Source organism: Carassius auratus, chromosome 14, assembly GCF_003368295.1.
Source record: "Carassius auratus strain Wakin chromosome 14, ASM336829v1, whole genome shotgun sequence".
NCBI lineage: Eukaryota > Metazoa > Chordata > Actinopteri > Cypriniformes > Cyprinidae > Carassius > Carassius auratus.
This window is the reverse complement of record NC_039256.1, coordinates 22,742,120-22,814,208: the sequence shown is the minus strand read 5'-3', so window position 1 is coordinate 22,814,208 and position 72,089 is coordinate 22,742,120. Positions and strand designations below refer to the sequence as shown.

Genomic DNA, 72,089 nt, shown 5'->3' with positions numbered 1-72,089 from the left:
ATAAAAAAAAAAAATAAATAAATAAAAGAAAAAAAAAATATTGTATATGCTTCAAGTTGGAGAACACACGTGTGCACGCCGTAGTTGTGCATCAGTGCCTACAGTTTTCTTTTCTATTATTTATTTATATATATATATATATATTTATATATCTATTTTTTTTTTTTACTTCATTTTGCTTTCATCTGACAATGATTTGCATTTAAACTACTTCATTAGGTATGCTCTGGTGTTCACTGACATACTAAAGCTTATCGTATTAAGATTAGATAAATAACTGAATAAGTAAAGCTGACTGGAATACAAAACATTTCAGAGTTCAGCTGAGCAGCTGAGCTTGTTGGCCTCAAACAGCATTCGATTATACCCTAAAATTGTTAAATACAGTTAATTTCATAGATCCGGAACGCACTGAATATAAATTTATTCCGAGCTGACATAAAATATAGACTAAAGAATTATGCAGATTTCCAAATTGCATCCCTTCCCATGCATTTTCATGAATTATGAATGATATGAAATATTTCGGCTAATTTGATAATGCCCTCAGCTCTCTTTGACGTTTTACCAAACTCACTCTGGAAAATTCCACAGATTTCAACCCAAAATCTCTGTTGAAAGCACTACGGATTCCATCAGAGATTCTCGTGCAGGAAATCATGAGCTGAATGGTTGATTAGAAACAAGGTGGGGCTTGAATTAACATTTGTAGAAGGTGAACAACACTTAACTAACATTTTGTATCACCCCTTTGTACCTGAACGCGTTCATGAATATGCATCCTCATGAGCTAATTAAGATGCCTGCCTAGGATGCATTATGGGAGGGTCAGAATTTGTGATGGCAGGTGTTGATGATGACTTCCTGTTTGGACCGCTGGGACTTCCCATTGCCACATTCACTGTGGCATCAAAGCTGATTGCAAAGCAAGTCCCAGAGGAGTTAAATCTGCAGACAAGACACATGTGACTTTATTAACAAGAAAGTTCTGCTCTTGTTTTCTGCCACGTTAGAGAGCATATGGTGGAGGCCATAGGCCAATCTTCTGTACTGAATCCATACGTGTATAGATTATATTAATTTTGTGTGGTTTATTTTTATATAACAACAAAAACACATATAATGAGAAATGATGAGTGATAGTCATAAAAAAAACCTTCTTTGTTCATTTAATCATAATGGCAGACTTTATAAATCTTTTTTTTTTTTTCTCACTCTCTCTTGAGCTGATGTTTTTAATGCCTTTGATCTACTTAAATGCTGTATTTGCTATTTTAATCATCTTTATCCCTTGTATGATGTGGTAATTAGAGTTCTCTGAAACAAAGAAAATTCACTGTAACACATAAAGGAGCAGGTGCTAAGCAGACCCAATGAAGATATTACCATGGAAATATAATTTCTGCTAATACAGTCCTTCCAGCCATACTATAACGACATTATATTTGCATAAAAGGCATTTGCATTAAAAAAATATAATAATAATCCCTTTATTATTGGTACTAAGATGATGCAATTAGAGTCTTGTTCATTCAAATACTTGCCATTCTAAAAACCTGTGTGCCGCTTTTCAATCCATCTCCACGATAGCCTGTATTTAACATCTCTGGTATTCATTAAGGTAGATGTTTCAGTAATGGTCATTGAACAAATCTCCTTGATGTGCTCAAGGCATAATGTAAAATTAATTAGGAAAAAGTGTGACTATGTTTCCTGATTACTTTTTTATTATTTATTTTTATATCCTTTATTTCCATTGCATACTCTTGATTTAGATCTTGCCATAGTTTTAATTTTTCAACAGTGTCAGTTCAATTTTATCTTTCATTTCTGCTGATTGGTTCACCTGTTGACAAGGTCAGATTCCTGAGATGTAAAAAAAGGGCTGTTAATCCAATTATCAGATATCTGGAATACAGCAGGTGTCCCAGTCCAGCATGTATTCATTCACTACCATAGACTTTATAAAAACATGGACTCAGTGTCCGTGACGTCACCCGTAGACTTCTGAAGAGGGTTTTTGAAGCTCAAAGTGTGCATAGCGGGCCGTCGCCATCTTGGCAGCGCATCACCACGCGACTCTCCCGGACAATCGAAAATTGGCAAAAAGGCGGGAGCTGGTTGCTGAAGCCACGCCCACCTAGCTCGATGGCAGTGCCAGCAGCGGCAATCCACCTGTCACTCAAGTGGCCTCGCCCTTAATCATGCAGATATGTAAGGCTTAATATAATTTAAACTGAAAAATTCACCCCCTCACAGTTGTTATGAAAGGCAAAATTAGCTAAAAAGACCAAAATCATTTTTTGAAGCAGGCTGTAAAAGTGTTTTTTTTTTTTTTTTTTTTGCTGTAAAGTTGAGTATTTTAACATGGGTCTATGGCATTGACTCCCTTTTGCAGTCAACCTCAAGCGGCCAGTCGATGAATTATAGTTTTAGTCACTTCCTTGTTGGCTTATTGAGAGAGAGCGGGAGGTTGCCACTTGTTCACTACAAATCCTCCTTCTGTGTTGTGATTCTAAAATGAAAGAGAACAATTTTGAAGAGTAGAATCTCACACACACATAAGCGTCAAAGTGGTTTTCAGTGATTTTTTTCAGTGACTGTAACCGCATGAAGCTTCCGAGGTCAGTTTGTACTAATGAATGTGGCACCAGGGCAACACTTTGCTTGTCTGTAATCACTGAACATTTTCAAGCCTGACCTGTCGTTCTATCCTTTTAACCAACAAATAAAGAATCAAACTGATGCCTTTGTTCACATTGATTGCATTAACCCATTATCAGAATTAAGGAACACACACATGCACACACAAGTGTGGTTCAAAGAGAGATTTCTCCCCTTGAATGCGGGCCACAATTGAAGTGTTCGTTTGAGCGCCTTCTGCAAACTCATTTCGCTTGATGGATGTCGGCAGAGTTGATTCTGCCCACTTATTCATTTGAGTTAGGAGGGATGGTGGAAGGGAGGGTGCGAGGAAGTGTAGCTATAACGCAGTGGCTTGTTTCGCTAATAGCCTCCTGTAATTTAAACCCTGAACCTGACAACAGTCTTTGTTATGGATTGGACCTCAATCACTCCTGCGTACTCTCACTCCAAAGAGCTTCAGGTCCATTCATCATATTGCTTTGAGCGAGCTAGATCAGATTGTATATTCCATTAGGGTAATTTGCCAGGCGTGTACTGTTGCGTGTGTATGTATGTGTCTACGTGCTAACCTGGATTGATTCCCATCCACAGAAACCCTCTGTAACACTTCTACCAATCAGAAAACTAGTGCTCTTCATCAGCGGTCAAACTCAAGCTAAAAGGTATGTCGCCTCTCTGGCTTTGTGTGTGTGCATATATATATATATATATATATATATATATATATATATATATATATATGTTGGAGGCTACTGAAAGGTTTAGCAGTGTAATATACTGTATGGATTTAGAGAGGTTAAAAATTGCAGTTTTGGAGATGTGGGTTAATTTCAAATGTAATAAAAAGAATACAACTTCTGGCTGGAGGGTCTGTGTAGGATGAACTTTAGAGGAAACTGATCTGCCAGTCCAATGCACCAGGGGATAAATTAAAGTCTTCACTACCAGCCCATACTAATGCTGGAGCTCTGTCTGGAGAAGAGCCTAGTCTCATAATTAACACTGTGATTCAGAGAGCTCCAGGAACACACAGTCTTGACATATCCACCCTGAATAAATACATATATCAAATCAACCCATTTAAAAAACGACAGTCCGATGATGTTTAGGTGAGAGACGCAATGAATGAAGCTACTGGCTGAAATGGTTGTGAAACACGATAAAAGGGGGTTTTAAATTACAGAGATGTGCTTTCGGTGAGGATTTTTGGCTGATGTAATTATACGAGCTGTAGTCCATATCCTGATTTGTGAATTTACTTGAAACCGTAATAAGATATTCCACTGAGACCCAATCTCCTGCTACATTAAAAGTACAATTTTAGGTTTATTTTGGGAGATTCTCTAACACTTTTTATAGTAAAGAGCTAAAAAAAAAAAAAAAAAATAGATATGAGAAAAATGTAGAAATAGGATCAAGATACAACACAGGGCAAATTCAAACCTGGATTTCCCAAGTGTTTACCATGCTAAAGGTCACAGTTCTGGCATGTATTATGATAAAAATGACAAAGAAAAAAAGAATGACATTTACGATAATTAATAAATAAATTATATAAATGAATAATGACTCTGAAGACGGGATTATTGGATGCTGATTATTCTGATTATATCTAAATATTTTCATACATTATATGCAATTGTATTTTTGTTAATTAATTTATTAATTCCTGGTGCCACAGTTCTTGTGTAAACATGCTTATTCTTAACTGTATCTGTGTGGTAACCGTCTCAGTCAGTCTTCATCTCTGAACAACTTTGGCGAGTCACACCAGCCCTTCTCCTCCAATTTCACAGCAGTTTTACCCCAGGATAAATAATGCCCCGTTTTCAGAGAAAAAAAAGGGGTAAAACATCACATTATGTTTCAATCAGTCCAACGTTTTTTGATTAAAACTCCCTCAAAAAAAAAAAAAAAAAAAAAAAAAAACCTCAAAATAACATTCCTATTTGTCTCGTTCCCTCGCCAACCCCCTGCCTCTCTTATTTATTCCATAGCTGGTGAGTGCTAACTTTTTTCTTTTCTCCCTCACTGCTTTTTCTTGGCATAATTTGATTGTGTGAAATGACCATGAAAAAACTATTACAACAGGTCCTTAGCTGTGACGAACACAAACAGGCGGCGGGGCTTGTTTACAGAAGGCCTGACGGTAATGGCTTTTTCCTGAGGTGTTGAAAAGAGAGTTCGCGCAGCCAGTGGTTGGACGCAAATTTCAAAGAACACCACGGAAGCTTTCAGAGAGCTTCCCTGCCAACACACACAGAGAAGTGGCAGAAGAAGATAAGGTCGCAGATGTCTGTATCATCATTTGATTTGTGAGTGTTGAGACTTCTGAACATGAACGTTTTGCAGAGAAAAACTCTTATGTCTTATAAAGGCTCTTATGTTCACCAAGACAGAAATTGTTTATTTAAAAGTATTCGTTAAATTGCCATTGAAACACATCAACTCTTTATAATGATTTCTGAAGGATCCTGTGACATTGAAGACTAAAGTTGGCTGTTTTAAAGTAAGCTTTGCCTTCACATGAATAAATGATACACATAAATATATTCAGCTAGTATTTTGTCTTGTGGACTGTAGGCAAATATATTTTAAGGATCTTAATTAAATGTCTTATTCAAGACAGTACAAAATAAAAAATAAAAATAACATGCACTTTGTATGATCCCTCACTCTTTTTTTAATAGAATTAATAATATTTTGCAGATTCTACAAGGTGTATGTGAAGGTATACATACACAACCAGTAAAAATGTTTCTTTTTTTTTCTTTAAAGAAGTCTCTTCTGCTCACAAAGCCTGCATTTGTTTGATCCAATGTAAATTTGATTTATTCCTGTGATTTCAAAGCTGAACTTTTAGCATCATTACTCCAGTCACGTTGTTTCATAAATCATTCTAATATTCTGTTTTGCTGCTCAGAAAACATTAATTATTATGATGATTACTATTATTATTATGGTGAAAACAGCGGAGTTGAATTTTTTCAGGTTTCTTTGATGAACAGTAAGTTTAAAAGAACAGTATTTATCTGAAATAGAAATATTTTGTAATGATGTCTTTTTCATCATTTACTTGCTATATATAAATACAATGCATGCTTTTTCCTTTGGGAATGTAAAGTCCAGACTCCACAAAATGATGTACCATTACTTATACATACTTACAGCACTGTAAACTGGCTACTCTAGAAAGTGTTCATGAAATACAAATCTGTCAAGTTCTGTAAATGTGTTCGGTTTCATTTACCTGAAAAATTTGGCCTTGATTGGAACATGTAAAGCAAAATGCCCTGTCTGGTGTCCTTTGCCTCTACCTTTCTCCAACCCCCACCCCCCCCCCCCCCCCAAATCCTCCATTCCCCTTAAACAGCCAGGGTCAAGGCTTTCCTCACCCACGACATTTCTCTCCACATCTCGTGGTTTTGAACTACATCCAGCACCAGGCAAGACAACTTCATCAAAGTATCGCGGGTCCTAACGTGTCATCACGCTGATCAAAAACATACAGTTCCATTTTCACCCCTCGCAACTGAGGAGGAGAAAAAAAAAATCTTCAAAGGACAGTCAGCTTCTTTCTAGTGTGCACGTAAGATGGTTTGTGATGCTGCCAATTTCTCTAATAATTCTCCTCTGGGGATGGAGCGAAGAAGAGAGGATGGGAAAAACGAACGGGAGGGGGGACTAAAAGGAGAGATGTGCAGATGAATGCAACATTTCGGTGACAGTGAAAAAACAGTCCTTAATGACACCTGTTTTAATTGGTCTTGGCACTTAATAACGATCCATTTAATTTGTTGCATAGCTATCTGCTCCTCTCCCCTCGGGGTACACTAACCTCAGAATGAGAGATCAAGAGAAAGAGGAAGATACAAAGAAAGGAAGTTCTGCATTTCAGGGAGTAATTTAAAGATCCCTTAAGAAGGGGCATCATTCAGTTCAATTTAACAACACTAATTGTACGGTATCAAAGCCATTATTTCCAAATTTCATTCTTTTTCTCTTTTTTTCCCTGGCTTTCCCATTCTTCTAAATCGTATTCTATCGGGGAATGTTAATCAGACTCATGGGTATGAAGAAGGGAGGTGATCACTATGTGCAGTCAGTATTTTAGATGCTTGTCGCGGGAACATCCGCTCAGGAATCGTCCTGACATTTTCATCTGCCCTGCGGAGTAGGAAACAAACAAAAAAATAAAAAGAAGGAAGGAAGGGGGAAAAAAAGAAGAAAGAGCCTGACTGTACAGAACATTTTCTGACGAATGAATCCAGTCCATCCTCAAAGTTTAAACTTTAATGTTTTCTGTAACACTCACACTAAAATTTTGACCAGCAGAATTTTAAGATCATGAAGTGTCATATATGATATCTTTTTCCTATCGGTAAGAATCAGTTTCTCTGTCTAAGTGACAACGGTACAAAGAGCCAATCAGTGTAAGTTATATACTGTATAATTTCTGCTGTGACATTTTAGGTGTATGCCGCACATCATGCATGGCTGCTCTTCAGAGAGAAAATGATTATGGCCACCCTGAGGTCAGGAACAAAAGGAAATTGCGGTAGTGATGGACAAGCTCGGCAACATTGCATGTTATACAAATTCCCCTTTAAATAAAAGATTACCCACAGTGCTCTTCTGATTGGAAACAGGGGCATGCCGAGCTGTCAGACAACTAATGACTCAAGCCCGCAAACAATTTTCTGTACAGTCGCTGAAGCAAAAAAAAAGTTTTGATAGTTTTGAATACCTTTATTTGACTTGACTTTGACTTGAAACACTTCATCCCTGTGAGGAAAATAAATTAACCACATGTTTTCCTGTGGCCTCAAACACGGCAAACATTCATTTTGGGATTTTTGGAAATCTGTTGAATGTCTGAGACATCTGGGGAGTTAGAGGCTTTAAAAAGCGAGCACGATTTGAAAGATTAGAGATTTATCAGCAAGTAGAGATCAATTTTAAAGTGTTAATATTGCCCATTTCTGCTGGTGAAATGAAACAAAGTCATCAATTCTCTGTAAATCCCTGATATCAAAGACTGATGCTGTTTGCATTGATTTGTATTTATTGTGTGCTGTTTAAGTAGCCGAGCAGTACTCCGTATCACTTGGACTAATGTAAATTACTTATGAAATGTAGTCAAAATGACATATTGCTGTGTAGCTCATTATACCCACATCAGCTTCTAATATAAGGAAGGAAAGATAACAGTGAATTTAAGCAAGCTTATCGGACAGTGTGTGCTTTTAGATAAAATATTACTTTTTATATGTGGGCATTCTTGAGTCAATGTGAGAACACAGAGCTTATTTTATTCTTATCTTTATTCTGTCTGCCTCTCTGAATGACTGATCCCTCCTTCCTGTATATTCTATGTGTTTTTACCTTTAAATGTTTGGGTCAGGGGTTGGCAGTTGTGGCATTTATGCACACAGCAATTATGTAGTTTGCTCTGATTTTGTGTTCTATGCAGTAAAAACAGTAATATTGAGAAATATTATTATAATTTTAAACAACTGTTTTCTATTTTAATATATTTAAAAGTTAAATTGATTTGTTTGAAGGCAAAGCTGAATTTTCAGCAGCCGTTACGCCAGTCTTCAGTGTCACGTGATCCTTCAGGAATTGTTCTTTGATGAATAGAATATTCAAAAGAACAGCATTCATATGAAATTTAAATTATATGTTACTATATAATCAATTTAATATAATTTATAAAACATACTGGCCCCAAACTTCAGAACGGTGGTCTTAATGTGAATTGTGTGCAGAGACCATACCAAATATGTGTACTGACAATAACCAGATATATACAGTATGGAACTTTTATTTATTTTATTTTTTTTACATTTCTAGGTCAAAATGGATACAAAACTTGTATACTCTATAACTTTTGGTGGTGCTAAATTAATAAACATGTGGTGTCAACTTTGGCCACTGGGGACATATTTTTCTTATGCTCATAAGAAGTCCTGCAAACTCAGTTTAAACAAACTTCTGCAGTAAGCTAACTGGCAAATACTTAGCATGATGCATTTAATTATTTAGGGGTTATTTGACTATTACTGTCTATCATGATGTGGATATAGATGCTACAACAATAATTATATTCTAATAATTCTGCAGCATGAAAAGCCACTCAAAACCTCATCAAACACCCAGAAGTCAAAAAGCAAAGATGAAATTTTAGTAAAAAAAATAAATAAATAAATACTACCTAATGCTGTGTAAATAACGTTAGCACCTCCAAAATTTTCAACCATCATAAAAAAAATAATAAAAAGTACAAAAATCGATCAGGTAACATTTTCTGCGATTTTGCATCTGTAGCATGCATTTTGACAGGAAAGGATGACAAATGCAGAAAAAAAAAAAAAAAAAAAAAAAAAACCTCATGCATAAATGTCCGACTCAAGGACCTTGCACCTTTGTGTGCAAGGACCTTAAGTAATAAAATTACATTTTACTATTACCAGAATAATATTATGTTTGTTCAATCACTGTTTAATAAGAGTTGCTAATAAATACTAAAACTAAAAGCATGCTTGAGTTTACTCTATGCTTGACAAAAGTGCTTTGTATTAACTTATCAGCTTATGTTATGTGGATAGGTTATGGTTGGAAAATTTGCATTTTAGATATGAGTAATTTATGCTGTAAAACAAAACATGAAGGTCTCTTGAAGTAATGTCATCCACATACCTTATTTTACTTATAAATTCCTTTTACTATTTTTAAAAACCATTCCAAATTCATGAGCGAGCTCATGGCTAATTGTCTTCCGGGTTTCAAAATTAACAGCTTTGTAGCCTCAGAAAAGCACTTCAGAAATACGTTTTCACCTTGCCCTTCAGGGGCTTATATTGTGTATGAGTTTTGACTCTGACTTAGAGAATATTTCTATATCTTGATTTAGTGTAATTTATAGTTTAATATGAATACGAAGACAATTATAACTGAATCACATGATGCATTTAAGTCGGAAAGTTTGTGTAATTGTTTTCTCCTTATACTTTGCTTACCGCATGTCTGCTTCTCTGAGAAATACTTTTTTTTTTTTTTTCAAAAAATTTGAAACTCTAAGGTGACTTTCTGTAATGTCCCAGCATATGAAACAATCAAACAGATGATAATAGCCTTAATAAGGGGTTGAGAGAGCAGGAGAAGCATAGGCTGGCCTCTTTCTTCCGGGCTCCATGGCGTAAGATTGTTCTCGTCCCTTTGGGATGGGGTTTAATTGTTTACGATCTACGTTCTACACTCATAACATCTCATTTGGGACGTTACTCATGACTGGTGAAATTAAAACATAATAAACCCTTTAAGAGCATCCGTATATTTTATTTACACTTAATGAATTGCTTTGATTTGGTGTTTTCAGAGGAGAGAGTCTCTGATTAAATTTTGCATTAATGAATAAAGTTTGCTATTGACTTTGCCTGGTCTCCAAGGCTTGAGACAGCAGCCGCAGCTGAAATATAATTGATTTCCTCTGTGTTTTTGTTTTATTCTTTTGTTTAGTTACCTTTCCCTTCAATGAGGAGAATTGCTGATAGTCTTTAATATTACCCCACCCACTTTGCTGTGGAAAGCACAGAAAAAAAGACATGCAGAGAGAGAGAGAGAGAGAGAGAGAGAGAGGGTAAAACCCACAAGTGCTTAATGTGACAATACATTGAATGAACATTTCCTCTTTCAAAGTCTGTTTTCAGGCGAAGAGGAGGATGCCCCCAGGTGTAATGCTATATAAGTCCCATGCTTCCAGAAAACAGATTTTTACTGTCAAACTGTCATGGGTATTGCGAGATGGTATGACCTACTTGCACCCCACTAATACAGGGATCAAAACAGTCTTCAGGGTAGAGACCCATATTTCTGATCTCAAAGCTGCTACCATCCATTGTAAACTGCGAATACATGTGTGTGTGTGTGTGTTTGCAAGTGCGCGTGTCTTCAAATGAGAAATGAATTAAAGACGGCATCCTTAATGTCCTCACGAGCTGTCATGATTTATGTCATAACTTCACTGTCTGATGAACTAGTGTAATTAGAGCGAGGACTGATGAGGGAGTTTGACGATGGTGGCTCAGTGGCTACATATCTGGCCTATTAGCTAAAAGGTTGCGGGTTCAATTTCAAGTAGGAGTGATTTAAAACTGGAAAGTTATATGCTTAAAATATCTTCCTATCAACTTTGTGCCTTTGGGCAAGGTACTTAATCCCAGTTTGCACCTGTGGGTCTGTGCCTGAGAATTTTGCAACATACTTACCTTTGGATCTCCAAAAAGGGGATTACAGAAATTAAAATGTACCTAGATAGACTTAACTAAAATTCTTGTAGAAACATACTGTACCATATTCAGTACTGAAAACAAAATCAGACAGATTTGTAGCTGATACTAGGGAACTTTTTTAGTATTGTGGGCACTTCTCCTGTCTATATTTTTGCCAATTTCTTTAATATTTCAATTGTTATTGTCCAAAAAAAAGTTTAAATTACAATATGTAATGTATAATATTTACTTTAATATAATATACATACACACATACATGTATATATGACAGTTTGTCCCAATGTACATGGAAAACACCCTGTTCCATAGTTCAACCTTCCAGTTTAAAGGTCCCATGACATGAAAATGTCACTTTATGAGGTTTATTGACATTAATATGAGTTCCCCTAGCTTGTCTATGGTACCCCAGTGGCTAGACATTCCAAAAGGTGTAAACCAAGCCCTGGGTGTTCCTGCTCTGCCTTTGAGAAAATGAGAGCTCAAACGGACCGATCTGGAATCTTCCCCTTAAGTCGTCATATGGGGAAAGGTCACCGCCCCATTCTCTGCTTTGCCCGCCCAGAGAATTTGGAGAAAATGCACTCAGTTTATTTTTTACATTTAATTCAGTCGCAATGTCAGAACAGGCATTACAAACAAACTTTTACAATTTGGATTTGACAGCACCGCCACAAACAGTGAGTAACAGTGTTCATTAATGCCTGATCTGTGATGAGTGATTTCTGATGTGTAGCTATTCAAGTTCACACATACTTTCTTTCTAAATCGTTTAATACTGTTTATGCATCAGCGAATCAAGCCAGTGACTAAACTATCAACTTCACATTGTTTCTCTTCGTAGCATAGTATGAAACAAATCTGCTATTTAAACTGTGATTTAACTACAGAGAGCGATTCGGAGCTGTTAATCACACATCGCGAGTATATCTGCACACTTGGCCAAGCTTCCGTTATAATGAATGACGACGTTATGCTGCACAACCAAGCTCTTACCGTATTCATGTCGATATTGTGTTTGCTGTTAGTTGTGGTGAAAACATTTTTTTAGAGAAAACGCATTGCAATGACGAGATCACTGTATTCACGCGATAAACAGACTCTTGTCTGCTCAATGCTCATCAAGGCAGCCTTTCATGTGATAGAAAAGTTAAAAAAAAATAATGCTATAATCAACACTTCCACAATTTGTTAATCTCGACAGCAGTAATAGTAAAAAAAAAAAAAAAAAAAAAAAAATCCTTGTAAAAGTATTTGAAAGGGGTTCAGCATGTAATTAGCATTTCGAATGCAAAGATGTCAGCCAATCACAGTCTCACAGCAGACATGCCCCTTTAAACCTGGCATACACTGTGCAATTTCTGTGCGATTTCGGCAATGTACCACCTCATACTGCACGAGTAGATCGCATGCCATGTAAAGCCAAAGCTCAAGATTTTTATGCGCTCACTGTACGGTCCGATCGACGAGTTGCGATTTGACTGCTCACACATGGGGAATCTACCAGGGGGGCAGGGTTTCATATTTTATTGAAGCAGCCCTGGGCGCAGCCGTTGGCTAGCGGACCCCCACCTGCTGTTAGCATTCTATTGACTCCCACTCATTTTGGCGTCGTTTTGACAGCGAATAACTTTACTTCTGAGGTGTTTAAAGACTCCATTTGTCCATTAATTATTTCTAAAGAAACACAAAAATGTATAAAAGGCTCCATTACCTTGTATCTTACGTTATGGTCCCGTAGAAGGAGTTTTTGTAAAAAATAGGCTAACAATTGCGTCATATCCAGCGACTGTCTGTCGCACAGTAGATAAATTACCATATGGACAGGAGGAGAAGCTCGCAGGCAATCTTTAACTGTCTATGAGGCTATAGGGGGGGTGTGGAGGAATAGAGTCAAGGGAGATAATTAATCAGCATACTTCCAAAATTTGCTCCTGTTCGCCTTCTCTGCAAGATTCGGTGGGTAATTCAGATTTCTCTTGGCACAGAGATTAGAAGACTTACAGGTTGCTCACGTGACATCTACGTCATCAAGCTCAGTTTGAGTCTGCGCAGTACGCCCGACCCCAGGAAGTGCGTGCTTCTAATTGACTTAATTTTTCTCCATTGAATCCAATGGGGTCACTGTGTCCATTTCTTTTACTATCTATGGATTCTATAGACCCCCCCCCCCCAAAAAAAAAAAAAAACTTTTTTTTTTTTTAAAAAGGCTCGGAAGACGTGTCCAATATGGTTTATCCATTTTGCAACGCAGACTGGAGGTAACCAGGCGTTTTCTTCCCTCTTTTATTTTTCTTTTCTTTGCCATATGTCCACAAGTTTTCCCTCCCTCACTTCAGTCCCCACTACAGGCCGTGTCACCATGGTTTCGTTTATGGTTTCGCGCATGCGCAGTGAGGGATGCGCGGAAAATCGGTTCCTAGCCTTCTCCCGATTGGGAGAGGTTAATCGCCTCTCGTTTCCCCTTGTACACTGCACAAACACTGCATGACAAACAACGCACGAAAATGCTGAAAATCGGCCCGACCCGAAAAAGAGTTGCACGAGTCAGAATTCGGCTCAAAATTGGATGAAAATCACACAGTGTATGCCTGGCCTTAAACAGAGCATTCAAGCCAGAGGGCTAAAATCATACTAACAATATACTGTAAGTACACCTCAGGAAACATTACATTTTTTTTTTTTTTTTTTTATAAATATCCACATCATGGGACCTTTAAATGTTTCTTCATGCATGTAGCATATACATATGTCATTCCGAGTGTGTGCGATTAGACATCTAACTTGGTTACTGAGAAACAACCCATGTGACAACTTGACCCTCTCTGTGCTATATAGCGATGTAAGCTTTATGTTGTTTTCTCTTATGTAGGTTTTCTATCTAGAGTTTGAACTCTTGAAATTGAAGGTTTGCCTTTGTCCTGTCTCAGTTGGTGTGCTTTTACACATGGTACACTAGGAAACTGCTTTTGTCATCTTTTCATACAGACTCAAGTGTGGTTCTTTTATGAGTTAAGAAAATGTTTTTCACACTAATCTAACAAACCCAACCTCAGGGTCAGTGAAGTCCAGGTCTGTGGCTGGTTGAGCAGCAGGGGCCTTATGCGTACTATGACTCTTGACAAAAGTCTTTATTATCTTCCCTGTGCTCACAATTCCCTTAGAGAAGTGGACAAGGCGCCCTTGAGCGTTTGCGCTAACGCCTCCGCCAATTCCCCGCCCCTTCCTGAGGGAGAAATCCATAGACGATTAACGGGAATCTGTTTGCAAACACAGAATGCTCTGAAGATGGAGTTGCCACTAAGAACCACAACTGTGGCCTGGCTTAATCTGAATTCCAGGAAAGCTTCAAGGAGGAATATATCACAGACACAAAAAGAAGAAGAAGAAAAAGAATAAGAAGAAGAGAGAGAGAGAGAGAGAAAAGAAACGTAAACTCAGCTAGGTTCTAAACTCTCTTTCATACACAATAAATTATTCATGAATCTATGAACTGGAGTCAAAGTCAATGATAAATGTGTTGGAGTCGATCATCCACACTTCATTAAGTTCCCACCTTCCCTATAAGACTGCTAGAGTGGAGGAGAGGGAAAGAGAGAGAAAGATACACATAGATAGATTAAACTCAAGAGTCTTTACAGAGAAGTGCTTCAGATAATTTTTCAATGAAGCAGTGACATACAACAAAAAAATAAATAAATAAATAAATAAATAAATATATATATATATATATATATATATATATATATATATATATATATATATATATATATATATATATACATCATGTTTGTATCATGTGGCCTTGCTGTGAGAAATGTAGGAGCTGATAAAGCTATTATTAGATATAAGTCCCATGAGACTTCAAAGACTCTTGAAGTGACCTGTAATCAAGGTCCACTCAAAACAAACATAAGCTGTTTTTGTGCATTTGTTTGTTTTTCTTTGGTTATTTCAGCCGGTGCTTTGAAGATGGAGTGTTTACTGTGGCTTGACCATCTTTCCTAGTTCATCCAAAGCAGATTAAAGAAAAGGAAGAAGAAGACTTTGATGTTTCTCCTAAAACATTATTATTATTATTATTATTATTATTATTATTATTATTATTATTATTATTATTATTATTATTGGGCAAGGTAGCACTGAGCAACATATAGGTGGTGTGCAAGCTGCAGTGCTGGTCCATCCACACAGTCATGACTTAACCTGTTGCAGCTTGTAAAGCACAAGTGACTTTGAGGGAAACACCATGGGTCAATGACAGGATAACGTTTTGTTTTTGTTGTTGTTTTATTTGTGAATGCACCTTTTTTTATCATGAGCATGTTTTTATTTTCTGTATTACCATTTTTTTTTTGATGGATGTCATGAAGTAAAAAAAAAAAAAAAAAAAGTTGCATTTTTTTTTTTTTTTTTATCATGTGTGACTCCCCCAAGAGGATCAATATTATTAATTGTATTTAATAATAATAATAATAATAATAATAATAATAATAATAATAATAATAATAATAATAATAATAATAATAATAATATCTATAATTATACAGTCAAACCAAAAATTAGAAAGACACAATTTTTCGTTTATTTCTTATGTATGTATTTATTATTATTATTTTTTTTTACTTATTGGTGAATGATACTATAGTTAATGTAAGTGAGGATAGCAAAATATAATATACAGTGACCTGTTATTTAAAAAAAAGTGGACTACCAGTAAAATTTATAAACAAATTAGGACCAAAAAGACACTTTAAACTGACCATGTGTTGCTGAATTGTATTATTATTATTATTATTATTATTTTTTTTTTTTTTCGTAATTGCTAATGCAAACTTTTTACACCTTAGGCCCTGTCCACACGAACACGTTTTTTACAGTCCGATTGTACTGTTGGTTTTATTTTTTTTATTTATTTAATTATTATTTTTTAGCTTGTGCCTGCCATCTCTGCCTACTGAAAACTTTTTCAGGCTTCTGATTGGCCAACATGGCTTTACGGTTGAGATTACATTGCCCCCTGTTGGTTTGCCATGTTCTTAACAGTGCTTCATAGCATGCCTTTGTGTTTTCACATGGACACATTTTTTTTTTTTTTTTTTTTAATGGAAGGAAAACTCGTGTACATGTGAACATGGCCATAGACTGAACAAAATTAAGCATTTCTTGGTAATTGGTTGACCAAAATCGGTATTATCTAATTGTGTACTTAATTTTAACAGATGACAGCTGGCAGCTATTCAACCTAATTCATTTGTGAGACAGTCTAACAGAAGGATGGCATTATCAAGATAAATTTGTTCTGACACAGTTTATCTCTTGCTATATTTTATTAACACTTTTTAAACCACAGCGAATAAACTGTGATAATTTGAGAAATTAAGTTGTTAAAATAATTTGAGGTTTGACTGTATATGTAGCTTTTACTTGATAGTTATCCTTCATTTCACTAAATAGAATCTTTTTATGAAAAGGCTTTTTTTTTTTTTTTTTTTTTTTTTTTTTTAAACCACATAAAACAATATGTCTGTGAAGGTAAACAGCTGGTGTGTTAGATCTGTGTATTAAGTTACAGCAGCGTATTATACAGTACCCACTGTTGTCAACGCTATTAATATGACCCAAACAAAAGAAAAACAGAAAATCACTCATTGCTCTTAATTGAATAATTTCTGTAGCTCTAACAAAAATATTTTTCTCTTTTTAATGTTGTTTTAAATGCTGTAGAGTAACGATAAACATGGCTGATTGTGTGTGACTGGGTGTCTTTTAATACTGTACTGTCCGTCAACAGGCATGGACGGGGCTTGTAAAATGTGACATCACATTGTATCGATTGTGCAAATGGCTTGTTCTAAGACACTGCTTATGATTTATGGGGATAAAAAAAAAAAAAAAAAAAGTGGATGTATTTTATTATTATGGGGTGGTAGTCTACACATAATTCCAACATATTTATGTTCAAACAACATGTAAAAGTGAATTTTGCATAGTAGAATATTTGCCCTTTAAAAAGTTTTTACTTTACTATAGATATTTTCATGTCCCTAAACAGATCCTTTATTATTATTATTATTATTATTATTATTATTATTATTATTATTATTATTATTATTATTTTATTATTCAGCATTAATACAAATAGTATGCAGTAAATAGTATGAACTTGGGACCTGAAAAAAAAAAAAAAAAAAAAAAAAAAAAAACTTTATTGTGGTCTCTCATTGACCTATATATTGATTTCTTTTCTTTCTTTTTTTTTTTTTGTATAAAATAAGCTTCACTGTACGTTTGAAGATGTGAGGACATAAAGAACATTATGAACAAAATAACACGGGTGAATTTATAAATATGGAGGAAAGACAGTCATGGATAATTCATGTGCTGGAGTGAGTGGTGGAACTCATATCCGGACTTGTTGCGATTGTGAAGTTTATTTCCTTTCACGCACGGGGATGTTTTAATAATGGGCTCGGCGAGAGCCTCGTTGCCTGGCAACCGCCTGCTGTCAACATGCAGGCCGTGTTACCGTGGGAACAAGATGACTGGTGGGAAGAGTGGGACATAAAGGTGCGTTCCAGCAAACAGTGATCAGCTGACATCTGGGGTCAACATCATGAGATCCAACAGGTTAGAAACTTCTGCACTTGCACACAAACACTCTTTTAGAATGTCTCTGCTGTGCTAATGACTTGTGTGTGTTTCAGATTATCCATGCATGCATGTATGTGTGTGTGTTCGCACATTTGCTCTTACCTTGCCTTTTTCATACCCACATGCTTCCATTGTCTGGGTCGTGGTTGGCTGGAGTATTTTTAAGTGCTGTTGTGAACTGAATGGGAGAGGTGAGGGAAGCTGGGGTTAATTATTTGCTGCATATTAATGGACAGCAGTGGCGTTCAGTATGGAGAGCCAGCCTCCTTCACACCGCCTCCAAAAATGTGACATTTCCAAAGAGCACAGAGTGAGAAATGTTTTTTTTTTTTTTTTCTCCTCCTTTTTATTTAATTATTTTTATTTCTGCAGTTTTTATTTTATTAATTTTTTTCATGCAGAGCTATTGCGCTACATCAAACGCTACTGAGCACCCGGTTTATGGCCAGTTTTTTTCTGCAAATGTCGGCTTTCTACATTTTTCACTTGCAAATTGGATAACTTGAGGTCTGATTAACAAACTGTTCGTGTTAAAGACTTCTGGACTTCACTGCTGTTAGGAATAAATCAACTACTCATCACTGCAGGGCTAAAGACATTTCCAATCACATTAGGGCGCATTATTTTCTTCGTTCTCTAATGTGTATTACCATTTTGTTGTTGTTGTTATTGTAATAGTTTACTCCTGCAGGAGTGTATTATTTTTAATCTCAATTTAGCAAATTCTTATAAATGCATTTACTTGCTGCACTCATTGTTATTAAAGCCAACAGTTCAGCCAATTGTTATTCAGCCAAAAAATACAATTCTGTCATTACTTACTCACCCTCATATCTTTCTGAATGTGTATGACCTTTCTTTCTCCCGTGGAACACAAAATGATGTGTTGTCCATGCAAATACAATGAATGGGGACTGAAGCTTTCAAGTTTCTTTATAAAAGGACCTCATAAAAACTGCTCTAAGTGACTTTTCAATAGCTTTGTGTAAGAAGCAGTTCATGTAAGAAAAGTTTATTCACTCAAAATCTAGACTTTTGTCCTTACTCCCCTTCATCCGTTCATGCACTCAGGAGATGTCCGATTTGTGAATAAATCATTATTTTAAATTTGGTTGAACTGGGTCACAAAATCAGTTTGAATGGTTCTCTCATGAGTTCAGATTCGGATCTTTGGTTTAACTCACTCATGACTTAGTCTGAATAGTAAAAGATCCAAACTTCTTTAGTATCCCACTGCAAAAAAAAAAAAAAAAAAATTAATAATAATAATAATAACATGACATGATGATAAATAAATAATGGTAGCTTTTTGGGGGAAATTATGTTATTTCTTAAAATATATAATTTACCCATCCACTTGGTCAGTGAAGTATATTGGCCTTTAACAGGAAACTTTGGTTGAGATCCCCAGTGATTCTTCATGTTCATTAAGTCCATTTATTTTTTTAATTCATGGTCAAGGTCAGTTTCCCTATTTTACTCTATTATTTCTCACCTGAAGTTCTCCATAATGTATATAAATGGCCAAAAGGTTTGATTAAATTCCATCATTTTGCACACATTTCCATTCAAATTGTTTTAATGCAAATGTTGGAGAGAGAGAGAGAATTGGAATGAATGTGTGCTGCGATTAAAACATGCTTGTGTCATAGTTTAAACGTACAAATATATCTAATACTTTCTGTATAATTATGCATGCAGAAAACAGAGACTAGAATTCGCTTAGCCTAATGAAAGTATTTATCAGTGTAAATTATAAATGTCTCACTGATGAATGTTGTCACTCACACAGACTGCTAATGGAATATGTTGTGATGCATTATACTAATGCTGTACCATACAGTAGCAAAATAACACTTATTTGAGAACTATGAAGTGCATTTCTTTCTTTTTTTTTTCTTTTTTTTTGAATAATGCCAAATTTTGATCTGTTCCTCAAAAAAGCTATGTCTTTAAAAGACACGTATGGACCACTTTTATAGGGCTTTTTCTATTGTTCTTCTTAACTTTAATTAAAATGGACAAAAGTGCCCAGAACAATTTTTAAAAAAATCCACCTTTTGTGTTTCTCAGAGGAAGGAAAGTCATACACATTGAGAGTGACATGAGGGTCATTCAGCATTCATATACAAGAGTCTTATATTCAGGAATTAAACAGCATGATTTTTTTTTTTTTTTTTCTAGTACTTGACTTTCTTCTCCTTTTCATTCCTCTCTACCACTCAGCCAGATGCCCAGTCCATTGTGCTGCAAATCAGTTGCTCTTTTTTTGTTCACTCTTCTCTTATTTCTTTCTTCTCCACATTCCCTCTGACCTCCTGTTGTAGAAGCAGGCGATTTTTCCCTCTTCAGAGCTTTAAGGCAAGAAAGACAAATGCTAGGGACAACAGTGCATGCAGGACACACACAATCACCCTCCGTGTGCGCTCTTTCCCTCCCTTGCTGCATCTTTGCGTTTGCCATTGTGCATCATGAATAAAAGATAAATGATTATGACTGAGGGAGTGTTGTTTCTCTGTTGACCCCTGTCTAGCCTTCTTTTGCCGTTCCACTTTGGACACAGAGAGAGCGTGCTGGTTTTAAAGTGCAACTGACATGAATATGATTTTGCTCTTTTTTATTATTATTGTTGGAATATATTTGTCTGTGTAAAAGTTTAACTTTCTTGTAAAATATGAACAAGCTGAAAAAAGAGGTAGCTATACCTACAGTATTAATAGTAATATTTTAAACAATTGTATTAATTGAATACATAACACATATGATAAAATGTGTATATGATAATATATATAGATATTTAATTTGTTATTTAAAGCATGGGTTTATACAGTTTATATCTTATTCTTTCTTGAGTTAAGACTGGTCTGCCTTCATTTGAACTTAGATTCTCAGAACTGATCCATGAAATCTATGAGCCGGCAAATACAAGTTAATGATGTGATGGCCATGTTGTGAAGTCCAATTGGAGCTGATGTGTAATTTGGATGAAATATGTGTGCTGTGACCTCTGAATGCATCACTGCTGTGCCAAAACAGAGATTCTGTGTATGCTGATGGCTCCCCGAAGATGCTGGTTTACCCTATAAAATAACCTGTTTACAGAAATAGCACAATAATCAAGTTTACACGCTAGTTGTTTTCTACCATAGCTGAACACATTGATTCGGCTGCTGGAACTCAAACAACTATTAATTTATTTATTTTTTTACTTCGTGTTATGCTGTGTTTAGTCAAGTGTTCTTTGCAGGATTATCACTCACTTGGTAAACAATTTTATCCAAAGGCTCTTTCCACCATTTGAGAAACAGTGCACTTTAACTAAAAAAATAATAAAATAAAAGTGCATGGGTTTGTGCACACGTCATGCTGTTCTGAGGTGTATGCTGTGTTGCCAAAAATTGTTGGAATTTTCAGTAACGATCGATGGTACTTTTAAATTAAAACTGTCTCACATACCAATTATCAAGGCTATATATATATAAGCGGCTGAAAACCTGAGAGCATTAAAAACAGCACTAAAATGCAACATAAACATCTGAAGACGGAGCTTTGTGGCTTACAGTATAGTTTGTGAGGGTAAAGAGTAAATTAATGTTTAGCTGATATATGCATTTTAAATTCACAGTATTCCTCTCTCTTCATTCATTCATTCTAAAAGTATATTATAACTATTGAATGCCCTCATTTAGATAGTAAATGTGTGTGTGTGTGTGTGTGTGTGTGTGTGTGTGTACTGTATGTACGTTTATGTTACATTGTGGGGACCAAATGTCCCCACAAGTACAGTAAAATCTGCCATCTTTGACATTGTGGGGAGCGGCCTGCAGTCAACACACCTAAATTAAACACACCCGAAGTAGCTAATCAAGGTCTTAGTAGGAATACTTAAAACTTCCAGGCAGGTGTTTCGAGGCAAGTTAGAGCTAAACTCTGCAGGACACCGGCCCTCCAGGACCAAGTTTGGTGACCCCTGGGTTAGGGGATAGAAAATATAATTTGGTCAGTATAAAATCAATAGAAGTCTATGGAAAATCCCCAAAATTCACAGAAACAAATGTGTGTGTGTGTGTGTGCTTGCACAGTTGTGTAAAAGATTATAAACTGCTTTTTGGGTGCAGAAGATAAGAATTCAACAGTATGTGGCACAATTCCTTTCCCATAATGCCTTAAAGCATCATTATTCCTTTCAGAGGAGCCAGTATTGTGTTGATAGATTCCCACATCAGTGAAACAGTGTAAAAGCAGCAGTGTAGTTAGAGTGAGAAATTGAAGAACAAAAAAAAAATGGAGCATTCCTAGTTCTAAACTTCATTTTATCTTCACCGCTCACGACGAGCATTTGTTTTTGTTTTTTTTGATAAAGAAAGCCTTTCTGACTCATATTTTTGAGCGAAGTATGAGAAAAACAAATAAGCAATCAAACAAACACCCACAGCATCTGCAGGCACACCTCCACCCGTTCCACCTGTGCTAACATACACATGTGGCCCATCACACGTGTTTGATGGCAGCGCAGCCGTGATTGATTCTTGATGGGCGGTACAGCGTGGCTGCTGTTTTTAAATCCCGATCAGATTTGCTTACGCTGCCATTTTTGTAGCCCACAGCCAACAGCTGACACTGCAGGTACCTCCCCTGCCTGTTTGTGTGTCTCTGAATGTGTGCGCAAAAGCCGCCGCAAATGCTCTAAGTGCTCCCGTTTAATAACAGACGGTGATAATTTAAGATGCATCGGTGGAGAACAGAGCACAAATCACAGCAGTGACGGCTCCATGGAGACAAAATGGAAGGAAGGGCAGTAGAGAGATAAATCACAGCAGGAGGGAGGGGAAAAAAGAAGAGGAGAAGCGGATAGGGATGAAAACAAGGCCTCCCTGCCGCGGTGTGTTTATATGTGTGTGCGCGTGTTTGTGCGATCAGTGATGAACAGACTGTGATGTCTCCAGTGAACGCTAGGCATGGCACATGCTCCCTCCTGTACAGTGTTTACAATGATCATTACTGCTTCACTGCCATCGTAATGATGACCACAGAGACTAGTCTGGCTCTCCCTTTGAGACGTCTCTCTCTGTCTGTCAATGACCCACTCATACAGAACCTAGCGGCCTGCTGGTGCTTGGACCGGGGAGGTCTGCAATACCTGGAATAAGCTTACTGTTAGCATTCCTGTTGATCCCAATAGTAGTCTGTCTCTCTCTCTCTCTCTCTCTCTCTCTGTGTGTGTGTGTGTGATTTTATTTTCTTTTTGTCCTGGAGGTGATATAGAAGTTCAAGCACGTGCCCCAACACACTGCAAAAGTTTATTTCATTCCTGTAAATCTTAAAACACAATGCAATGCTTAATTCAACATACGAATAAAACACTGGTGAAAAATCAATGCGGAAAATGCCAAAGTACATTGAGCCCTACTTTATGGAATTGTCTTAGCGTGCATAGGTTCCATGGAAGGAAACTGTGCTAATGCTATTTGCATTGAGTAAACGATTATTAGACGAACGTGAGTTGAAGGACTGTTGAGTAATAATGTACGTGCGCTTACTTACTCTTACTGCCGGAGTGAGTACTGGTAAATCATATCAGTTGTAGCTGTTTGATCAGAAGTTGGTGAGGTAAATAGCCAAACTGCTCCATTCTGCTGACAACCGCCATTTGTTTGGCGGACACTATCTTGTTTATGGGCCTCCACGAGGAGGAAAGAGATAAGGGAATTTTAGAATTCATTAATGCGAGGCGTTACTCTTTGCGTCAGCATCTCTTTCACATGTAGAATGAAAAAAAAAAAAAAAACTTGCTTTAATTAAAATAATGAACAACAGCACTGCCTTCAGATGAAGCTGAGGAGAGTGAAACAGAACTTAAGTCCAACTTCATTTCTCAAAAGGAGCATTCGGGACATCAGGAGTGTGCGCTTTGAAGCCATTCCCACCCAGAAATGACTTTCCTGATGAAGTACAGGGGGAGGCTGGGAACAGATGAAATTCATATTTGAAGAAGTGTGGCAGTCAGGTGGAGATACCATGCAGATCAGTGAGGCATAGGGAGTTGATTTTAATGGAGCCGCTCTCTCACTCCGCCTTGGAGGTGGCTTTCCGTCGCTCATAAATCATGCTGACCCACTCCTCCGCTCCGTGCGTTTTCTCTCCTTGTCGTAATTTATGGCCCAACGGTCAAATTGCTACAAAAAAGTCATTCAATTTATAACTTTTAACCTCTGGACTGAAAACGAGAATTGACGGTGAGGCAATTAAAGTGCAAGCAGTTTTTCAACACACAAATACGCACACGGAGGGATGGCTTTTATCATCAGCGAGGTGCTTGCCTTAGTGACATTATCATATCGATTGTCACACACTGATGCCACGGTTTGCTAATATTAGATTAAGTCCCATGTTGCCAGTCGCTCCATTAATGGGGCAATAACTAGCATTTCCCATAATAAATTGATGAAAGATTAATAATAATGAACATTACTTACGGGGCAGTCATTACTAAAAGACTCATGCTGATTTGCCCTTATCGACTCGGAAGGCTCCGAAAGCAATTTTTTTTTTTTAAATAGTGTTTAGCTCCTAAATTGAAGTTAATATCCTGTACCTCTTTCATGAGCCAATGTGACCGGCTGACAGCCAATAAAACAGAAAGCATTGCGGCAGACAAGAAAAACAGAAAGCTACTTTTTTTGTGGCCCTCTACAGTCTCTGATCTGCTCAGCCTGAGTTGGCATACTACTAACAGGACCGGATCTCTCCTGTCAGACACCAGCGGTATGGATGAGTGAGTGACTGATTGATTGACTGAAAGAGATTCCTTCAGAGAGAGAGAAAAAAAAAGGCTAAGGTGAGAAGAAAGGGGAAAGCACCTGAGGTGAGGAAAAGCGAGATCAGAGATGAGGCAAGAGGAGAAAATAGCAGTGCAGATAGAAGAAGAGGTAGATGGAAAGGAAGGGTCAAGAGAAGAGAGCAGCTCAGAATAACTTCTGCTCTTGGCTCTGGTTTGTGTGTGGTAAGTTTGGATAGTAGCCATGTTTTTGGTGGGCGGGATAAGACAGTGTCCCATTCACGCAGCGATAAGACCGAGAGCTAATAGAAGCCTCTGCTCATTAAAGTACTGTAATTTGAAACTAAATATAGGAGAAAACAGACTGTATTATAACCTTGTTTAGACATGACTTTGAGGGACTTTGCAGGTGAAACAACCAGTGCTGCCGGCCACCAGCATATGTTGTGTTTGGGATGCTGCTGTCTTGCTTTACCATACTTTCTGGGTCTTTTCAACAAAATGTGAGTGGAGCATACTTTTGGAGCATTGTCTAAGGATGCATGATATTACAATTATGTTTTATACTACATTAAAATAATTATTTATTATGAATTATTTTGTTATGGTTGATATTGTTATTATTTATTTTTATAAATTGAAAATAAATAAATCAATTTAAATGCTGCAATTTAGGCATCACAATATAAAAGTTTTATAGTTTTTATATATTTTAATTTTAATTTAGTCCTGTGATGTCAAAGCTGAATTTTCAGCAGTTATTAATTCAGCATTCTTAATTTTCACATGATCCTTCAGAAATCATTCTAATATGCTGAGTTTAGTTTTTTTTTTTTTTTTATTCATTCATTCATTCACTGTGAAAACCTGTTTTTTGTTTTAGCAGATTTCATGTGTAGGGAGTTCAAAAGAACAACATCTATTTAAAAGAGAATAAATTAATTTATTAAAACAATAATAATAAAAATAACAACATCAGTTAATAAAAAAAAAAAAAAAAAACTTTTTAAAGATAGTGTACATTATTACAAATAAATATTCATTAAGAAATTTGAATTCATTTTAAATAATACAAACAGTAATAGTAAATAGTAATAACACTGTTAGTGTAAAGTGTTAGTATAAATAAATAACTTGAAGCTTTAGATGATGGCAGCGATAATATTAGTGTAAAAACAGGAAGCATACAAAAAAATCCGATACGGTAACAATGCATAATATTGTGCATCCCTATGTTGTCTCTTCAGAAATGCTCCATCGCACAACATATTTAACACATAATGCAACTGACCATGTGATAACAAAACAATCATAGTACTAACTAGAAGTCTATTAGTCAGAATGAAGAAAGAAAAACATTAATTTTTAACAAATGAAAATCCATGACAGATGATGTGTGGGAATGATGTGGAATTTAAAGAGATGGGAGAGTTCCTTTCACCTATGGTAATCTCAAGTGGCTAATACTCTTTTTTTTTGTATTCTCTCTGCTCTGTAGATTTGTGTTAAAAATGTCAAATGGTCATATTATCAAACAGATGCATCAACTAATGTAAATCTGTCCGGGTTTCAATTCATATTAAAAGGGTGATTTGCCCAGCTGGACATCTCTTATATGTAGTCTTACCTAAAGTGTGATGTTAAAACGTACAGCATATTGATTGGTCCGCAGACTCTGAGAGGTGACAGTGAATAGTGTTCATCATCCAGCATTGCTTGCTCAGCCAGATGGCTGCGGTGACATGCAGAACACACATCACACACAGGCTCATCACCCGCTCTCTCATTTTCACACACACTTTCTTGCTCACACCCACACACCAACTCCTTGTGCACTTTATGCATACTCCGATGCACTTTCTCAATATGCCAGTTGTCAGTGCAAGTTACTGTGGCAGCATTTTGCCAGCTGCTTACCCATCCGTTGTAGCTTTTATCATTTTTCTCTTCTTGGTTCTCAGTCCGAGGTCACATATGTCAGAAACTTCCCCATTAATCTTAATTCTGTCAGGTTTAATGCTCTATAATACCTCTCTTCTTTCATGTCCGTCTTTTTCGTTGTTGCTGGAGGGTTGGGCAAAATTCTGAATTTAAAAATGGTTTGCCTTTTAGTTCATGGGTTAAAATTCGAACTGAAATCACATGGAATTAAAATGACTGAATTGCAATTCAGATGAATTAAACATGGTCACACAACAAAGGAATTTAATTTGTTATGCAACAAATCAAAAATAATTATATCTGCAAGGTGCACTCAATAATGTTTTGTACAAATTACACTGATATGGTAATGGACTGTGACCTAGCAGCAATGATTAATTTATTTCATGATCAAAAGTGTCTGATAATAGGGCTACTGAGATGAAGCAAATTGTCTCAGATCGTCATGTGATCATTACGGTTTTGACCCTTCGAGGCATTCTGTTCCATGTGAATCGCATCACATGAGAGTTTTATCTATATTAAACAGATATCACAAAAGTGTCATTCACTTCTTTATCTGATGCTTTTTAATGAGAAAAAAAATGGCTGTGAGCAACTTGAATTCTAACTAATCATTCCTATTTATACCTTGATCTGTAGAATTGAACAATTGACGCAAGTCAAAAAAAAAAAAATTAATTTAATTTAATTTAGAAAATAAAACAAACAAGCAAACACAAAAAATAGTTTTTTTTTCTCTCAGAATTGTGACTTTAAGTGATAGTCCACCCAAATAGCAAAATTATGTACTTAAAAACTTTTGGTCCAAAAATAGCAAAAACTACCACTTTGTTCAGCATTGTCTTCTCTTCCGTGTCTGTTGTGAGAGAGAGTTCAAAACAAACCAGTTTGTGATATCCGGTTCGCAAACGAATAATTCGATGTTACCGGAATTTTTTTGAACCAGTTCACCAAATCGAACTGAATATTTTTAAATGGTTCATGTATCCAATACGCATTAATCCACAAATGACTAAAGCTGTTAACTTTTTTAATGTGGCTGACACTCCCTCTGAGTTCAAATAAACCAATAATCCTGGAGTTATTCATTTACTCAAACAGTACACTGACTGAACTGCTGTGAAGAGAGAACTGTAGATGAACACTGAGCCGAGCCAGATAACGAACAATAAAATGACTCATTCATGAGTCAAGAACCGGTTGCATCGGTTTTCAGATCACCAGTACTTCTTTCGGACAGTTCGATTCAATAAACCGGTTGAAGAAAACGGTTCACCAGTTCTTTTGCGCTCGACGTAATGGCGTCATTTGCGATGATTGCCCTTGATTCAAGCCTCCGGTTTACGTACGCTCATAACACTAGCACAGAATCAGTTCAGAATCAATCACCAAAAGAATCAATCACTGCTCATTCCTGACAGGCTGCTTGTATGGGCAGGGAGTTTTTGCCCAGAACTGAACAATACCGCCAAATCAAACTGTATGCTAAGTGTCATTTTGACGATAGTGTTCCTGACAACAATCCAATTCATTTTTTCAGGTTTATATGTAAAAAGGCTTGTGTTAGTTCCTGTGTTGCTGTGCTTGCCTATAGTTTAGCATGTTGTTGTTTTCTATGTGGAGCCCTTCCTAGCAATCTGGCACCCCAAGATTCAAAAATATTATTAAATATTTATGAAACTGCATTCATGTTGAACCCACATTTCAAGCAGTGCAATCAAACACTGGGACCTGGAAGAACATTCAGATAGAATACTCAACATGATCCTCACCCCAAAACCAGTCGTCTCAGGAGGGTGACCTACTTTTATGCTCTCTTAGTTTTAATAGGGCCTCACAAGCTGTCACCCCGCTTTTTCATCGCAAAGAGTCACGTTATAATAAAACTTCCGAGCAGAATTTTGTTTGTCTCACTGATCTCACAGACACCCTCTGATCTGTAAAAAAGTTATCTATCAGCGAAGCAGAGTTATATTTGTGTTATGTCAGATGTTCAGCGTTGTTCTGTCTCGCATAATTTGACTGCAGTTACACAAACAAGAGTTGCAGCAGCTCTGGACTCCTGAATTTGAAACGGTTCTTGCTGTAAATTGACACATTCTCTGTGGTAGACGGTTGTTCGGAGAGCACCATGACACCAGTCGTAATGAGAATACATGGTATCCGGTTGCTGCGGCTCTCGCACTCCAAAAGTTGAATTGGTTTTGAGCCTTTGGAAGGTCACATTGCAATGCTGTCCCACTTTACTGACACAATTAAACATTGTTAGGATGGCTGCTCTAAAAAACGCACACACGCACACGAGTCACTTCTTATATTTCCTTCTGCTTCTTTTCATTTCTATCAGATTGGCTGAAAAGCTTTACAAAGCCATTAGGAAGGAAATGGCCCTGAAGAGCGCCGACGTCCACCTTTCCAATAGCTTATCTCAGGAAATAGAAAGATGTGGGCTTTTTTGCCCTCTGTAAATTGTTATTAAAAATAATAATCTGTCAATTGAAATGTTACATTTGACAGACACTTTTATTGTAGGTTTTTTTGGGTTATAAGAAAACAATGTAGTTTTGTTATCTCCGGCATCCAGCTTGGTGTTGGAGTCAAGTAGTGTTTAAACACTTAATTCATTCATTTTGATTAGCTGATATATATATATATATATATATATATATATATATATATATATATATATATATATATATATATATATATATATATATATATATATATATATATATATAGGCGCACACACACATATATATTCATCTTTTTTTGAAGGAAGTGGTTGGGTCGTTTAAGTGGTTATAAAGAATGTATCAATGGCTAAACTAAACACACAATGGTTAGCATCCATGCAGAGCAGGCAAACTTTAGATAAACAGTTATTTGCTGTCTATTAGAGGACAGAGAGAGATGGTGAAGGAATGATTGCAAAAGATAAAGAGACTAGTTTGTCCTCTATTTGTGAGTAATTAATGTCTTCACTTTACCAAACCATTTTGCCAGATATCTACATGGGGACTTTACACAAAGTTGTTGAAGGGGGATGACTTCCTCAGATAAAAGTGATATTGAATTATCTGTGACTGAGATTACCATCAAGGGCTTCAGAGTTAATCAGCACATCGATTTTGATGGCGTTTAGTATGCTAATCAGGGTGAGGTGTGCCACTCCCTCTCTTTACAGGCGCACAGAGGCCAGGCAGAGAGGAATGGAGAAAATACATTATCTATTGCAGTACATTGCACAGTACTTTCTATGACCTTTACAAGGTTGTGAAACAACGGCCTGACTTAACAAATATAGATGACTTCATTAAAGAGCTTAAAGAGAACATTTCCACACACGTCTTGGGCATGTAATTGATGGCATGTGTGAGTGTGTCTGAATCTGCCTTGGTTTGTATTGATGTTGCAACTATGGATACTTTTATGCACTTCAGTGGGTTGACTTTTATTAAAACTAACAGATTTTTTTTCTTTTTTTCTTCATATGAAGGTTAAATTTAGAAGTGTTATTTATTTATTTTTTCAATTAATTTACTGCAACTCATTCATTTATTGGTGCTACTTTATTTAATGTTTAGATATGTATGTTTTTTTTTTTTTACCATATTCCCTGAACTTTCAATCATAAAGTGTAAATGAAGATTCTGTCATCATTTACTCACCTTTATGTTGTTCTAACATTTATTCTTCTTTTTTTTTCTGTCCATTGGTCATGTCTTAACATTGCAATTTCTGTATTATCTATCTATCTATCTATCTATCTATCTATCTATCTATCTATCTATCTATCTATCTATCTATCTATCTATCTATCTATCTATCTATCTATCTATCTATCTATCTATCTATCTATCTATCTATCTATCTATCTATCTATCTATTTTTGATTTCAGTCTTAGTTATTTATTTATTTATTTCTATATTTTTGGCTCATTTTATCTGCAAATAAAATGCACCTGATAATTCTGTACACCGTGCACAGTTTATCACTTTCAGCCTTCATGGACAATTATATTTCACTTATAAAGGATTACATACAAAATGAATAGCAGTTATTAAGACTGATGTGGTTTGGAATCAGAATATCAACATGCCTAATAATTACATTACAATAAATAAATAAATAATAATTAAAAATACACTGTATATTTATATATATATATATATATATATATATATATATATATATATATATATATATATATATATATATATATATATATATATATATATATATACATACGTGTGTGTGTGTGTGTGTGTGTGTGTGTGTACATTTTTTAAAATTACTATTATTATTTTATTATTATTATTATTATTATTATTATTTGCAGGTTTCTATCTTATAAAGGGTTAAAAGTGTCCACATTTGAAAAATTAAACAATTTGCATTATGATGTCAAAGCCACAAGGTGTTGCTTATGAATGCATTCTCACACACATACAAATTCGCACACACACATGCACAAACACTAGAGTCTAATTTGTCCGCGAGTCTGCTCAATATAGATAACTGAGCTTCTAGCGGCTGAAAATGAATTTGTCTTCCTTCACACCGGTATCGCCATCCATGTCCACTAATTTGCTCATACATTCCTTCAATAAACACAGTCTCATCCAGTGTCTCCAACAACTCTAAATCTTTATTACATATATATGTAGCTAAGTAGAAAATGCCCTTATTTGCAGAAACAAATATAAAGACCATTCGCTACAGAAACAAGCTTTATGAATACATTTACCAGAGTAAAATTCGAATGAGAATAGATCACATTTCCTACGTGACACAGTCCCTACGTGCGCTGACGTTTGAGGATTTCACAGCTAAAGCTTGTAAGCAAAAAAGCCGCGTACTGGAAGATGGATTGCAATGTTCAAAGATGCCTACGGAAGGGGTCATATGACAAAGGATTTGCTCTCTTTGAGCTAATAAGCGCAAGAAAGTAAGAGAAATAAAAGCAAATGACTTTGAGGATTTAAAGGAAGGAGGGACGTCCTTAATCACAAACGCTTCCCCTCCCCGTGCCACTGTGGGTCTTTCTTCTTCCTCCTCAGCCTCTTGCTTTCTTCCTCATCCCTCTCTTAATTCCTCTCCTCCTGTGTTCCAGAGAGGGAGAGAGGATCTCCCAGGGGGTTAGCACATCTGCTTTGATCAGGGTGTCAGCGTGAGTGTTTCTCGTCGGCGCGTGTGTGTGCTAAATAAATCATTTACACTATGAGTACCCCGCTAGCTTTCAGGCCTCTCTAAAGACTTACATCATGCAGTGCCACAAGGACATTTTCTGAATCCCGCATCTGCGGGATTGACAATGGTTCGGATGGCCCCCTGTGGCGTTCCTGCTTGCTCTCTGTCATTAAACACTTCCTCTCTGGAGGAACAACGCAGGAATTAACAAATCTGATGTCATATCTATAAACATTGGGGAATGTAAGTTGTCTTTGATACAGAGCGTGTGTGTATCCAAGGATCTTGCCATATTAGGGCCGTCTGGATGTGTTATCGTGAGACGTGTAACTGACAGACAAGTCAGCAACATGGTGCAACACCTTGTACTCCTGTGCAAACAGACTTTTGGCTTCTGAAATAGCTGTAAATGGACTTTACAGATTGGCTCCAAAACCAATGTTGCTCAGATCCCTATAGCAGTGGTTTGTTCAGAAAATGGATGTTTTTATTCAATTTTATTTATTTATTTATTCATTCATTTATTAGCTCTTTTTAGACCGCATTTGAGCAGTTTGACTCACTACCGATCCTTATTCTAATTCAGTGCTTAATAGCCTAAGAAATACACTGAAATCCTTCACAAAATCAGCTCATCACACCTTGTTGTCTTGCTTATGGCATTCAGTGCTTGTTGTTTCAATGCTGTTGGCTTAATATAAACATCAGTGGGTGTAGGCTGTCTCACAGTATACTTGTATCACTTTCTGGTTCCAAAATTCCACTGATGTAAATGGTTCAGGTGAAAATAGACTTCTGTTGTTTCTAATGCCAGTTTTAGATCATATATCAGATATATATATATATATATGTGTGTGTGTGTGTGTGTGTGTGTGTGTGTGTGTGTGTGTGTGTGTGTGTGTGCGTGCGTGTGTGTGCGTGTGTATGTGTGAGTACACACATACACGTTTAAGTAGTTAATGAGAATTCTTAAATTCATCACATATACTTTGAGATAAAAGTAAGTTAAAATACTTTTTATGATTTCTATTTCTATCAATTATAAAGGGTCTGTTCAAGGCGATTCAATCGATCGTTTTTCAGTGCATGTCAAAAATTCTCTAGTTGGAGAGGCCATGTTCAGCCCATGAAAAGATCCACTTTTCAAACAAAAAAAATTAACTGTCAGATTGTCAAAGAAAAAAGATGCAGAATTTCTGTCGTACTAATAATTTGATATGATTAAGAAATAGATTTGTTGCCAAGGATGTACAAAATGGTCACCCACTGTCTGTTCTAATCACATTGGAGATTAATTTATGCTCCAAGATGTACAGCACGCTGTACTAGAAACTAAATAATACAAAATCTTTTCTTACTTTTCTTATCTTGTTTCCAGCCAAAATATTGAAAAAGTTTTGAATCAGGAAGGATTTTCTAGACAAGTAAAATGATTCTTGTTTAAAAAAAAAAAGAAAAGAAAAAAAAACTAAATTAAGTGAGATTTACAGCTAAGTAATCTCCCAATGGGGTAAACAAAATAATTTTGTTTTCTGTTTGAAATAAGATTGTTTACTCCATTGGCAGATTATTTAGCTTGTTCTAAGCAAAAACTTAATTTAATGTTCTTTAAAAAAAATAATAATAATAATCACTACTTGTCCAGAAAATCATTTTTGATTTAAAATGTTTTAGATATTTAAGATCAAAACAAGACAACAAATCTAAGTAAGAAAATCGTAATAATAAAAATAATAATTATTATATATTTGTTTGCAGTACTAAGAGATTATGAAATGCCAAAAGTGCTTAATTTAACAGAAAATTGTTGGCAAATTTGCTCCAGTGCTTACTTTAGATAAGTATGCTATTGAAAGCTGACAAAAAAATAAATAAATGAATAAATAAAAAATGGGTCAGGCATTTTAGTTGCCTTTTTAGATGATTTTTATTAAAAACAAACAAGCATTTCTCCTTTGTATACACACTCACACACACACACACACACACACACGTTTGTTTTTGTGAAAAGTGGGCACATCCCATAGGCGTAATGGTTTTTATACTGTTCAAACTGTATATTCTATGGCTGTACACCAACCCTACACCTAACCCTAACCCTAACCCTCACAGGAAACTTTGTGCATTTTTACTTTCTCAAAATAATAATAATAATAATAATAATAATAATAATAATAATAATTATAATTATAATTATAATTATAATTATAATTATTATTATTATTATTATTATTATTATTATTATATCCAATTTAGATGCATATAACTTATTTCTTGCTAATCTTTTAATAACTAAATAACTCTCTCTCTAACACTTAACTAATTCCACTGATTGTCATTTCCTATAATTACTAATTATCATAATTAAACAAATTTGAAACATACTTTGTTTTTCCATACTTTTGAATGCATCAAGGGGTATCATGGCTAATTAAGTAAATTAGTCTGCTAAAGAAAAATCTTCTCTCTAACTAAATTTAATTTTTATTTTTTGGCAGAAAACAGTATACCATTGAAGTATGAATCTGTGTTAATGGAGAATGTGAGGCAGATATGACTTCTTCTTCTTCTTCTTCTTCTTCTTCTTCTTCTTCTTCTTCTTCTTCTTCTTCTTCTTCTTCTTTCTGTTTGTCTTTCACCACAACAACCCAGTAACAAAAATGCCCTTGCATCTTCCGCTTGGTCTATTGCCAATTCTCTAAGGAAAATGCAAAACACATAATTAGTAGCCGAAACAGCATACACTTGACTGTGAAATGTGTGCGCACATGTCCATCTCATAGTAAATTTTTACCTTTTACTACAGTTCATTGAATATTTATGTCTATGATGGGACATCTCCAAATTGCTGCTAGGTAGATGCTAATGATTTTCTTTGCCTGTCATGACGATTTTGAAAACGTATTATGGCCAAATGTAAAATTTACACATTGGGAATTAATAAAGGGAACATTTAGTGTCTATAAACAATAAAACACTTTTAAAGGAACAGTAAGAATAAGTATAGCCAGAAATGAAAATGTACTGTTGAGCTGTTCAGACTGATCGTTTCTCTTCGGTGTATAATATATCTCAGTTTATACTGCCAGGAGCCACTGGGATTGATTTTGTGTTTTCTGTATCTGCTTTTTTGACTGTGAAAGTCTCTTGTATTTTTTGAGTTTTGAAAGAGATCAATTGTAGCAGCATATGTTGTGTCTCGGTAAACTATGGAAGCTGTATGTGATTTTTCCTTACAGTTTCTTTTTTAATTTCCGTTGTTTATCCTCTCGCTGCCTTTTTCTGGCATACAATACATATTGTTAACAAAGGTAATTAGTCTGATATTTATCTGATTTGTAATTATGTTTCGGCTCATCATAATTCATCATCGTGTCAGAATGTAGCAGAACAATTATAAGAAATTATGAAGTCCTATAGAGTGCAAATGACATAATCACATGCAAATAATAATAATAATAATAATAACAATAACAATAATAATAACAATAAACACACACAAGTGTCCATAATGTCTTCTTCCAAGAATGCAATTTAAACCCGCACACAAGAATAAGTGATCATGTGTGTGTGGATGGATTTCTGTTTACTCATAAAAGAACCCCTGCCAAATGTCTGTCAGAGGATGTTCTGTTCCTGTCACTGGTTCACACCTGGCTTTGTCAGCACAGGTGTGTGTGTGTGTGTGTGTGTGTGTGTGTGTATGTGTGTCTATGGGTTAGGACTATTTTGCTCCTTTTTTCTCATTTAGCAGTGTCATTCACTGATCAAAACAGAGACTATAGTCTTTGATCACTTAATCAAGCAGTACAGAAGCACCAAACTAGATCTTTGTACTGTAGATCATTTAAATATCATACAAAAAAATGCAAATAAATAAAAGCTTTTTATGACTGTACAGAGCGGGAAAGGGACAGGTCAGTACACTTTATGTTAACGTTTTCATCGTGTCATTGTAAGAACATCCTCACCGTGTGCCCATAATGTTGAAGGAACATCATCCTCCAGGTTTTATTTTGAGCAAACTTCTCTTCCCTGGCATTTTACATTTTACATGTTCATATTTAATTTAGGTTAGGCTAGTATCAGTTATTAAAATATATAGTGATGAATGGAAAACTTAAAGATAAAGATACATATACACTTTAAATATCAGATTTTCCCATTGTGTAATTTGTAATCAAACACTGTCATTCACAACCATTGTTTCAGTTGTAAATTGTTATATGTTTTTTGTTTTTGTTAGTTTTTTTGTTTTTAATTAATATTTTAAGTAAAGTGATAATTGTCATTCTCACCCAATGTTTCAGTTGAGAAAAAAACAAAAAAATGAAGTGTTTATGAATGATTTAAAGTGTAAAAGCTTTATTAGCATGGTTGTGGGCATTCAGAATAATACCAAAACATATATTCTATTTTATTAAGTACATAAATGGATGATACAAAAAATGTTTAAGAGATTAAAAAAAAAAACATTGAACATAATATTAAATATAAACAATTGTTAAATATATAAAATAATATAATATAACATAATATAATATAATATAATATAATATAATATAATATAATATAATATAATATAATATAATATAATATAATATACAGTGAAATATTAATTACATTAGAGCATAAAAATATATATAAAAAACTACTACTAATAAAACATAAGTAACAAAATTTTGTAGATCTCTAATTCATCTGAAGTTGAGTGTGTCCAGGTTTATCTTTAGAAGAAGCCCTGAGGAAAGATGATAGTCTCCGGGGCCTGTAAAGACCAGAGGGGCTTCAGACAGAAGCTCAGGGTGGTGCTGGAAGGCAATATTCAGAAAGTAGCGCTTTCTCTCTCTCTCATTTCAGGAAAGGGGATTGAACCTAGCTACACTTCGAGGACAAAATATGCAAAAAAATGTCCCCAAAGTTTAGTTAAATCTAATAAAACCTTTATTCGGGGGTCTTCTCAAAAGTGATGCATTATATGGATAAATGATTATTTGTATTTACCTATTTGTTTTTACTTTTATGTTGTTGCATTGTATTGCAACTTAATCATTATAACTGCCTTGCTTAAAGGAACAGTTAATCCAAAAATTAATTTTCTGTCATTTACTCATTCTCACTTCATTCCAAAAAGCTGTAAAAATGTGTTCCTGGATGCGTTCTTCTGAAAGAGTATGAAGATTAGGAGCAGATTAAAGTTTAACTGAAAATCTTTTCATCTGATACAGCTCCTATCTCATTTATGTTAATGCTAATACTAAAGTAAGTTTTTTTTTTTTTTTTTTTTTTTTTTTTGTCCTTTTTGCATGTGTTTGTGTATAGAAAAGGGCAGTGTGAAATATTGCAGAAATGTGTTCCAATACAATATATGCCAATTTGAAAGGCTTGATAATCATACAGTACATGAAGAGAACACAAATCATCTGTCATAATGAAACCCAAAAATAAAAGACAAACCACCAGTGGATGCTGATTGATTGGTTTATATTATAGTGTTATCAAGCATTCCGTGCACATACAAACACACACAAACATGTTTGATCATTCCTAACACGGCTCTAATGCTCCCTCTGCTTCTCGGGAAGTAAAAAGAAAGCAAATCAAAACAGACTCTTCATATTTGTTTATTGAAAGAGTGAGTGAATGAGTTTGATTAAAATCATTAAAGCATGGCACACTGTTAGGGCTGGAAATGAAAGTGTGATTACCTCCGCCATGCGTGGCTGACTGTGAAAGAAGAGGCATTCACCCTGCCTCTGCTCCCTATTTACTAAAGAATAATGATGTGCTTATAAGTTCCCCGAACTGCCAATTTGTTGTTTCTTTAACAAAACATATTGAAAGTTATCCTGCAAGTCCTGCTTATGTGTGGTCACAGCAGACGTGAAGAAATAAATAGCTAAATCAATTGATGGGCGATGCATAATGCTCCAGATAGACAGGTGAAATAAAGAAATGTCAGCGCTAACAGAGGACATGTGAACGAGTAGGGACATTGACCACTGGCTCATTATCTCTGGGCCAAGTGGCAGAAGAGAGCAGACAACTGGCCATATGATGTGGATTTTCAGCTTCGGTATGGACACTTTTCTCTCGCACAACATTAGCAACGTTACCTTAAACAATGAGGAATTATGTGGAAAATAAGAACAGAAAATGATATACAGGTACAGAGAGCCAAGGACTTTAGGAAGGTCAGGATCAAATGATATGTAATTATGTTTTACATCCAGTGTTCAGTGATTTCTCTAGATGCTCTTAAACACAAGTGTCCTTGCTTACCAGACTGGCTTGATAACCACTTACGGGTGTCTCCGAGACACATTCGGAAATATAAACTGTCAGTAATGTATTCAGCTGCCATTCTCTGGAAGGGGAAAACATAGTTCTGAGTTTTAGGCGTTTTGTTTTTCTTCCATCAGCCTGATGAAAACACAACTACAGTGTGTCACGATAATTATGTCAGTGCGGAATAAATGCTAACACTTCCACTGCAAAATTGTATCTACTAATACAGACAGTATGTTCTGGAGATTTGCTATTCTTTCTTGTTAACTGTGATTTATATGCTATCTTCACCCCTTTTCCACCCCCTACAGAGTGTCAACACATCGTTTCAGTGTAATCGTGTTTAATACCTCTTGTATAACTAATCATTCCTCCACCACATTCACAGTTTCATCCGGCTCCTGTAGGGTCAGGAGCAGGGCCAACTTTAGGAAAAGGCATTGCATTTGTCAGTGCTTTTATAAAACATCTTTCTGTCCTTTGCCCTTTAGTATATGGATGGCAGAGTGCAAAATACAGAGATCAGAGATGCTTTAACCTGTTAAATGTCACCCCGTCCCGTATATGGGACGCCTACGTTGACTATACTATATTACAATCAAATTGAATCTAATCTTGACAAACTATATATCGTTGGAAAGGTCTAAGACTCCCAAATATATATATATTATACCAATATTGTTTGTTAAAAATTATGTAGGAAAAGTAATAGATGAATTTATGACAAGAGTGCACCCTCAGAAATCTACATTACAAAAGGAGTTTTGACATTTGTTTAAAAAAAAAAGACTTCCTCGTTGCCTTTTTCTCTATCACATTTTAGAAATCATCAGAAGTTATATATCACTTGAAAACATAAAATCTCAAAATTCATCCTTTAAAACCCATTTTAAAATCAGACATTGCATTACAATGTAAATGGCACATCAAAATCATGTTACAAAATGTTTTCAGTCATGAAATATAAAAATTTAGGTTTGTATCATGCACATTCAAGTCTATCTTCAAAAACGTGAGTGACAGTTATCAGGTTAAATTTTCAGCAATACATTTTAAAGGGATAGTTCACACAAGCGCACCTAAAAAAGGAAATGATGTTATCATTACAAGTTTGTTGTCTCATTGTTTATGCATATGTACTTTTTGGAATATTTGAGTAGTTTAAAAAATATGGATGTTTTGCAACATTTAAAACATGAAGTATGCAATTAATGGCAATCCCAAATCCTATATATAATATTCCTAAACATATGTAAATTTGCAAAGTTTTTTAATCGTAAATTAATTGTGTTGTAGATGCTTTCAATACATTAATATTTTAGGGTTTATGTAAATATAAATACATTTATGTGTGGTAGAACCACTTTCTACATAAACAGGGTCTAGTGCTCTGTTTGGTCTAAAATAATTATTTTTGGGGGGGCTGAACTGTTCCTTTAATGCCCCAGTTTGCGCTCTTATATTATCTAAATCGTTGTCACTTATGGACACTGCATTAACATCCATACAAATCAAGAAAACAAACTAGTTTGCAAGCAGCACTTTTAAAGTCACTCACTTTCTGCGTCTTAATTCTCCTGTACTCGGAGAACTGAATGAGCTGTACTTTCACTTTTGTGTGACTGTGTGGCTAATTGAAGCACAACACAAAATATAATAGATAATCACAGAGATAATGTGCACCAAACGTGTAAGTGTGTGAGCGAGTCAGTGTGTTTTACTTCTTTCTGGTGATTAATCACTCCTTGCATCATCATGCGTGAAGCAGAAAGTACACGGGCGTGAATGATGCTAACGTTCTCCTTGGTTGCGTCAAAATACATTATCCGTTCATGCCCGCACTGGCATATACTCAATTTCAAGTCAAGCTAATCATAACGTTTTTTTGGCATTTTAACTGAATGTTACAACCCAATATGTATCTGGCCAGGCTGCTGTATTAGATCTTACTACATCTAACAAGCATGATTGCCTTTCATGTTTGGCAGCGTCCATAACCGCAAGGTTGACGTCCAGGACAACACAGCGTAGCATTTGCACTGGCACAGCTCATTACCTTGTTTCATTAACACAGACTCCCACGTCCATGTGGTTGTTGGCAGAGAGATTTGAGAGCGCGGTGTGTTTGACTACTCTGATTATGCTGTCTAACAGTATGTTGCATTATGTTACGCACTAGCTAGGAAGGCAGCAGCTTCTCTAAATCAATTTGCATGTCTTTTTTTTTTTTTTTTTTTTTTTGCTTTGTTCTTAGTGCCTTCTTTCTGATGCATGCTTTAAGTATATGTAGCACTGGCTTCAGTTAGCAGCAGCGCTAACTCCATTAGATGGCAGTGTAGCTTGTCTTTAGCAGGAGGCACAGGTGATCGCCTTGAGATATCTCAGTATGCGTGCCTTAAATTTACCATCAACACATACGCTGTGCAGATATACAGTGTCCCCTTTGAAATATCATTTCCAAAACATCCCGTAAGTGTTAGGGTTCTCTATTGCCATAGCAACAAATCCTTTGAAGAGCAAGTCAAAAGAGGCTGTGCCAGTGATGGGTAGCACTGCTTGAGCGTGAGCAGAGGAGATGTCAATGCGTCTGAGCTGTGATATTTGTCATTGTTACATTGAGAGGACTGTGCAGAATTTTGATGAGGAAAAGCCATTAGCGGGTCACAAGCAATTTTCTGTTGCGACTAATATTTTATACGTGATTGGATCGAAAATGATGAGGCATTGTTGTGAATTCGAACGCTGTACTTCTATGTGGCGCCTAAAGTTGTTCTAACTATAAGCACTTGGGGTGAGATTGTCGCTAATTTCAACAGCGGTATGTAGGCGGACCGCGTTGTGGCTAAAATAACTATTCTCTGCGATGAACCTGAAGGTTTTCCCATGACATTTTAATATAGAGAAAACATCTCCGACAGAATCAGACTGTTCTGCTTTGAAGTTTCCTGGCAGAAACAATATTTCTCAAGTCATAACGCTTTGTGCTTCTATGCGCTTTCTGTCAGGATGAGCGGTGCTTATAATACATGTCAGAGGATCGAGGTGGTAATTAGATACAGATTGTTTGTCAATTTGCCACAAAGACAGGATAAGTCGCCTCCTCTACCCTCCAGGCTTAACGGAGAACAGGAAACATGGCACAGACAGAGAAGAAAAAGAGCTAGAATCTGTGGCAGCACAGTGAGAAATAGTGAAAGCTTCCTTTCGTCTCCCCACTGCTTTTTTTTTTTGTCTTTCTAGCTGATCAATCCTAGCCTCAGAGCACCAGACAGATGCTCTAAATCTATTATTTAGAAAGATGGGGAATTTCAACATCTGAAGAGACCTCAAATGAGTACATTTACACTCACTGACACACGCACGCTCACAAATAGCCTGTTGGTGCAAAAGTGCCACTTTAGGGATATCCATTGAGTCTGTCAAGACAAATTTGGCTAAAATAAGACAACATGAGACTTTTTTAGTACCTGCTTTCCTCCACAGTCAGCACAAGTCATGTTTCATTGGAATATGTGATGCATGGCTTTCTTTTTAAATCACAGATTCTGCAATCATTTTGTGTGAATGGCTTTCTAGAAAAACCTAATGGGCCCTGTCTGCATTTTTTTCCCAAACAGGATGCGTTCTAATAATGTAATCCTCGCAAACAGAACATCATTTCCCTTCATAAAATGCACATTTACGTGTTTAAGTCTTCACGCAGGGCATTATTGCTTATGATGCTGAGTCAAAACAGTAGCAGTCATTGCTTTGTTATCATGCATTGTAAGAGTGAGAACAGAGCTGTTGATCTTCAGTATGGAGTCATCATGACACTTTCATAGCCAGGCCGAGCATCAGTCACCAGAGGCTGACAGCACAGTGAGTATCAGTTAAGATGACAAGTGTTAGGTGTGATACTGAGTATTGTATTGGGTATGACGATAAACTGGCTTATTTAAAAGATAATGATATGATTTTGGTTTTATTGATCTGTGCTACCATGTTTTCGATCCAAATTTATGGTTATGCATCATTATTTGGAAACACAGCAGCATAGCTAGATATCCATTTTGGGTTTAGAGAGAAAATACTAAATTTATAGTAGTGCATGTGAAGTTGTATGTACATGCAGGAAGAAGACAAATGGCAGATGGCGTGAATCTTTAAAAAATTCTAAAAAAAAATAATAATAATAATAATAATAATATTAAAGAGCTCCAGGTGGCTGGAGATTAAAAAAAAAAAAAAAAAAAAAAAAAAAAAAAAAAAAAAAAAAAACAAAACCACATATTAAGGAAAAAGGTACAAAACACTTTCTAAGTGGGAATTGTTAGTTCAAATATCAGGGGGTTCTGTAGATGCTTCAACCATCCAAACCATTCATAGACACCATTTGATCACATTGAATGAGCTACAGAATTCAGTTGGAGGAGCAGTCAATAGTCAATAATACAGTATGAAGAACATAACACTGACCTGTATGGGAGGGGTGAAGAAGCTGTTTGCCAAAAAGCACGCCAGTGACCCAGCTCCGATTTTATGGTCAAATGTGACTAAGAAAAGCCAAAATTCAAAGCAATGTGTGTGGTTTGAATCTAGCACTGCTACAGAGAGAATGAGAGAATCAGTAAAGGGCAGGGGATCTACTCTTGTGTCTGTTTGATGATGTGCTCACTCAGAGAGAGTCAGTGCATTGACTTTCAGTCATGATGATACACTGGTTGTCCTTATTTCTTGCAAATCTCGAAAATCCTCACAGGAGGTGTTACAATAATGCTAGAAGTGTTTGTTATAGGAATTTAGTGAACTTTGTGGGTTTGTTTTAAAAGCAACTTTGCTTTTCTGACTATGTTCTAAAAGAGGTGTCCTTTTTGGCTTCCCCAATTAAGTATTTCTGAGTTTTCAGAAGTTGTTTAGGGATTTTGAACTTGAAATGCCATCCACCCACCCACCACTAACCCAGCCTCATTTACCCCAATGGACAGCCTAATTAGCCCCCTACCGGTATTGTACAAATATATAAAGAAATAATAAATGCCTCACAATGAACTCATTCAGCGAATAACAGAGCAATGTGCTGTCAGGTATTGTATTAGTATAATGCTGTTTTGGTTACAGTGGCTTATGTTAACATTTCCATGGTCGCCGGTGCTCTTTGTGTGGGTGACGATATTGAACATTTTTGTTTTCATTTTTGTTTATCCACAATTTGTCTTCTGCAGAGAATGTGGGGTGGTGCTTTTCACGAGAATGTGTTGCGTGGAAATTCAATCCAAACTAAAGCTTCTTTGGGCTTCTCCCTCGCCGTGTGCCCTTTGTGAAGCAGGATTTGGTGCAAATGTACCACTCCTGATCTGTTCCATACTCAACGTCAGCCCGTAACGGGGCAGCCACTGACAACTGCCTGGAGATTAGCTAGCACACCAGCTTAAACCCACAGACTTGCTCAAATGAGCCTCATTTTAAAACAGTCCTATGGATTTTCTTGAAGACTGGCAGATTATTTGGAAGAATCCCGTTAAAAGGATCTGTGTTAGAATGTTCCATGCCATACCTCTGTCAGTCACCCTGGGCATTTGCAAATCCTGTCATATCTGCATGTGGCTTTGCTGGTCACACGTTGGAAGGAAGTGTCTGAAATGCATAAAATAACACCAAATTATTGAGTGGTCAAAGCAGCTTTAAACTATTTTTAGCCTCATACATGGGCTGAATGTGTTTCACATTTACTGTAAGTGGGTGATGTACAGTATATGGGTATCTATTCAATTATGGACACTTATGTCACAAGGGATGATTTTTAATATTTTTTTCAAAGATTTTCATAGATTTTTTAGCATTCTGTTTGTGTTTATTTTTGCTTAGCTTTAAATGCATTTTATGCATAGATTTATAAATCTTGCTTGTAAATATTGTTTGTACATTTACTTTCACTCTTAGACATTACTAGTGAAAAAAAATTATATATATATATATATATATATATATATATATATATATATATAATAAATAAAAAAATAACATTCAGAAGGTAAAAAGTTTCAAGGGTGTTTCTTTATTGAAAGTGCCCATAGTTGAAGAAAGAGCCATATTCTGTCTGTTCTTCCCATGAAGTCATCCACCATTCTCTCCACAGCCCCATGATCCTTTGAGGCAGCAGTTATATGACAGTGTAAAGAAAACATGAGCATGTGCTCATGCATGCCTGTCCTTTACTAAATCCTGAAGGTCGACATGACTGCATCTTTCCTCCAGCAGGAGCTTATTGACTATTGATGTCTGCATGTGCTGATCCTCTGCCAAGCACCCAATGCGAGTGAGGAGGGGAAAAAAATAAAACTGCTGGATTGTTTGCTCTGTATGAATATCATGTCATTAGATTGATAACAGCGAGAATGGTAGGGAATGAGGCTAGTGGTCTGGGTCCATCTCTGACAAATGTCCCGTAAAGAGGATTAGCAGCAGCTACATTTGCATTGACACTAGCGTGCTCGGTTGAAACCGAGAGTCATGCAGAGAAGCTTGAAGAGAGGTATTGACACAAAATATTAAAAGCTGGGTCAATGGAAAAACACTAACTGGATTATTCAAATCCTACATGGTGGCATTTCTCTCAGGAAATGTGCATAATCAAAGCATTCATATGTCCTTTACCTTCCTCTCATTTGCAGTTGTCCTCAATAAATGCTCAGATGATAGTTGAAAGAGAAGACAGTCCATCTGAATAACGTTGTGGCAGTATTGCAGCCCTAGAGTCACAATCTGCCAATATTGGATGAGAGCTGAAATGTCATATGCGGCTGAAGTCATGACGAAATATCAAAATCTGTTGAGGTATTTACGGAGAATGCCAAAGTGGCTGCTACCCTCCGCTGCGCCTTCCCGAAAACAAGAGAACAAACAGCTTCAAGGCTGGCACAATGAGCGATGGAAAGAAGGGGGAAAAAAAATCTTCATAATGCCTCACCTTTATGAAAAAAAATGAAATATCAGCAGGGTTCCACTACAAGGCCGACCGCTGCTTTTGCCATGAATCACTTGAGCGAGAGCGAAATGTCAGCTGAGTGGCCTTTTGCGGGAGGCTGGAGCTGGCCTTGAGAAGCCCCCCTTGTGGCCTTTCAGAGAGCCCTGTGAATTGACTGGGATCTGGAGGGGGGCACTGGGGGGAACCGGGCCATGCCAGCACCATGGTGGGCTTTTCAAATAGTCCTCTGGTATCATCTCCCGGCCCACTACTTTTTCCACTGCAAAGTAGTGTAGTCTAACTTCAGTGGCTCACTCCTACGCAAACGAGATGTGTGTGTGTGTGTGTGTGATAGAGAGAATGGGAATTATTGTTTGTATTCGAGCACAACTGGGTGATTTGAATACCGAAACATGCTGTCTAAATGTTATCAAACACAAATATTTATCCATATTTAAAATGCCGACAGAGAGTGCTCGTGTTTACATGTACATAACAAACAGCAGCGTGATTGGACGAGGCCAGAAAAGTCACGACAAGCCCTCCGGGCCAGTGGGCTCACAAATACAAATCAATTCCATTGTGTTTTTGTATTTTGATCCGCACTAATAGAACTGCTCCGACACACCATGTCCCAGGCTGGTGTTTGGCTAGGAAAGACCAACGAAAGGGTCACATTAGCATAAAAATTTGAGCAAGAGAATGTTAATCGCAGATTGACAGGAAACAAGCCGGACTCTTTCCCGACATCTGTCATGCGTGTCCGTTATTCTAGGTGCTCCTGACACAATTTGCAGATGGCTCAAGAAGCGGTTGGTAAGAGTTGAGTTTGGTTTGAGGCCCAATTTGGCTCAAGAATTGGGAGCTGCTAAACTGTGACATTCGAGACTCAACCCTTCGGCTGTCCACACATTGCCCGAGAGGATAAAAGTGCAGAGCATATAACAGCGGTGATGATTTCAGCAATCCGGTGTATGACACTGTGAATTATGTCCAGCAGCCACCTGTCCTATCCTCCCTGCATGCCTCCCTCCTGTAATACAGCGCTAGCGGGGCCGGGGTCATACCTAAGCTTCCCTCGGTTTGTACCAGCGTCAGCGATTCCCTTTATAGACTGCTCACACAATATGCTGCACAGCACTTTCTGTCTTTCCTTCTCTTTCTCTCTCCCCCCCTCAAACAAGCCTAGACGAGCACCCGTGTTCCCTGAGTGGAACCCAGCTGGGGGTTTTTAATTAGAGGTTGTGATTTTTGTAACGGATGTCTTTTTCATCTGCATGGGGACCCCACGTGTGCTATTCACTCATGTAAGCTGATGCTGCTGACATAACTTATGGCCATTACTCTGTGCCTACTAATCAAAACACGCTTCGGAAGCGTAAACATGCTTTAAACGGCTACTTTTGATATTTTCCTCGGAAAGCAAGGCTGCAGTGAATGCCTCTTTGTCAGTTCAGGTTTTTTCCCCATCAATTTTATGGCGCGCCAAGGGAGCCGTGACAGACACAGGAAAAACTTCATTAATCAAACACTTTTCTATGCAAACAGCATTTGTCAGTGTAAAACAAAGGCTTTTGATACCAAAAAGGAAGAAGAAAACCCATTAACGTTAAACAAGGTGTTTAGAGATTTTGTATTTATTTATTTAATTTTGTTCCCCTGCTTGACCAATTTCCCACCTCTGTGAGGACAAGATCCCGGTGTAATATATGCCCAGTTTTTGTAAAGTATATTTAAGGCTTGAGAAATGTACTGAACTGCAACTCGAAGAACTTTGAGTTTGATGCACTGAAATTTAATGAAATTAAGTGTTCTTTAACATTTTTCACAAAAAAATAAATAAAAATAAACTATTTATTAATTTTTATAACCTAACTGTAATAAAAATATTATTTAAATTAACTTTATATATTTACTTATTGTACAGTTTATAAATTAACTTTTTGACTTTCAAAAAAAAGTTTTACATTTTAAGGCTTAAAGGCTTTTTAAATGTAATTTTTATTTTATAATTATTTTATTTTTAAACAAGGCTTTGGCTTTCACCATCATTTTTACATAAATACAAAAACAGTATTATAGTGCAGAGTATAACACTAATAATAATAAGTTCTAACTTACATTATTATTATTATTATTATTATTATTATTATTATTATTATTATTATTATTATTATTATTACTGTTATTATTATTAGTAGTAGTAGTAGTAGTAGTAGTATTAATAATAATAATAATAATAATAATAATAATAATAATAATAATAATAATAATAATAATAATAATAATAATAATAATAATAATAGGGCTCTAGTTATGACTTTGAATATAACTTTTTTCATAAGAAGGGGTTTATTTTTGCTTGTGGAAATAGCATCAGAAACAACAACATGACGATTTACACATCACACACCTGCAGAAAAAAAAACAAAAAACAAAAACCTTATTTCACTTAAATACTTAAACACTACATATGTTTAAGTGTTTAAGTTTAAGTATATATATTTATGTGCAAAACTTCACTCTGTATATAGTTGTCATATAGTCTGAGTGTATGGAACAAAGCTGAAGTTTTGGTTAATATTACCTGAAATGTTCAGGTAGTCTTACAGTTTTTCTCAGTCACTTTGGTACATTTCTCAGATCAGAATTGAAATTCTCAAAACTACCTGTTCAATTCTCATATCATTATGTCACATCAAAAAAGCAGTTTCTCATTTCTTTGAACAAGTTGCAAATGCTTTGGTACATCCATGCAAATGATTATGTACAATTCTCTGTTGTTTCCTACATTATCAGTTGCTTATGTCATGTTGAGCAAAATGTATTATATTGGATCTCTGTTGAATAGTCTCACCCCCCACAACACTTAGGCACAAGCTCATAGCATAAGTCTTTACATGCAAAATGGTTGAACAAGTTATCATAATATGTCAAGCATATTTCTATACTTTCTATATTTCCATTAGACTTTTTCTAAATCTGTCCTGATTTATCTTTGTGTGCTATTCAGTGCTGTCTTTTCATTTCTGTATCTCAATGACATGTTCTGTCAATAAAATATAGTACAAACAGTAAGAGTGTAAATTTGAATCTTTTCAATTCTCTTGCAATTACACTCACACATACACTAAGATGTAACTTACAATTGACAATAATTGTCATCAAAACTTTAGCCATAGTTTCCATCAGAACATCCCTCCAGAGTAAACTGTTATATTGACAACATGACTAAACAACTTGACTGTCTTATCCGCACACAATGACACGAGGACTTGTCATTCTGATGGCACTGACATGTTCATTGACACAGATATTTACTTTTGAGAGATGAACTAAGGATTTTGAGTAAGAGAGTAGCTTTTGCAGGTCATCCATGGTGTTTTGCTATTTGTACAAATTGTTTTGAGAAATGCTCTCACTGTTTTGCAAATTGTGAGTTTGATTCGAGAAATGTACCAAAGCGACAGAGAAAAACTGTAAAGTATAGTTTTCACTCCTGTAAGTCACTGAAACCTGTGGCTATATTCAAAACAGAGTTAAGCACTAAAAGGTAAACTAATCTACATTGTGTAAATGTTCATATATTTCCTTTTTTGAATAACCACAATTACTTTTTTAACCATTTAACTGATCATTGGGGGTCATTGGTTAAAGGTTTAATTGCATGCATCCATAACTGTAATTTACTGTAAAAGCATTTCTCAACTCGGTTCTGAATAGTGCACACCCCTGGACACTGGGGAGCATTTATGAAACCTGTTTGCAGCACTTGTTTTTGCAATTCCATTTGATGACACTAGTGGTGTGGGCATTACACACTTCAGCTTTAACTGTTCATACCGTTGGTGTTCTACAATACATCTAGCAGGTTCACGAATGCCACCATTTCTGCTGAGCTCAGCACTTTGCAGAGAGCATGCTAGCTCCCTCTTTGTATTCAGGCAGCATCTCCCAAAGAGACAAATCTTAAGAACGGTCACTTACCATTCTGACAGCTCGTTGCCAGGCATGACGCCAGCCTCCGTGCAGAGCTGTAAAATCATGAGTCAGCATTTCCAGAACGAGTGCCAGTGTTCATCTGTAATGTCCAACAAGCCAAAAATGCCTGTAGTTTAGTGATAATAACAACAGAAGGTGAATAAAACCATTAAGTAGGCCAAAACCAGGACAATGACCTATGTAAGCACCCATATTGAGTGCAAAGAACACACACAATTTCCATCCTACTAGGTATATTTCTGCTTAGAAACAGGGTCAGCTAGGAATGGAATGGCAGGTAGTGTTTAATAAATTGAGTGGCATTATCAGGCCAAGCAAATAACTTTTTTAACTCAAGGACAAACACTCTACGTAAGAGCTTAGCATTCTATGGCTCTCTTGAGCAAGGTCTCATTCCAGAATGAAACGATGTATGGCATTGTTACTATTAAGAGCTGATTAAGACTTTAAACATGGTACAATGTATTTTATACAACCGCCCTGTTGCTTTAAGCCACACGGCTGACACAATACATTTTTCACAGATAGGACTGAGGAGAAAGAGACAACAAGGGCGTGTTTTGACTAAAATCCTCCAAGCTGAATAATCATCATGTTGGAGTTATGTCCTGGAAGACAATGCTGTAGATTCAAATCTTAGTCCTAATAGACGGCAGTGGTTAATTTACTACTCGCTCGGTCAATTCTTTTCATATTGTGCAGACCTCCAGCAACTCAGTTCATTAACTTTAGCCCTCAAAGCCAGGCTCTTAAGCATTTTAATTAAAAAAGTGAAAATCTATAACAACAGATTAAGAGCCCTGAGGCTCAAAGAATACAGTTAAAATCCAGCTGAGGTCTTGGTCCAGCTTTTTCAAAAAATAGGGTGCCAGGTTCTTTTGCTGGAGTCCAAATTAATTTGAAAACTAGAAACCTTAGTATTAGAAGGCTAATCTCTCTCTCTGATAAGGTTTGACTCTTTTAAGATTGTTATTAGAACATTTGTATTTTAAAGAATAAAATACAGTAAAATAGAATTGAGGATTTAAATAAGTCTTAATAGATGAATTTATTTATTTAAATAGTACTTTATTTATTTAATACTTGCATACTTTTCCTTCTGTTGTAATCTGGCTTATTCGCAAACATTATAATGCACACAGAAGTACTTGAAAGTTATCTACATAATTATTCACAGACCCATAATTTATTTGCATGTGCTTAAAGGGGTCAAGTTTTGGCTGGCTAGCATTGTCCAGTTAGCCCGGGATAGTGGATGATGTAACTACACCATCTGGCAGCAAAAAAGCATGTTTTTTTTTTATTTTTTATTTTTTTTTATTAATGACCATTTAAAATGATCTGTCTAGGTACATTTTTATTTTATTTTTTGCAAGCAAGATGGTATGGTAGTAGCTGTTTTGGCAATTATTGCAGACAACCTTGATTTGACAACAGGTTAGATGTTTAACTTAAAAATACTCTAAAATCTCTAAATAAGTAACAAAAAAAGAAGGTTAGGTATGTGTTACACATACACAAGCACGCACAAAATCAGAGCGGTATCATAAGTGTTTAAAGATCATCTTGTCCCAGCTGTTTCCAAAATCACCCCAAGGTCATCAACAACCTATCAGTACAACCCTTAAAACCCTGGACATAGCAGTCACTCATTGTCAGCTCTAACCCTGAGTCTCTCACTTACAGAACAGCTCCCTGAAGTTTGATATGATGGGATCAGGCAGGGGTCTGCGGGAGCCAGTGTGCGCTGATGGATGAGAGTTTGAAGGCTAGCCAGATGATAGATCTGGACTGGAACATGTCCGCCGAGTTACTGCTGGAACTGACAGCTCAACACAATGGTGATGTCTATAAAGATCTGTATGTCCAAATTCATGTATGGCAGGGAGATGTAGTAGGGCCATGGAACAGAAATATGGACTGGTTAGTAGAGGTTTGGGGAATGCTATAATTTGAAATCCCTGAATTTATGAATAAGTAATATATAGCAAAGTTTAATTTAAGCTATATAACTTTCTTCCCCCTCGATGATGATCATTCCATGTTAAAGCTTCAAAATGCAGAGCAGTTTAATCAGTAAGATTGTGTTAAATATTAATATTCCGCAGATGCACATTCATGTAGGGGCGTCTTGCGGGGCTCTGGACACATATAATGTGGATAACCTTTATCCTTTGAGACGGCCTGAATTGTCCAAGACTGGACTGATTAGAACAGCAGAGCAGAATAATTAATTTCTCAAAAAGAATGTTTCCAAAAATGCCAAATTGTCCCAGCATTATGAATGGAACTATTTATTTATTTATTCTCAGCACATGTAGTTTGCTGTAGGTCTGTGTGGGCTCCTGTGATCAGGATGGCATTTTTCAAAGCAGACCTCAAAAACAAGGAGCATGATGGGAAGCGACTGAGCGTTAAGAGGGAGCGCCAGGGGCGACACGTTAGCAAAGAGGGCCACAAAACTCTGTATTCCAGTTGCCAAGGCAACCAGCCGAATGTTCTGCGTGTATACAAAAAGGCAAGCCGGTTTGACTGCGAGGCAAGAGCACAACTCTAACACTCAGTTATGCAGAGCAGCGTATGGATGATTATTTAGAGACAAAAAAAAAACAAAAAACAAAGAGCTTGAAATTGCTCTGCTGCTCTAATTTTGAATTTCAGGGAACATAAACTTCAGAGTCATTTTAGGAAAGCTAATTGTGATAAAGCAAGAAGCTGAGGGGCTTTGCCTAAAATAGAGGCTGCACGTAGTGCAATTAGCTAAAATGAGTCACATTTATTTAATTAAAAATCTATATATTTTTAGTAATACTTCTACATGCATTAAAAATAATTAAAGCAACAATTAATTTCACCTTAACTCAAATTGAGAGCAATTTTCTATTTTAATAACTATCTCGATTTTTTTTTTTTTTTTTCATAATAATGTAGAGCACAGTCAGATTGTAAAAATATAATTTTGAGGTGATTTTAGGAATAAATTATGAATAGGGTTAGGTTTAGGGGTAGGGAAGTCTATATTTTTGGACAATAATGTTGGTCCAGGAACATGTCTTACTTTGGCAAAATCATGGCGACCGAACCCCTACCTTTGATAAGAAAATTTCACAGGTCATAAATCCCTGTAGAATATCACTAATTTTCCCCCCAAGATACCACAATGTAGTTTTAATGTTTGTGGGGTAATTAGGTTAAACTAGGGGAGAATGGCGTTATTTTGCCTTAGGTGGATGGTTAATGTGTATAGAATTATATTTCAGACTAAATCATGAGGCTTCAAATCTAATCTGGAGCTAGGCCTGATTTGCATAATGTTCTCTTTTTAAATATGTATATTAATAAGCAGATGAGGACATGGGAAGTGGAGTACATTAGCATGCTTTTAAAGGAGCTTGTGTGATCTGTGATGTGGCCAGGGCACAGCCTCTGCAATGCATTCAAATAGAGGTCCTGGGCCCTTAATGAGCCTGGGCCAAAGGGAGACTGACGTGATTAAGAACTGAATTCCAAATGGCAATATTTTCATTGTGGTTTTAGTTTAGAAATTCTCTCTCTCTCTCTCTCTCTCTCTCTCTCTCTCTCTCTCTCTCTCTCTCTCTCTCTCTCTCTATATATATATATATATATATATATATATATATATATATATATATATATATATATACGCATACACCATACAAAGTCCATACAATAAAAGTGCTTTTTTATTTCCCTCATTATTTCCAAAATATTTAAGCAGCTTCATTTAGGTGCCTTCCTGACCCTTATGTAGCCGTAACCCTGCTTGAATACCATTGACTTTTCAGATAAATTATATTTGATTGCTATCTTTGTCCTCTAAGAAGGTCAGTTAATTTGAGTCTAGTTCAATCATCATCTGGCTGAAATTAAGTTGTATGACTTCAGGCCAATAATAATTCATATTCAAAAACATATTGTACCAGTGGCTGTTTGAGTCAGGGTGAACATTCAGGTTTATTGTATTCTAGCTCTAGTACAGAACAAAATGTTTTAGATCAATCAGCCATTTTCCCAAGAATAGCCAGCTGGGTTGTTGTTTTTGTTTTTTTGTTTGTTTGTTTTTTTGTTTTTTTTGGACCAAAGGTCAGTGAATTCTAGTATAGTTCAGTCATCGTCTAAAATTAATTTGCACAACCTCAGGCCAATGATAATTCACATTCAGAAACATAACGATGACTGTTTGAGTCAGGGTTGGCATCCAGGTGTTTTGTATTTTAGGTCTGTGGTACAGAACAAAATATCTGCCCACCTATAAATCAATGAGCCATTTCCCAAGAATACTCAGCTAAATATTACTTGCTTTTTGTTAGTAAGGACATAAAGCTAGAAGGTTAAAAGTAATTTTTGCCTAAATATCTCAATACTTCTCTTTTGTACATCACTTTCTGTGCATAAAGGTACTATATAAGTGTATGTGTGTATGTATATCTATATATATGTATGAAAAAAAAAAAAAAAAACATTAACAGTATGTCTTAGGCATTAACTGAAGTTTAATCTTTTCTGGGAAATAATTGATTTGGAAAGACCTTGGCATGTTATCTTCATCTCAAGGAGTCCAAGAGGAATGGCAATACAGTGATGGGGAACGGCAAGACCAGACTGACTCTATCCTGTGCCATCACCAAAAGAGACACGCCAGGGAATACAATCTGCCAATAGGAAGCTGCCATTGCACACATTCTACTGATTATCAGCGTGTGCCAAGATAAAAAGTTAAAAATGCTCAAAGAAACTCTCTCTCTTTCTTATTTGTTTCTCAGAGGAATCAGAGAAATCTACCTTTTGACTTAAGAACATCTGTTGCCCTTTCACAGCCTTAGACCGTGGAACTCTTTAATTTATTAACATGGTGACTATTTTATTAGCAGCACATGAGAAAATAATAAATTACATTTTGGTTTGGCACTTTGCTGATAAAATATAAACTTTGTATAAGTGTGTGAAAACTTAATGTGTTGATTTGTATGCCATCTAAATTGCTCTGGGACATATTTGCTTGAACATATGTACACATACAGAGTCCTGTCCAGGCCTCCAGAAGGCTTTCTACCCACACTGGTCATCTGTAGCCTGCCATATAAAAATTCCCACAGGCTGCTTCCTGTAACAGGGCAAACGCTGCAACTTGCCTGAAAAGACTGGCTCCGAAACCAACATGGCCGACCCTCAGGAGAATATACCCACAGGGCTACCCTGGAGCCAAAATGGCTGCATCCCATGGGCAGCGAACCCACATGGCTGCCCTTAAAGCCAATATGGCCAAAATTCCAGGATGTGCAGCATCTTTGTCGCAGAAGACTCGAAATGGCCAAATATTAATGGCGACCTCCCAAAGGGTTGCACTAGAGCCAAAACAGCTGACAAATACAAGGCTGCGAGCAGGCCACCTTTTTCAAAACACAACTAGCCAAATGGCCAGATGTTGATGAATCAAAAACTATTTAGTCATGACAGCGTGCCGGAATGATTTCACCTCTTGAGTCATATAACAGCGTATCCAAATCATCTCCCACTTTGCCAACTATGATCTGTTACTTGGACTGAAATTTAGAGACAATTAACTCACCAAGGACAGTCATGCAAGGCGAAGTCCATAAAATCATCAATCGCTAATCTCTCAAGCTTGTAGCTCAGGAGAAAATTATGCATTAATTTAAAGCATAATTAAAATATAAAATTGCTAGATTGAAAACTGTAATTTGCAAAGACACCACGGACGAGCTTTTCAACGAGAAATTCATGCATTCTGACATTAAATTTGATGGCGAAGTTCAATTCTAGACTACAGTGCGATCAGAATTATACTTTTCACAGAAATCATGCCTCTCAGTTGGCTAGATAATATGGCTCAGTGGTTAGGCAGAATGAGTGTGCTGATGTCTTTGGTAATTGTGGAGGATTAGAAATGCATTGAGTTTGAAATGACATTAGTTGTGCTAATTAAATTCTGGATGATTGTGCTGCACTTCCACCAGGATCTATGTGTGCTAAGAGAGGGGAAGAGAGAGAGAAGGGTTTGTGTGTGTGTGTGTGTTTAGGTCTTATCTCCTTCGACAATGCAACATCCATTCAGCCCTGTGGAAGAAATTACTGCCTGCAGCAGGTAGGGAGAGAATATGTCACCAGCAAAATCAAAACGAGTGAAACAGAGGTAGAAAAGAAAGTAGTAAGAAAAGAACGCAAAGGCAGTGGAATGTAGAGCTTTTTTTCATTTGTAGTCAGGCAGTCGACTGATTATCTTAATTAAAATTTGTTGAAGTTGAGAGGTCACATATTATTAATTAACATAGAATTTAAGTGGCCAAATTATAAATCTGAGGGTTAAAAAAAAGAGAATATATACTGTAGATTTTATTATATATATATATATATATATATATATATATATATATATATATATATATATATATATATATATATATATATTTTTTTTTTTTTTAACTATCCAATTATCTCAAACTGCTTAAATGGTTTTGGTTCAGACTGAGATAAGCTGTGGCAGGAGGTTTATTTAGCTGTACACTTACTGCTAACCAGAAAGTCAGTCTAAATAAAGTAGACAATTATAGAAACTCTGTTTTATACTCTGTTTTTAAACTCTGTGGGTTGTTTTCTGCCATGGCTCATATGGCCGCTACCATATTGTTCTTTTCACTTGTTGAGCATTGTTGATTATTGCATTTTATTTTACAGTAAAAGCACAAAATAAAGCATTTAGAAAGTATTTAGAGCACAATTAGGAAGTCTGACACTGGTCCTTTACAGTACCCGGGACTTACAGTGTAGTTCTCTAATTTGTTAAGGACGTTTGTATAAAATGTGATTTGTTGTTGATGGTTATGTAATATTAAAAACACTGCTTTAAAGTTACTTTTGTGATTACTGATCAAATGTGTCACAAATGTTAAAGAACATTAACAATATCTGATTTGTGAAGAAATTAGTCTTTTTAGTGAATTGATTGAACTGGTTCACAAAACTTGTATAAATGGTTTGTTCATTAAAGGTACAGGTTGTAGAACCTGCCACTAGATTGCACACTACCCAAACAATAACAATTGCGTGGTTTGATGATGCTAAGAAGGAGCATGGAATGATGGGATTTGTTGTCTTCTACCCAACCCGCTGATGGCCATTAATCAGACGGAAAGATAAATCATGGATTTAAAGGTACAAGTTGACTATGGATCAGATGCGTCATTGTGCGGGTCTAGAGACGCCATGCCCCGCATTTGGCGTGTATGCCCCATAATACTAATCTTGTTGATCATTATAATAGCATACGTTTTCTGTAAAGATACGAATCAAAACAACTTACTGTACCCGTCGAGTAAAACACAAGCGAGATCGGCATCTCTTTCTAGTTGAAGTTTGTCGCGAAGCTCTCTCCGTCTAGAAAATGCAAAACCATATTGTTCCTTGCTCTTTCTCTCTATTTGTCCCAAAGTTTTTTGGACGCTTACATTTATGGGAGCTGTCCTGTGGCAGACAGTAAACAGTAATTATGTTCCATAAATAAGTAACACAATCCACCATAAAATGTGCAAGAAGAAGTAAATAATGAACTGCTTGAAGCAAGCTAGTGGTTTGCTGGATGTTAGACACTACTTCCGCATTTGTCCACAACACTGTTGTCATGTGGTTTCTACGTCAGACAAGGTGGTAACAAAGGGTAACTAACGTCATTGACAGGCGACTGCACAACTCACTTACTGAGAGCAGAGAACTGAACTGAAAACTGCCTTTAACGAATCATTTGGAATTACCCAATAATTTTACTGATGGGGGTGAAATTACATGCTGTAAAATAAATACATAAATAAAACAATAGGATTTGCTTTAAAACAATGTCCATGTAAAATGTCAGAAATAATTACAAAAGAAACAAGTAAATTAAACATGATTTTTCAAAAGAATAAATACTGACATTTTATTTTCTTATAAAACATGCTACAGTAATGTTTTAATTACAGTTTTGAGAAATCTGAATCATGCAATTGTTTATAGTACATGCAAATGATAATTAGGTTCTCAGCAATGAGTTAAATCATGAATCAAATACATTTCTTTGATCATGATCACTGAATCTCAGTAATGATTCATACTTCCAATAACATTATTCATCCGCACATCGTCCCCCTTATAGACTCCCTGAGCACATAAATTAGAAGCATTATGCATATTTGTTTGGATCTTTGCTTTAGAAATAGGATGGAGCTAAATCCTCAGTTGTCATCCTGCATTAACAGACTATGGTTAATCTCCAGAGAGATTGCCCAAACTTCATAACCTCAGTTTCAACACCTAATGAGATGTCTTTAAAATATATGGGGGAAATAATAAACATATTTGTGTTTAATGTGGGCATTTAAGTGTGCAACTTGTGTGTGCGCGTGTGTGTGTGTGTGTGTGTGTGTGTGTGTGTGTGTGTGTGAGAGAGAGAGAGAGAGAGAGAGAGAGACTGTATTTATGGCTGGTATAAACAGATGTGTATTTTTAGCTACCTCAGCAATGGCTAGTCCAGATGGGAACAGAATCTGTAAAAGAGTCCAATTCATCAGACAAGCATTTAGTGTGCTTTAATTTATCAGAGAATGAGAGACAAAGAAACAGACATAAAAACCTTCTTGTGGGTTTGAAATTAATTTTACATTTCTGTTATCTAAAAATACACGCAAAAACACTTTCTGTAATGGAACTCAGCTTAATTGTATTTATGTGATTCGATCTGAACTGCCCAATTTCCTTTGCATAAATCTCACAGATTACCGTCAGATGAAACATTGTACTGCAATGTGAACTGACAACTGGCATAATGACTCTAGAATGAACTGTGCATGTGTGATGTGCACCCAGTGTGTGTGGGTGTGTTGGAGGGTAAATAACAAAAAGGGTGCTGCAACATGCTTGATGTGATCAGATATTTGAGGATGAAAAACATGGAAATTTATGTAATGATCTGAGTTTTAATAATTGCCTTAAGTGCTCTGCGATAACCAATTTAAATACTGTCTCCCTCTCCCCTCCTGTCCTCATCGTGAAGTGATTTCTGAAGCAATGTGACACAAATGCATACTGATATGATTCCATTTTAAAGTACGCTGTTTATAGGAAGTAATTGTGAAATTGATGTAAATATCCAAAAAGGGGAGAGAGTGTTACGCTCTGAAAGCAAGTAAGTGGGCTGAATTTGGGTCAGAGTGTTGATTTGTATTAAATCTTCTCAATATGGATTCCCTTATCCAAGCTCCAGAGATTCACTGAGAGCAGTCACAGTAATTGTGCATTGGTCCTGGAGCTGGAAATTGGTTATATATTGATGTGATATTGCGCTGGGGATAGGAAGAAGGGCACAGGAAGTCCAAACAAATAAATGGGTTGGGGAGGAAAACGGAAATCTGGATTATCTCTATTTGAGAATCAAGCCAGAAGGGTGGAAGCTCGGCCCTATTATGGATATAGCAAAAGGACTGATAGCCACAGCATACAGAAACACACAATCGCCAATAAACAAACCCTTTTCCCTCACTTCCATATGAAGTCTGACTTTTTGCCCCCTTGATTTAGCATTTAGTTTTTCTTAGCACATTATAATGAAATAATACATGTCATTATTATCAGAAAAATAAATGGTATGCTATGCTAATTAATGCAGAGTTTTACATTATGTGTTGAATACTTATGGCTTAGGGGTCATGTGCAAAAGTTTTACAGCTCTTAATGCTTTTTAAATTAAATATGTAGATACAGAGCTTTGGCTATTTTTATGTGCATGTTTTTATACTCAACGTACTGAATATCTTCATTACATTTCAGTGTTTTCACTTGCATAAAGTCTGCACCTTGTACAGTCTTGAACGCCTGACTTCTTTTTACTCCATTTCAGACACCTTCCATGCATTCACCAACTGTTCGTCAATATTTCCTTAATTAGAAGCCAAAATGAGGAGGTTGTGGGGAAGTATGCAGAGATTTAATATCTCCGTATTAATGTGTAAATTTCATGAGGGCTTCTTGAATTTGTTCTCTGTACTCTTTTACATTTTAAAATAAATATTATATATTTTTTCAGGTTTTCTTTGAGACAGCTTTTTAGAGATTGATCCTGTCAAGTTGGGTATACTTTTCAGATGGACGATTAAAATCTTTACACCTTATTAAGAAAGCCATTTAATTCCCCACAAGCGATGAGCTCAAGTTAGCACTCGGCCAGTGGCAAGTTCTACAACAAATCTGTGAACCTCATGGACTTATATTTATATATATATATATTAGTGCTGTCAATCGATTAAAAAAAATAACTAATTAATCGCACAATTTTTTTAAATTAATCGCGATTAATCGCGATTAATCGCAATTAAAAGACTGAAACTTTTTGGATATGTAAATGTAAAATGTAAATAATTAATGTAAACTCAAGACAAATAAACTATTTAAATTCAAAATATGATTGTTTATTGGAATTTTTGTTTAACTTGTAACACAGATTTTTTCATGTAAACAACATACCTGCAATAAAAATAAATTGAAAGCCATATTTATTACAGAAATAAAAACACAGGCATGTAAGTACCATTTGAATTTCAAAACAATCAGTGCCAATAAAAAACAAAAATGATTTCCATGTTGAATTCTAAGTGGACTGCAAAAAAATTCCAAAGTATAGTCATTGCCAGTGCTTTAAGTGGGCCGGTACGCACCGGTACTCAGTACCGCCACTTCCAAATATAGCTCTTGAGCGTACCGCCACCTCTCCGTGCGCCCAGAACGTGCTTGTAGCGTACCGGTACGCTCATTTGGACATCTGTTTTAATAGAGGTTTTAATCTTTTACCTGCACTGCCGATTTTCAGAGCGCCCTTCACAATGCAAGCTTCCTAATTCATCCCACCCAGAGCAGAAACTAAGTTATACAAGTGAATAGCGCATGTGTCGCTTTTCCCACTGTGAAGTGTCAACAACTCAACGTGGCCGGAGAAGGTGTGTGAAACTCGTTGTGAGTTATACTAAAGCAAAATCTTGAGTATTTATTGTCTGATAAACATTAAAAACTGTCTGCGGAGGTTGAGTCGTCCTGCAGCCCCCGCTGGCTGTTCAGTGGCTGCAGCATCTTTTTTCTAAGTTCTAAAAAAATACCGTAGACGGCAAGGCACAAATTTAGATATTCATTTATCTAATTAATCTAAAGCCTATGCACAAAGACAATATGATCTTTTTGTCCCCTTTTTGTTTTAAAGCTTGATGAAGAGAGAGAGCTCAAGTTGCTGCAGCTGAGGAGGACAGTGATGCACGCGTACAGGAGTGATTGACAGTTTGCGGCACTGTGTACAAAAAATACTCTGCTACACAATTATTTCGTTATTTTCGTTTAAGCTTATTAACGTTAGCGTTACAGAAAGGTCTGATTTACGCCATGTTACAGTCATTGTTTTTTTTGTTTTTTTTAAACAATGACATTTGAGTTCATGATTTTAATGTTGCTGTTTCTTGTGGCAGACTAAATGAAGAGTAATGTTTCTTGTGGCAGACTGAAGAGTAATCTGGCAGAGTTTTATACTGAAACTTTCCGTCTAAAAGTCCTTCCTTGGTCTTATCCATATTTCTTTGCACGTTGAACACACATAGGCCACAACTGGAAATAAAAAAACTGCAACCGCGTTAATTGCGTTATTTTTTTTTAACGCGTTAAATATTTCAAATTAATCGAATGCGTTAACGCGCTAATTTTGACAGCACTAATATATATATATATATATATATATATATATATATATATATATATATATTACATTTGATTACAGATTACTTGTTTGTTAGCAGAGCTCTCATATTTAATTTAACCACTAAAGTTGCACACCTCAACCAAATGTACCGGTATTGTCTCATTAATATGCACAAATTCCTCTGTGGTAAATCTTGGCAGGGGTTTAATGGAAGTCCTTGGCTAGTGAGACCAAGGTTAGCACCACGTCTCTTGAGGATAATTAGCATTGGCTCATTACAGGCGGACGGAGCAGCCAGAGGCCCCCGAAGCCCCCTTCACGCCGAAGAAAACGCGCTCCCGCTCAGCGCCAGCAGCCTCGCAGTCAGACTCCTTGCATCAGATCATATATGACATGCACGCGCTCTGCAATCACATGGTACCAGCTCACTGAGGAGCGAGAGGACTGCAGGGTGAAGTCTGACTGTAATCAAGAAGCAGGCTTGAGTGAAAGCTGGATTGAAGACAAAGGCCCTGTGGAGTCGATGATTTCACTGCGGGTTTAGACAATGTAGGAGTAGCCTTCAGATAGAGGTAGGCGATGAGGGGAAGAGTTTGAAGAGGGTTATTTATTTTTTTATTTTTTTTATTTTTTGGCTTGGAGTTTTTGAGTTCAGAGTACAAGGGAATATTGTAGACTGGGAAAGGTTGGCACATATTTCTGAAAAGAAGGGGAGGAAAAGAAGACTTCTGAATCCAAATATTCTTCCTATACACACACACACACACACACACACACACATTTGTTTTTGTGAAAAGTGGGCACATCCCATAGGCGTAATGGTTTTTATACTGTACAAACTGTATATTCTATTGGCCTTCACCAACCCTACCCCTAAACCTAACCCTCACAGGAAACTTTGTGCATTTTTACTTCCTCAAAAAAATTGAATAATAATAAAAAATAATAATAATTCTGTATGATTTATAAGCGTTTTGAAAAATGGGGACATGGGTTATAAGTCACCCTCTCCTTGTAATACCTGTGTCATACCCATGTCATTATACAGAGTTGTGTCCTGATATGTCACAAAAACAAGAGCGCACACACACAAACACACACACATACACAGAGAGAGAAAGACTTAGGGTCTCAGGGTCTTGCTTAATTACTGGACTTCATTAGAGGAGTTGGCAGCATGGTGTGTGTGACTGGGCAGCTGGCCAGTGCTGAAAAAATGAGACTAGGTCTCACTTTTTGATCCCTCAAGATAGCAGAAAGAAAGCTCCTTTCCAAAGCCAAATGTGTATGTGAGATGGTTTGTTTGGCTTTGAACTGTTGCGATTGGATGTGATCATTTTAAGAGTGTAACAGTGTGTATTTGTGTTTTTGTGCAGAACAGCAGGTGTTTGATTTGCTCAGCTCAGCTTAGACCCCTCCACTGTCCAGCCGAGAAAAAAGAAACGATGAGCAAGCCATACCCAACTAATTTTACTTGCTCACACCTGTTAGCTACAGGCATTAATAGCCAGTAGATAATATCCTTTGATTTTTAAAATATTGTTTTATTTATTTTTATATTTTTTCCGAATTCCTCCTGTGTTTTCTTTTTGATTTATTTTGATTTATTTTCTGTAATTTAGATTCTGTAATCCATACTTTCAGAGATTTTTGAGTAAAGAGTAAAGCACTGTTTGTGTTTAGAAACCATCTATTGCAACATTTTTTAATATTCTTTTACAGTAGATTAATTTTGCCCGAAAAATAAAAATATTTTTTTTTAGATTTGTAGATCCCATTATATTGTCTTTGTATAATTCTAACAATTTATATCAGACAGCTGATAACTGTTTTTTGTTTTGTTTTTTTAACTAGAACATAAATCTCATTGAAAATACATTTATTTAACTAGACATGCGTGTATGTCACTGTGTTAAATAGAGATATATGGACCAATAATATCTCACTATGACATATGCAATGCAACAGAAACTAAGCGGCCGTCACAGTGCATAGTTTAATGTTCATCACTGAATGAATATTTAGTCACGTCAAGTCAACTTTATTTATATAGTGCTTTATACAGTAGCTTCACCATAATCAACATGAAAATAGCAGGATGCAGACTTCATCAAATATGAGAAATTCAAACTCTGCTATAAAGACAAGTTATTATTCGGGTAAGTTCAGTGTTGATTAAGTCCATTTCAAAAACTGTATGAAGATAATCACTTACGTTCAGAAGAAAAAAAAAACAACATTAATTTACATAATTTTTTTATTATGATTCTATTTGGAAACTTAGCGTGAAAGAAGAAACAAAGTGGCCTCAGAAATAATTTGGACACTTACTGTAAGCCACACACACACTATATATATATATATATATATATCAATGTGATGAACTGTTAGAACCCTTGTATGACCTTCAGAGGAACTGACTTCATGGATAACTAAAGATAATCTTGGGCCAAGTTGGTAAAAAAAAAGTAAAAAAGGTAAGGTTAATACTAAGAAAAAAGTTCTAGAACCATTTTTTTTTTTTTTTTTTTTTTTTTTGCACATGCAACTTGGTTTGATATTTTGTTATCAAATGCAACCAAATTCATACATTAAGTGTGACTGAAATGTCCAGAAATCTACAAATACTTATTTGGGGGCCCCTGTATATGCAGACATACACATATCTAGCCCATTGCATTGAGATCACAGTCAGAGTCTCTCCGTAAATCCACCCCCTCACTCTCCCTGGCGGTACAGCTAGATAAGGGTCCTCAGACTGGCAGAGCATGCAAAAGCACATATCGAATTAACTGTTGGTAATTATCTTAAAACGATGCTTGTTGAAGCGACATGGGGAGACGAATGCATAAGAGAGATAAAGTAGCCGGGCTCCTCCTAACAGCAGGCAAAGTTAACTCCTTTCTGCAGAAGGCCCAGATAAGCTCTCTTTGCCTAAGGCGCTCAAGTGCATTTGTGTTGTTATTTGTTGTGTTATTGCTTTGTGCACATTGAATGGGCAGTTTGGTGCATTGGGCCAGTAGGTGGAAGGCCAACTAAAGCATTCTGTCATGCTGAGCAGATTTGTGATCACGGATTGTCTTATCCAATGAAAGCGTGGGCTGCTGAGCTAGCTCGCAAGTTACTGAGGTGTGTGAGCATTGCATGAATATAAATGCATCATATATGTGTGACAACTGTTTGTGCTTCAGGTGTCATGCATGATCATCTCGATGGAACCCGAAAGGCTGCAAAACATCTGGCTCACGTCATCTGCATGACACATATAAATATATCACCCTTAAAGTATTCATCGCTTGACTAAAATCATTTGGAAAATTAAGGAGCAAGTTTACTAATCAGCTACATTTGCATTCAGCATTTTAGTGTGAAAACTTTTTCATAACTGTATACATTTGTGTACATTTTCTAACAATCATGGCAGATGGAATTCATGAAGTTATGGATAAGAAAAGCATTATAACTGGGTTTATTTAAGATGAAAATGAGTGCCAATTACAGTACAAAAAAAAAAAAAAAAAGAAAGAGGGGAAATATGCAGTGCAAACTGCGCGCAAAACAGATTTTGCACCATCACCTTATTAACATAATTCCTTTAATGAACTGGAGGCTAAAACAATGCAGAAAGTGTATGCAAATAAGTACCTTATGTGTAAGTGCAATTTATTCTATTTTTTTTCTTTAAAATCTTTATTTTTAATTATTTATATTTAGATCTTTGTATGTGCCATGGCAAATAAAAAATAAATAAATAAATGAATAAAAAAATAACTTTATTAATAATAATAATAATAATAATAATAATAATATACATAACTAATTATTAGGAAAATTTATCATTGATAACTCTGACCTGAAATATTGATTTCTGCCAATGCATACTATATTACTGAAAGAGCTCCGATGTGCTGATAATGGTTGAATTACATACATGCTTACTCATTATAGATCGGGTGAATGATCCCATGTCTTGTGAAAGAGGACCGAAACTCAATAATGGCTGATTCTGGCAGCATGATTGCAATCAATATAAATACATTAACCTACACACACACTTCCAGCTGTAGCGCTGTGGGCATTGCTGATTTGGGGTCATCTTAGCCAAAGAATCAAAGCTTTACTCTTTATATTTGTGTATTTATCTCAAATTGTCCTGAAAGCAAGGCAGTATCTTCGAGTATCAGGTGTTTGGAAAGAAATGGTTAATGTGTGATGATGTCTGTGTGTGTGTGTGTGTGTGTGTGTGTGTGTGTGTGTGTGTGTGTGTGTGTGTGTGTGTCACCATATCAAAATGTGTGGGGACTTTGCTTCTGGAAATCTAGATTCTTCAAATCCACCTCATTTTGTGTGTGAATGAGTGTGAGATTATGTGTGTATGCGTGCATGTGTGTCTGTGTGATGGTGTTCAAAGATAAGTAAGAATTTCTCACTTCTCTCTGTGCGCCCGTAGTGAGCCGCTTTTGTGTGTCCCATTTAAAAGCCCCTCAGTACCTCTTTAAGGATCAGCCATCAGCTTCCTGATATCTCAGTTTCGGCACTCCGTTCAGACTGTGAGTGTGGGTTTAACCTTCAAACAAGAAGTTTCGATGTGAAGAGGACACTGTTCACAGGTTGTAGAAAACAACAAATGCATTAGTTGCAGTGAAACTGAGGTCAAATTTAATATTACACCTAGGAAAGGTGGACGGCATGTTTCTCAACGTCCTTCATGAGCAGACACGCCAGGCACTGGATGGTTGTTGTTTGTTGTGTGTTTTGTGACCTAGCTTAATTGCGGTTGCAGACTCCTTTGAAGCAAGAGGCTGATGCGGCCCTCAAAAACGCTGATGGGTACACAATAATAACTCCCCTCTCTGATGATTTTTTAATCTCCTGTTGATTTGGATCTACACGAAGCTGAAAGTTTTATTATTGAGTTGTTTTATTATTATTTTATTTATCTTGAGCTGGGCATGGAGATGTGGGAAAATGGAGAGCAAGGTCAAAAACCCGCCTGTGGAAAAACATCATGGCTAATTCCACAGTGGACAGAAGAGTCATTACCCATAACACATAAATATGTCTCAGTCTTTATGCAAACAATTTCAGTTGGATATTGCTTATCAGTGCTCCCGCCTTCTTTAATCTCAGAGATGTGTTGTATTTTATAATGTAGTCTTTAAAGGGATAGTTCACGCAAAAAATGAAATGCTGTTGTCATTTACTCACCCTCATGTTGTTTGATGCTAAATGATAGCAAACAAATCATTCAAGCTAGATTTAAATCAATGAGTCATTAAAAGATCTGAATCATAAAGATGAATTAAAAGATCTGAATGTCTGAAATGGCATACTTCCATACTATATAGTAGGCAAAAAAAAATACGTTAATAAATAAAAGGGAGCGATTTTAACAGTAGAATACTTAAAATGCTACAATTAAAGCCTATTAAATTGTTAGTTCCCTTACAGGTACATCTCAATAAATTAGAATGTCATGGAAAAGTTCATTTATTTCAGTAATTCAACTCAAATTGTGAAACTCACACTGAATTGAGGCAGTAATTAAAGCAAATGGAGCCCCTATCAAGTATTGAGTACATGTACAGTAAACGAACATACTTTTCAGAAGGCCAACAATTAACTAAAATTATTTTTTTATTGGTCTTATGTAGTATTCTAATTGGTTGAGATAGTGAATTGGTGCGAATGTGAGCCAAAATCATCACAATTAAAAGAACCAAAGACTTAAACTACTTCAGTCTGTGTGCACTGAATTGATTTAATACATGAGTTTCACACTTTCATTCACACTACACATTTATATATATATATATATATATATATATATATATATATATATATATATTTTTTTTTACTTTTAATGATTGTGAAGGAATTATTTCAAAAGAAGTACCTACTAAGAGAGACACTTCAGATTTTTTCAATAATTCATTGATCTGATGCATGAATCAGACATTTTTAACTTACAATGACTGAAAAGACATAAAACTTTAAAATGTTGTTGAATTTAATGTGTCATACTTATTTGTGCCCCATGAGGACTATTATTTAAGAGGAAAGGCACACATTTCTTGTGGTTGTGTCCGAATGGACCAATTTACTTCCACTTTAGTTCACTGAAATGATGAGCACTTTTCTAAAGGTCTGACAGATAAAAGTTAATTCACCTGATAACTGTTACCTAGAATCACTTAGGCCATGGCACTTTCTGGTTAATTTCAGAGAGTGCTCTTAACACACACACACATATACACTCACGTACACACATATATATACTCACCCACTCTTCCTCAACCTATATGTTACATATCTGTAAATAAAGTCTCTCTTTATTTTATTATTATTTTATTTATTTATTTGTTTCAGGTTGAATGAAGAGAAAGGAAAAAAGAACAATCAGAAGTCTTTTTGAATTAATTTGCTTAAGTGAGGTTACAAATGGGCATAATAGCCAAGGCAGCCACAATTACAGTCAATTTACACTTTCCAATTATCCATAAAATGTACTTAACCTAATACTTGATGTGTGTCAGATGAAGGCAGGCCCAATTAAGCATGGGGGTGGTCTGAATTTCTGCGCCCCCTCTCTTTTGCACACATTCTCTCCCCTGGCTCTCCTGATCTAAGCACCACTCTAGTGAATTTAACACCAGCCATCCAAAACTCCACTCTGGGCAAATCACAGCCACTCCAGATCAGCCCCCACTCCAACAAAATTTCAGGGATTTCAACCTGATGAGCAGGGATGTACCACTTTAACTATTGTTTCCTGTTGGTCACCATCATCATCCTGTCTCTTTCTCAGGACGTCCTTTAGGAGTTTAACGAACAAGCTAATCTATCTGACAAGTACACATAGATTAGCTATTACAGCACAGGACTGGGCTAATGATGGCTTTATCAGTTCTGCACATGAAACTGTCAGTTACTGATATCTTGATTTAATGAAAAAAAAAAAAAAAAATCTTGTTTTTATGTGTTGTTTGCTGATTATGACTGTTAGCCTATTAAATAGTTAGTTAATCAAACTAATGAACCATAATTAATCACATATATAAACATTTGCTCGGAAAAGACCCATATTAAGATCATTCAAATATATATTTATCATTGTAGCAGATAAATCACAGAATAGACATGGATAGAAAAAAAAGTGTCTAAATAAGTCAAAATCTTATTTATTATATTGTTGTTTAAGGAACATGACACCTTTCTTACCTTGACTACTGTTATGCACTTTTGTAATGCCTAAGAATTGTTTGGATTAACTACAACGTGCAAAATGCTGCAACTTGAATACTTACCAGATCCAGGAAATGAAAACACATTACACCGGTTTTAGCTCATTTGCATTGGTTGCCTTAAAATATAGGATTGATGTTAAGGTTCTTTTTGCAGGTTTTTAAAGCATTGAATGTCTTTAGCACCTTTATATCTTTTCGACTAAATATATTCATAGCTTGTGCTAAATAAAATGTGTTATTGCATTTAAGCATTTGACAGACACTTTTATCCTAAGCAGCCTAGACTGCATTCAAGCTATACATTTTTTTCTAATTCATGCATTTCATGGAAATCAAAACCTATAACCTTAGTGCTGCTAGAGACATGCTTTACTGTTTGAGTTACAGGAAGGTTGTTTATTAAGACTGTAACACATACAAACACATTTTTGGCCATCATGTCACATCTTTATTATTTTTACATCTTTATACACATCATTAGCAAAACATTTGTGACACATAATAGAGTGACTGAGAAGATGAGCCTTTCCCCTCAAAAAAAGTTTCATACAGTACACACACACATACACAGAGAGAGAGAGAGAGAGAGAGAGAGAACTGTAACTTATTGTTATTAGATTTAAACTTATTTGTCTCTTGATTTGTATCTGAACCCTCAAGATACCCTTACTGAGTAGAAGGACGCAAATCGCTATGGCGATTGATTAAGTGGGACGCAGGAAACAGAGCGGCCCAACTGGGGAGTGAGAGAATGGGTGGGAGTAGGAGAGGGTGCAGAGAAAAGGAGGGCATCCTAAAAGACACTTGCGATAAGAAAAAATAAATGAAATACATCAGAAAGCAAGCAAATGATCACCAAAGGAAATTATAAGCATTCTTTCCTTAACATACTTATGATGTGCTTCCAATATATTTTTGACTTCTTGTCAAAAATATATACATTTTGCACTGGTTCAAGTGCTTATGCAAAATGAATGGCTATATATAAATTCATATATATATACTTTTTTTTTTTTTTTATAACATATACAAATGAATGCATATATTTAATTACATGTACATTTATAATATTACATACACAGGCATATTTATTGCAAAGAGGGATGTTAAAAACATCACTAAATGTAAGTAGAGCACCCATATAATAATGACATATCTTGCCATCAGCCTTCTTAGTGTCCAATTCCCATCTACTTAATAGTATTTAAATATAACCTTCATGGCCACAGTTGCAGAAGGCACGTGTGTATGTTGTATCGGCGAGTAATTACTCTCATTTCAGGTTTAATGCCTGGTGCTTGTTGACATGCACACTCACCATGCAGTGCCCGCGCACACAGATGGCATCATCTGAAAATAAAGATCAAAGACTACTGAAATCCCATTCGTTCCACTCCGAATGGGATCCGCATGCTTTGAGAGAGAGTGTGAGAGAGATTTGGTTACGTGCCGAAAGAGAAAAACGGAATTCTGGATCAGTGACTCCCAGATGGTGGTAGCAGATATGTGCAGTACCACCTCTAAAAAGAGGGCAGAATATAGCGAGAACAGAATACTCATCCTGCGTTTCCTCTCTCTTTAACGTTATCTTACTTTCTCCATTTTAATTTAGGCCACTGACTCCCTCGCTGTCTCTCTGTCTCTTTTCAACATGAGCTTTCTTTTGTCACTTTAATTGAGCCTTCAAACACTCTCTTTCTCTTCCTCTACCCCTCTTTCTTTCTTACCCATTTTTTAAAAAGTATTATCTAGTTTTAATGTTTGTTCAAACTGCTTCCTGATTTAATGACCGGATATAGGCTATTAGTCTTATTTTCATGACTAATTCAGTGCTTGACGTCAAATGCAAAGGTGTCAGGACACTTTAAGTGAATGTTTTCCTCGCCCTGATTTCAGTCCAAATATGATGCAAAAGCACCATAAAGTATCCTTAAAAGATGTCTTTGTGAGGCTATATGTCTTCTGAATCTCTACAATTGCTTGTGTAAGAAACAGGCTCAAATGTAAGCTGTTATTTACTAATAAAATGGGACCAGATTATAAGTGAGTTGAACTCAATAACCAGATCAATCTGATTCTTAAATGAGTGAGTCAGACTGATTTTGGGAACTGGACCTGCCAAAGTTTTAATGTTTGTTCAAATTGTTTCCTGCTTTAAAGACCATATATATTAGTGTTATTTTCATGATTAATTCAGTGCTTGATGGGAAATATAAAATTGTCAGGTGTGAAGCGTGAAGTCTTAAATAAGTATTTTGTCTTATAGTTCTCTCATTTTAACCCCCCCACCCAATATCATTCAAAAACTGTATGACTTTTATTATGATGCAAAATCACCATAAAGTATCATAAAAATGGTCCCTGTGACTCGTATGTCTATACAGACTATACATTTATGTGACAGAGTATCTAAATACACCAATTGCAAATAGTCCGTCTTGTTGGCAGGACTATAGATGGCTATTTAAAATAACTCCGCCCACCAATGTGTGATTGGGTAGTCAACACTACAAAAGAAAATTGTCAAACATCAGTTCCTGTGTTGTAGATGATAAAGAACGTGTTTTTACTCCCTTTGCAAATATTATATAACATTGGAAAGGCAGTAATTTTCAATACAAAACAAGGAAATAATCGAAAAGTTGAAAAGAAAGTATTGGGTAGGGTTAGGTCAGGTAAAGGGGAGGATTTATGGTCCCAATAAGGTGGCATCCATTTAATAATTTGAATTAACATGCAATACGTTATTATTGTATACTTTTTTATAATGTTCAACAATACTGAGGTGTAGATAATTACCACTATTTGCAATAAATAGTTTAAATAGCAGAAAATCTATGGCTATTTGAACGCAATGTAAATAATATATCACTGAAAAAAATACTGCTATTTTCACTTAGTGTAAATAGAATCCATTACTATTTGCACTTAGGTTAAATAGCCTCTATGGCTAATTACACTTAGAGCAAATAGTGCTGCCTTTAAGCAAACGTAAGCAGTTATTTACTAATAATCTTCAGTCAGATCATAGATGAATAAGTGAGTTGAACTTGAGAACCAGATCAATCTGACTTTTAAATGATTACGTCGGACTGCTTTTGTGAACTGAATCTGACAAATCTTCTTTAGGTATTACAAATAGAGTACAGTAAGTTGTACAGGTTTGTAATGACATGATAGCCATTAAATGACAGAACTGAATCGGGTGACTTATATGTTTATTATTATTATTATAATTGTTATTATTTTTGTAAAAAACAAAACAAAATTGGCATGTGTATTACTCATAGGCGTGAGTATGTGTCACAGTGCACAGTGGGGCTACAGGAGAGGTGAGGAGGTGAGTAATTGTGCTATATCAAATGAACAGGCATGAACAGCAAACGCACACATCACCTGCATTGTCAGATGAGCACGTCGTCTGCGCCACTGATTTGAATCCACGGCGTAGCTTGTTTACAAGTCATCTAGGGCACCGTCAGCGAAAGCCAGGGCATAAACAAGTGCACCTCATGTCAGGTTGGGTGTCACTCTTGCAGCATTCTATACACTAATCACAGGCATCCGGATCTTTTTCTCGCACACGCACCAAAATAAATAAATAAATAAAATACAAATCACATCGCTGTTTTGGCTGGCTTGTCCCCTACTGAGCTGAATTCTGCCGTGTTCACAACTAGGGTGTTAATCAAGAATTGTATGTCAAATGTGTAGACGACAACATCAGAACCTAATAATTAATTTTCTGAAGTGTGCTGACAAAATTGTCTCGATGAAGAAGAATCCAATGGAATGAGGAATGAAAAGGGAAGGGAAAGAAGAAAAAAAAAAACCATGCAAAAAAAAAAAAAAACCCACGAAAAAAACATGTTATAATTGGCGGTTTTGTCTGTGCATTAATAAAGGACTGGGGAAATGAATGTTATACATTATTTCCTTTTGAGCCAACAGACATATCAGAGGAGGAAATGAGATGGATGGAGTGTGAAATCTGCAATGTGGTGTGGCTTGCCTGATGCAAATGAAATGTCAACACACAGCAAAGGTAGTTAATGAGATTTTCAATGCGTAATTTCCACATTGTAGCCAAAGTGTGAAAACACAGAATAAACCCCGTCATTAAAACAAAATACAGAGACAGTAGGGTTATTTTATCTTCTTGCTTTTTGGTTCCTTTCTTTCTTTCTTCTCAATCTCTCAATCTTTGTCTTTCCTCCTCTCTGTAACCTTAAAAAAGGCCTACGATCCATCTGAAGGTGAACCAAAGAAATAATTTGTGTCGCTGTCTTTTCTGGGAGATAAAATGTGCACACCAACCATTCAAAGCATCGCTGGATATAAAAGCCCAGCATATTG

The 72,089-nt window shown here is 36.1% G+C and overlaps 1 long non-coding RNA gene across 1 annotated transcript; it reads right to left on the bottom strand.

Moving 5' to 3' along the window:
- Window positions 1-33,779: 33,779 nt before the first annotated feature.
- LOC113114037 (uncharacterized) lies at window positions 33,780-56,338 on the bottom strand. Its single transcript, XR_003293667.1, has 4 exons — window positions 56,088-56,338; window positions 48,726-48,819; window positions 43,329-43,408; window positions 33,780-34,202 (listed from the first exon to the last, which is right to left on the bottom strand). It is a non-coding gene; the product is annotated as an uncharacterized LOC113114037 (long non-coding RNA).
- Between the last annotated feature and the right edge of the window lie 15,751 nt (window positions 56,339-72,089).